Source organism: Fundulus heteroclitus, chromosome 14 (genome assembly GCF_011125445.2).
Source record: "Fundulus heteroclitus isolate FHET01 chromosome 14, MU-UCD_Fhet_4.1, whole genome shotgun sequence".
Classification (NCBI taxonomy): Eukaryota; Metazoa; Chordata; class Actinopteri; order Cyprinodontiformes; family Fundulidae; genus Fundulus; species Fundulus heteroclitus.
Window position 1 is genome coordinate 29255478 of NC_046374.1, and position 72089 is coordinate 29327566.

At 41.5% G+C, this 72089-nt stretch overlaps 2 protein-coding genes across 3 annotated transcripts; both read right to left on the reverse strand.

The window, feature by feature from the left end:
- Positions 1–1662: 1662 nt before the first annotated feature.
- tmem102 (transmembrane protein 102) lies at positions 1663–41781 on the reverse strand. Of its 2 annotated transcripts, none has more exons than XM_036146697.1 (6): positions 41628–41781; positions 35762–35973; positions 9607–9945; positions 3923–4116; positions 3617–3829; positions 1663–3235 (listed from the first exon to the last, which is right to left on the reverse strand). In XM_036146697.1, exons 2-6 carry the CDS (start codon positions 35961–35963, stop codon positions 2630–2632), a joined length of 1554 nt encoding a protein of 517 aa, XP_036002590.1. In that variant the 5' UTR covers positions 35964–35973; positions 41628–41781; the 3' UTR covers positions 1663–2629. The 2 variants fall into 2 exon arrangements, with proteins under 2 accessions (XP_036002590.1, XP_036002589.1); XM_036146696.1 differs by lacking the exon at positions 41628–41781 and adding an exon at positions 41461–41538.
- Positions 41782–50553: 8772 nt separating this feature from the next.
- LOC105920981 (transmembrane protein 256) lies at positions 50554–54608 on the reverse strand. The gene is made up of 4 exons (XM_012856658.3): positions 54373–54608; positions 53962–53999; positions 53004–53084; positions 50554–51313 (listed from the first exon to the last, which is right to left on the reverse strand). The coding sequence occupies exons 1-4, from the start codon at positions 54452–54454 to the stop codon at positions 51170–51172; spliced, it is 345 nt and encodes a 114-aa protein (XP_012712112.1). The 5' UTR covers positions 54455–54608; the 3' UTR covers positions 50554–51169.
- Positions 54609–72089: the final 17481 nt, after the last annotated feature.

A 72089-nucleotide genomic window follows, 5' to 3' on the forward strand; every position in this document is an offset into this window, starting at 1 on the left:
GTTAGAACGCGCAATCTGTGAATCGCCGTTAAATACTAGCAATGATGTTGTTAAGGATTCCTGGTTTTCTGTTTTTAGTTCATTTATTTTACCCAGCGTCCCCAACACGTGTTCACCTTCCAGGTAAAGATGTGCAAAAAACATTCAAAGTTATAATTTTTTTTCATTAAAAAAAAAAAAAAAACCTCCAACCTTTCAAGTTCATTTATTTTGTGAGACCAGTAGGAATCAGAATCGCTGTTGCTACAATTATAAAGCATCCCAACGACTCCTTCAAAACTAATTAAACTGAAACATTTCTTCTTCTTTTTTTCTTAAGTGTAGTGTAGATATTCCTGATTGCTTTTAGTCTCTCCTCGAAAAAACAGAGAATAGGAGACGCAGGACCTAGCAGAAAGTAGCCGCTCGCCTAAAAGTGCTCATATCTACAGCGAGAGCAATAATTGAAATGGTCGAGTAACCTGTGCATGGCGAGGAGGATGGTACGGAGGAAAAACTAAATCTCCAGAGATTCTTTCGTCCTTTCCTGGTACCTGCTAGGATATGTCGACGATGTATTTGTTTTATGTGGCCGATACGTTCAAGGACAAAGATTCTTCAGTGCAGCTACGGGTTAGAGCTCATCAAGCTACCGTAATCATGACAGTAAGACAGATGCTGGATATGTTAAACGTAATTAGTAAATAGCAGCTTCATTTAACAGCTGGTGACTCCGGGTAGTGATGTGACGCCACCCCCGACCAAAAGGTGGCGATAACGCACCAAGATGTGATATCTGCGGCAGTGATTCCGTGTTTAACTTCTTTTTTTTTTTTTTTTTTAAACGAAAGCGTTGATAATGTGAACCGACTCCTCTGAAGTAATAGCAGCAGCGCGGTTTTGCTAAAGCAAACCTGTCTGGTTTAAAACCGCTCATTTAAAGACGGGTTTAAAACAGCATTTTTATGACGTCCCTGAACAGGAGGAGACGCCACACAGTAGCTACGACTAAATAAAGGTTAAAGAGCAGCAGCTGTTTTGCGTTAAAGACTTCAAATGTCTAAAAGGCGCGGGAGCGGCATGGTTTGGTTCTTCGGTGCGCAAACTGGCATCGATACTGACTGAAAAAGACATTTCCTGCCAACCCTGTTCAGAAAACCGACTAAAATCACTCCATACGTCCTTTCCAGACACGCTTAAAGACCTAAAGTTAAAGTCGCCTCGTATTTCTACGATAACACTAAAGTATTTTGGGCTTGCAGCCTTTTGAATAAAGTAGTGAAGCACGCATCATAAAAAAAGGCCTTCAGGGCCTTAACTGGGAGGCTGTTTGTGATTAAGTATTTATAATTTACGCCCTGAAAGCATCTACTCTCTGACATTAAATGAGCCAGTTTTATTAAAACTAGGTCTGCGCTGATTATCTGTAACCTGTGGTCATTTTCTACCTGGATGAATCGGGTTAAATGAAACCTGGATGTGGACCCGGACCAGTATTTCTCATAAAGAGACGTGTGTTGGGTTGTATTAGCAGGACACGACTACACCTGTGGGTTAATCTACCCGCACAAGAAGCTACTTTTACATGTTTTGGCTCTTAATTAGTGAATTTGACGTAAAACTTGTTTCCTCCTCCACTTTATCTCTAATTTCTTTGCCCTCTATGATCACAACTTTTTCTTTTTAAATACTTTCCAATGGCAGAAAAATGATTTTTTCATGCAGGGGGAAAGTCACAACCAGCATGAATGTACAGGAAATACACTTTTCATGATGTGAAATACAAAAAAATAAAAAATAAATTAATTTCAAAGCTCATAGGTTTGATTTTTTTTTTTAAAGTTTAACGTTTCTCTGCAGAGCCGTTTAAACCCATCAGAGGAAGTTCAAAATGAAAATCCGCTAGAATCACTTCCTCCGGTTCAGAAAGACGTTCATTTATCCATTTGCCTTTTGGAGCGAACGGATTTGTTTTGCCGATTCCCGCGAGATGAGCTGATCCTGCCGCTGAATTGATGCGCCGCAGCCGAGTCGCCCCAGACGTTGGGAGGAGGGAAATCTACACGTACGTCGAATCGTCTCTTCCTTTGTCATGTGAAGCCGATCAATTCACGGCTCTTTGGTACGTTCCGGCTAATTTGAATGACGTGAAATGTTGTTGCAGGCTTTTTTTTTATTTTTTTGGGGTGCAGGGGGGTTCAAAATGCTGTGCATACCTGAGAAAAGTGAAACAAAGAGTCGCACAAACCGAGTGTGAATAACAGAAAGCAGTCTAAAAAAGAGACTCTTTGCTCAAAAGGCTCTGCAGCTCTCCTCCCAGCGTTACAATCGGCTCCTTTTCCTCCTCGTCCGTCTCCTGCCGCCGTGTGAAGCAAGCGAAGAGGGCGGAAATGCGTTGAACCGGGAGGTTCCTGCGGACGGGTGCGTCAAGTCTGGACTCCCCTAAGGCCAAAACGCGGACACGCCGTCTCTGAAAGAGCCAAAACCAAGCTACAGCCGTCTGGTCTCCTTAAGGCCAGCTCGTTAGGAGACAAAGCTAGGTGATATCCTGTTAGTTGGATTCATGTTTTATTTATGAGGAAATTCGTTTTTTTCGTTCTTTTATTTTTTTGGTTTTTAAGACCTGACGGAGCAGCAGAGTCGCGGTACCTCAGTAGAACTTGTCGTCGATGCGGAAGTGGGGCCTGGACACGTCGTCGGGGTTCAGGAAGACCGAGATGGACTTGCCGGGGTTCTCGGTGACCAGCTGCTGCAGCCGCTGGGCGAGCTTGTCCTCGGACGGCGAGATGATGCCGTTGGCCGGGTGAGGGCCCGGCGAGCCCGCGCCGTTGGTGGCGCCGCCGGCCGTCAGCTCCTTCTTCAGCTGGCCCGCCTGCTGGGCCTGGTCCAGGGCCGCGCGCAGGTGTTCGCTGGGGTCCGAGCGCACGTGGGCCAGCTTGCGGGCCACCAGCAGCGCCTGGCCGTCGCTCAGGTGCTCCAGCATGTTGCACTGGGGCAGGAAGTAGTTGGGGCAGCTCTTGCCCAGGATGCAGTGGGCCAGGTCGTCCAGGAGGCCCAGGAGGAGGCGGCCGGGGGTGTCCGGCTCGGCGCAGGACAGGTAGGCCCCGGGGAGCCGGTCGCAGGCCCAGAACAGGAGCGTGCGCAGGTGGTAGAGGCTGAGGCCCGTGCGAGGGCGCGCCAGGATGCGGGACAGCACCGCCTTGGCCGCCTGGAACGCCTGCGCCATGGGGAAGGGGATGCACTTCTTCAGCTGCACCTGGTTGCGAGGAATCGGATTAGAACAGACACCCGGGGGTAAAAGCAACTGTCTACTTTTAAATCACTGCTGCACCCTACTGCATATTTGTCTACATTTGGTTTACATTGTTTACATTTCTACTGCCTACTGTTCACTGCTGCACTTTATCCGGAAGTAAATTGAAATTTATCCTGTAAGTGACTGCGATTGATCACTGCACTTTATCCTGTACTGTAATTCACTGCAAGGTATCCTGTAGAGTTACTGCAATATTTCTGAGCTGTGTGAAAACGAAATTTCGTTCTGTATGCACTCTGTGTATACAAAATGACAATAAAGAAAGTCTAAGTCTAAGTCTAAGTCTAAAAGACAGCGATGAAACAAAATGGCCCGCCTCACCTCGGTGCGCGAGAAGGCCAGCCTCCACTCCCGGTCGGGCCGGCCGCCCAGCGGGGAGCAGCAGGGCAGCAGGTAGAAGCCGGATATGGCCTCCTCCTCGGTGATTTTGCCGTCCCAGAAGTGGTTGGCCGTCAGCCAGCCCTGGGCCACGGCGGGCCAGCCGCGGAAGGAGACCACCGGCAGCAGGTCGTACAGAACCCGGCTGGAGCCCGCCTGCAGGGAGGAGCACAACGCAACGCCTCGCTCAGCGCTCTCGTGGCCCCCCCGGCAGCGTCCTCCGCTTATTTACCCCCCCACGGTCTGTACCTGAAGGATGATGGTGGTCAGGGGTCCGTTCCGCTCCAGCCGCTCGGGGGTCGGGATGCCTCTCTGGGGGCTGCGCCTCAGCTCGGCCACCGCCTCGCTCACCACCCGCCAGAACCAGTCCGTCACCAAGCTGGGGGAGAAGTAGCAGCCGTCCAGGGCCTGAGGAGAGCCCAGGGAGGGGATGGAGCCCTTAGCTGGGGGGGGGGGGGGGCAGAGACACCGACCAGCGACAGGTGAGTAAAGACGTGAAACAGCTCGTTCATCGTGCGTCAAACACGCTAAAACACAGATTAAATCAGGGGTGTCAAACAATTTAGTCCGGCCCGTTGGCTAAATGCATTTTCATTATTTTTATCCAGTGTCCTGTCTGGGAATGTAGCAATAAAAATTGTTGTCTTAATTCCATAAAGAGCTCGTCAGATTTGACTTTCACAAGTGGAGCAGTACTGCTTTTGCCATAGTGCGCCGCTTAAATTAATAAATGTGAATAGTTTTATTATGATTAGGGCTGGGCAAGTTAACGCGTTAATTTCGCGTTAACTCATTAGACTATTAACGGCGATATTTTCTTTAACGCGCGTTAACGCATGTTGCTCACATGCTTTTAATTTGTGAAGGTCTGTTGCTGCGGTGTAGGGGTTTGAATCAGAACAGTAAGTGGCGATAATGCGCTAATAACCTCGCTGTCAGCCCAGCCTCAGATTCAAAGAGGAAGAAAGGTGCTGGCCGGAAAAAAACAAAGCCGACATGCGGAAGGCGGTGTTTCCCGCAGGAATTTGCTTAGGCGAGGCGGTGAGTTGGCGAACGGAACAAGTTTTGTGCGGAGCAGAGCGGGGGGGGGGGGGGGGGGGGGGGTCTGCTTAGACGCCGTCGGTGAAGTCGCTTCTCGCTTCAAAGTATCCATGTGTTTTTGCCTGTTTTTCCCTGCCATTCACTATATGAACGCGAGAAAGCAACAACAAAAAACCGCGTGTCAACGTCAAATAAACGCAAGCATATCGAGTTAGCAAGCATTTCAGTTTAAAGTTCTTCCAGCATGGAATATGACAGAAACAAGTTAGTTGTAACCACTGCCAAGTTAAACTTTGGTATTGAACATAAAATGGTAATGCTGCTCCCTGCTGTTACCTCAGAAATTGCCTGTCTTTGGTAGATTTTTTCCTCATAAAGAGAATTCCCTGTCAGTGACAATAAGCTTTAATTTATTATTATTGCTATTTTTTGTTTTACATGTTTAAGTTGAGCTTTACACTAAATATGTGTTACTGATAAGTGCTACAAATGTTACAACACTTTTGTTCATATGGCAGCAGAACATTAAAATAAAAGTGCTCTTTACACTACTTTTGAATTCATTCTTGGAGTTTGTAAATACAATGCGATTAATCGCGATTAATCAGGCAAATTATGCGATTAATCGCGATTAAATATTTTAATCGTTGCCCAGCCCTAATTATGATTCATGCGGGGATTATCTCAAATGATATGGACACTACAATGGGAAAGTACGAGAGGAAAGGAAGAACAAGAAAAAAAGAAAAGGTGAAAGAAAGAGGAGATAAAAGAAAGAGAATGATAAAACAATTATTGAAAAAAAACATGTCCTTCGTTTAATTGAAAATATGCAGTTCCTATATTGTCCACGAGGGGCGCTGTGGTTTAATCAGCAGATGGGAGCACTGAGCTTCAGATGTGGAAATTTGATTTTAAATCATTTCTTAATTTTTATCTGTTTGATGTATTTTGTCCTGCAGGACAGTGTTATTAAGTTCCATAAAATTTGAATAAATGTTTTTCAACATTTTACAATCACTGTGATCAGTTCTTATGCATAATGCACAAGTAAATGTTTAACTGAGTAAAAGTGTTGTTGAAATTGCACATACTTTTCTCAAAAACGCTGAGGTTATTCATAATATATTGTGTAAAAGTGAAATTAATTTACAATAAAAATCAACAACAAGTCCACTTTTATTAGTTATATTTAATCTTGCAATGAGTTTACTCGTGTGGCCCTCTTGAGATCAGATTAAGCTGAATGCGGCCCCTAAACCAGAATGAGTTTGACACCCCTGGATTAAATGAACCGCTGAACCCATTTAGTTTGACCAAAAGATCCGAATGATTTAACACTTTCCGCAGAGGCCGTTAGATTTTTATTTCATTTAATCCCACACCACCAACCTAACGGACACTTGTCGACATAAAGACGCCTCTCATTTTCACAACAAAAAGGGAACTAAAAGTAGGTAAAATCCTCTTGAAATAAGTGTATTTGTCTTTGATTTGAGCAGGTAAATCAGACCATTTGCCAATGGAATAAGTTTTTTGTACTTAAAATAAAAACAATTCATCTCTATCATCTTATTTCAAGTGCAGTTTAGCTAATTATCTTATTTTAGGGGTAGAAATTCTCATTCCATTGGCAAATAATCTTATTTAGCTGCTCAAATCAAGGAAAAATATACAAATTCTAAGAAGATTTTACTTACTTTTAGTTCCCTTTTTTGCAGTGTTCCCACACTGAGAAGTAAAGACGTTTTTTTAATCACAGTTTAAGATTAATTTAGGTGAGCAACTACTTTTTTAGACCTTTGCATACTTGCCTAACTTAAGCGACATTCTCTTTTGTCTCTTCATCTACTTCTGCCCCACATGTGTGCCAGAGAACACAGGATGGTGGCACGCAGAGTAGGGGTGGGTATTGCCAAAGAAGTCACGATTCGATTCCAATCACGATTCGCATGCCACGATCCAATTCTATCACAATGCATAACGATACTTAAATTATTGCAATGCATCGCGATATTTTCACTGAACACTGTTAGAAAAAAATACAGCCGTTACCAGTGGCTGACTGGCTGTGTATGATCTGGATAGTGTCTTCAATTTATACATAACGGAAAGAAACTGAATTGATACATAGCTGTATTTATTGAAACGACTTTTGGAGGTATTGCCATGAAAACAAATATTACTGTTACTGGACACAAATAGTACTATTACTTGAGTGGACACACTGACAAAAAGTGCTTAGGATTTATAAAACTTAAAATAACAAAATAAGGATAATCAGTGCCGTTTACAAGGCCTCAGTGGTCCTTTAAACCAATTAAGTTGTATTCCACTTGTTTTTGGCTGAAGTTTGCCAACCATTCATGCAATTTTATTTATTGTTTTTTTTAAATTAATAATCGATACCCGGCGTCAAGAATCGATGCAGTAGATCGCGAAAATTAGAATCGCGATGCATCGCCAGGACGATTATTTTGCACACCCCTAACGCAGAGTGACTGGTGGCGAGGAAGACGAGGAGGACAAAGGAAGAGGAAGAAAGGAGACAGGCTCCTCGGGGGGCCAGGAGGTGTTCTTAGATGACCGGATAACTAAAGCTAACGCTATCAGGGAGACGGGGAGGAGACGGGTCCTCTGTGGGTCTTCAGGAAGGAACGTTGAGAAGGAGGTAGAGGAGTGTGTTCATGGAAAGATCAGCTGGGAAGAAGTAGGACGCTGAAGAGAGTAACCAGGAGTAGAGAGAGGGAGCATAGCCAAGGTAGAGGGAGCTAAGGCCAAACAGCGACTTGTGTGACAGGATGATTTGCTGTAGGCAGCGTCCGACATTAACTTCATGATTCACCAGCCAAGTTGGCCGGTAGATGTAAAAATCAACCCAGCCAAGTATATTTTTACCGGCCAAAATATGAATTCTGACTGACCCCTGCTAAATATTTCCACATAATCCTGCTACATGATTAGCCTGAGCTAAATGCTAGCTGTTAGCTGGTGAAGATTCTCAGTCATCCAGGTCATAGTCATTCCAAACAAAAAAGTTAAAAAACAAAACTGGACTTTTTTCTGAAGCTTGAAGACGCTTCGCTTTCCATCCAGAAAGCTTTCTCAATTCAAAATGTATGGAGTAATGTGGAGCTCCAAGCTTTATATTATTGCCCAGAAAGGCCTTGTTATGGTTTAGATAACATGCAAATTAAACCCAAACTGGTCCACCGCTTGTGCTGGTGAAGATTCTCAGTCATCCAGGTCATGGTCATTCTACTGGGGTGTGAAGGAAGCCATCTACGTTAGGGGAGAAAAACCAACCTTGAACAGAGGAGGGGGCCTTAGGTTCCAACTCTCAAAAACTTACAATACAGCTATAGGATTAATTCCAGCCAATCATCACCTCAATTCTCACCCTCATATGGGTGATCAAAACATCATTCCTTTAAGCCAAGCCAATAACAACCCTAACGACTCCTCGTAACAGAGGAGTGGACCAGTTTAGGTTCAATCTGCTGGCTTAATGGCTTTAACGACCGCCCATTACTAAGGGGTGGACCTGTTTCTGTAGAATTTGCATGTTATCTAAGCCATTACAAGGCCTTTGTTTGGGTAGTGGTATAAAGCTTGGTACTCCACATTACTCCAGACTTTTTGAATTGAGAAAGCTTCCTGGAGAGGAAGTGAAATGTCTTCAACTACGGAAAACAAGTCCAGTTGCTTTGTTTCTTTTTTCCTTTTTTTGGAATGGTCCATCCCTTATCAGTGGAGAGTCATTAGGGTCATTGGTCTGGCTTACAGAGGGGAGATGTTGTGATCAAACGATTCCTTCCAATTTTCCCCTCCATGCAGGTGATCACAACATCTCCCCTGTAAGCCCAGCCAACGATGACCCTAACGACTCCCAATTGCAACATCCGTTCATCAGCTAGTTCTCTGTGGGACTCAAACCCCAAGAGGTGAAGACGAGCGTTGATCTGAACGTCTCTCTGGGCGCGTCCATCTTTCATTACCAATTTCTACAAAAGTATTGACTCAGGAGGGCTGAGTACCAACGCATGAGACGCCGTTAAAAAACTGCGTTTGTGACTATTTTCCTTCAATTTGATAATGAGCACTACTTTATGTACCACTTTCCAGTAAAATGCATCAAAGTTTGGGGCCGTAAACAAAAAAGTAGGACAAGCTCAACGTTTGAAAGGCAAAGAAAGAGGGAAGGTGTCCCAGGTGAGACTCCAAGACAAGTTGAACGTTAAACAGTGGATTTATTTTTCTCATCTTTCGGGGACATATTTGGTTTGACACGATCTGTCATCCACCCTGATTTAATCACCCCCCCCCCCTCCCCCCCGCCTCAGCAATTACAGCACCCAGAGATCTTGTGGGAAATGTTATTAAACATCCAGAAAACCCGACCGATGCTTCTTGGCAAACTGCTGAAAATGAAAGAGATTCATATCAATAAATGTCATTACTTTCCCCCAGCCTCCGAGCTGCACACTTACCAGCGTGCGGTAGATTGATTTTTGTAGACTAATCTGCAAACCGCTGTGTTATCTTGCACTTTCGACTGCTTAGTTTTTGCTCATGAATGTTTGAGAGTTGAATTCTCCAGCTTTTTTTTTTTCCCTTCCCTGAGTTTTAACCTATCTGTGAGCTTTTTCTTTCTTTTTTAATATGAAGAACAACCCCTCTGCTGCAGGCTGTCCGTCCAAATTGCATCACAGCATCAAATTATGTGAAGAAAACATGGACTAAACCCAATCTGTTCCCAGTCTTCTCATCCTGAGCTGCAGCAACACTTTCATCTCCATTTACTCCAGCCTCCCGTCACCAACGCCTTCACTTTCCTATCCCCCTCCTCGCTGACTTCCTGTTTCTACAAGGTCCCACTTCTCCCGACTCACCCATCTCCTCCTCCTCCTCCTCCTCCTCGTCCTCGGGGAGCCCGTTCTCCTCCTGGCAGCAGATGCCCCAGCGCGACAGGACGTTGGAGTCGCACAGGCGCAGGCTGAGCCACGAGTGGCACGGCGGCGAGTGCCTCATGTCCAGCGTCACCGGCTGGTTGCGGTCGTGGAGCTTCAGGGCGGGCACCAGCAGCGTGAAGTCCAGGTCGAAGTCGGCCCCCTTGGCGTACTCCCCCAGGTCCTCCGGGTTGAGGTCCAGGACGCCTTCCCGGGCCCCGCCTGACAGGAGGAGGTACTCGTTGGCCACCGGGAGGCGCTGGTCCACCTTCTGGACTAAACCTGGCAGGGATTGGAGGAGAGAAGGCATGTTTAGTTTGTTTGAGTCGGCTGCAGAATCAGGTGCTAACCACTGAGCTATATTATACACTGGAGTGCTGATTTTGCAGAGAAACTGAAGTCACTGGCCGCCATCTTGCTACTCCCTACTCTCACAGAATCCCATAGGATTTGGTTGCAACAACAAGCAGTTTTCTGGCTGAGTGAAAACGTTTCACAGGTAATTCTACAGTCAGTGGATGTACTAACACTATCAACTACTAGGATATTAGGTGCTGAAATATTTTACATGTTATTCAGATTAAATATACATATATATATATATATATATATATATATGTTTTTGTATATTGTTAATTATATATTTATAAATGTCATATTGTGGCGGACCACTAGGGGGCTCAACTCTCACTCAGTAGAGAGATTGGAAGATATGTTTGTTCGGTGGTGTAGATATATATATATATATATATATATATATATATATATATATATATATATATATATATATATATATATATATATATATATATATATATATATGTAACCCTCAGGTTATATATACATATATATATAACTCTTTTCTCCCATACTTCTTAAACATTTTCTTAGATACAATGCATTGTAGACATTTTCCCTTTAAACAATAATAGTCACATTTTACTTAACTTAGTCAATGTTCTACACTCACATATTGGAGGTTTTACACACCGTAAAAGTCCATAACAGTATAGTGCATATATGTATTTTCTGCTGGTTTAAAACATGCAGTAAATGTAGCGTTTGCTAATATTTGTTATTTACTACCGTCAGTAAATGCATCAACTTTACTTGTCTTCACCCTACTGGTCAGTCAAGGGCAAAATCAAGTTTAAGCAATTTGATTGGTTGTGATGGGCCGGGGGTGGGAACTGGATGACTGTTTACGTGTTCGCTGCTGCGTACTGGCACTCGGCCGGCGGCTGTTCATGGACTAGGCTGGCTCTTTGCCGCTTTGGACTGTTTTTATTTTTAGCTAACCAGTTGGAGCTACGAATTTTTTTTCTGGGAGTTTTTGCTGGATTTTGGAGCCGCATAGCCGGACCTCGCTCAACGTTTTGCTGGATTTTGGAGCTGCAGATCCGAACCACGCTCGTGGGCTGGAATGGACGGTTGGACCGGAGTCGGAGCCTTTTGTTACCGTTTGTTTGAAACTGGTAATCCATGGTGGGGTGAGTAACCCATGCCTCGTGTTTGTTCTGGGAGCCGCCATCATTGGAACTGCTATTCTGAGGATGAATGCTAACCGAGTCCCTTCAGGCCTGCAACGTTAATAAAACTAATGGACGGTTTTACTCATTCCGGGAACTGAATGGTGTGGTTGATACCACCAGTTTGATTCATTCAGCCTTGGTTTTTGTTTTTATGTATAAGACTGGTTTAAAGGGTGGTTTTGAACAGTTCGGAGACCAAACAGTACACTAAGTGTGGTAATTAAAGTTAACTGTACTTTGCCCTTGGTTCATTACTGACCAGTATGATTTATTAAACTGGTACGTTTTCCACTTTACCATTTTGCTTTCTTATTTTAGTATAAGGTCCAAGTCGCACTACATTTAGGTCTTAGTTATAGTTATTTTAGCCTTGCTTTTGTGCTCAGTTACGCACTCTATTAACAACACACACCGTTGCCATTTAATACACTATTTACTCATTGTAAAGTATTTGATAGAGTGTAGGTCAGAGAATCTAGGCGCTGTTCATAGGGGAAAACTAGAACAGTGGTTACATAAAATGGAGGCACCGCTGCGATTTTAGACCGAGTAACTGTCCTACAATCAAGACTAGAAGAATTATAATCTCCCCAAAATGGCCAACTCATCCCTTTCACTACCACCATTAGAGCTTCAGACCTGGTGCAGCGAATCAAATGTAAATCCAGCTCATGCAGTTGTTGTGAGTGGAGTTCCCATGAACACCAGTGTTGCTGATGTTGAAGAGTTAATGGAGACAGTTAAAGCTTTCGGCAGAGTACGTGTCCGAGCCCAAAAATCTGTCCCTAAACTGAATACTGACATACTGCTGTGTGAGTGTCGCAACCCAGTCGACCCTAGCAAAGCACCTCCAGAAATATTTCCCCACACAGGTGAATTACCATGGAAGCTAACTTTGCTTACTGAACCTGCTGAAAAAACAGACGAGTTTACCATAAAACTAAAAAGACTACTTGAAAGTGAAGGAAAAACATTAGCAGACATTGAGCCTTTGCTTTCCCAAGAGTCAAACCTGAAACAGGAACACCCTTCATCTATTATCCGGGCTGTTGGAGAACTGTTGGAAAAAGTGAGACCCCCACAGGAGAACAATGCGTTTCGCCGACTACGGGTTTTCTCTGGAGTTACTCCCACCCCTGCTGGGGAAGAGACACTCGAGAACTGGTTGGAGCAGGCACAATTAATGCTCGATGAATGTGATTGTTCTGTCAAGGAGAAGCGGAAGAGGATTGTTGAGAGTGTAAAGGGGCCAGCACTTGAAATAATACAAGCTTTACGCTGCAATGATCCAGATACACCCCCTCAAAGATTCTTGGAGGCAATTGAAAATGTATTTGGCACAACAGAGTCAGGTGAAGACCTATATTTTGCCTTCAGATCTATGCAGCAAAACCCAAATGAAAGACTTTCAGATTTTGTTAGAAGGCTGGAGAAAGCTCTCACCAAAGCTGTTCAAAAGGGTGGGGTTCCCCCTGCCCTAAGAGACCGTGCACGAGCTGAGCAGCTGTTACGGGGTGCTGTTGAGTCTGACATTATGCTGTTGCAGCTGCGGCTAAAAGAACGACTTCACAATCCCCCATCCTTCATGGCACTGCTAAGTGAGATACGTGCAGATGAGGATCAGAAAATGCTAAGGCGGCATACTACCAGTGTGCGGCAAGTCGGTGCAGCAGACATAAAGACACCAAAGCTCTCTGAAATGGATGCCCTCAAGGATCAGATAAAGGAGCTTCGAAGCCAAGTGCAGCAGCTAACAGTAAAAGGACAAGATAGCCCTCACATAATTGGAGGAGTGCCACAAGCTGCTGCCGCCCGTTCTAATCCTGAGATGAATGTGTTAAAAGAACAAGTTCTTAGTCTCCAACACCAGCTCAGTCAACAAGCTACACCACCCACGGCTCCCGTACCTCAGGGGAGGAGCCAAAGGAATTCTTGGCGAAAAGGTAGAGAACCCACAAAGTTTGCCAGAGAGGGTTCGAATGTATTTTGCTACCGTTGTGGCGAAGATGGCCACATCGCCACCAATTGCACTTGTCCTGAAAACTCTTCCAAGGTCATCCGAAAACTAATTCAGTCAATGCAAAAATTGCAACAAAATCAAAAGGGAACCAGCTCACGGTTTTCAGAGCCAGAAAGAAAAGGTGGCCAAGTCACTGTGAGCCACGTTGGTCCTCCCACACCCAACCAAATTCCTACAGGTCTCATTGGAGCACCAACAGTAGGCCGAATTATCATTGAAGGCCAGCCTTGTGATGCATTAATGGACAGTGGTTCTACTGTTTCTATTGTATTTGAGGGTTGGTATACCCAACACCTATCTCACTTACCATTACACCCCATTTCGAGCCTAGACCTTTGGGGTCTTGGCCAGAACAGTTACCCCTACAAAGGGTTTATCGCTGCTCAAGTACAGTTTCCAGAGGATATTGTAAAAGGTGGGTCCCGGACAGTCTTAGCCTTAGTCTGCCCGGAACCGAATGGTCCCGAACAGCAGCCTGTGATTATTGGCACAAATGCACGGACTTTCATTCATGAGCCACAGTCCCAAATGGGATCAAAGAGCAACAATCTGGCACAAACTATGCGGGTACGCACACAGCCCATCCAAATGTCACCTGTGACCCCAAACAAAGCAGCAGCTTTTGTGAAATGGGTTGGACCTGGGCCTCTTACTATACCCCCTGGTTCTGGACGTACAGCTATGTGTAAGGTATCCTGCTCAGAATCTCTGGAGGACAGCATACTGGTGATAGAGACACCTGTTACCAGATCCCTTCCGGCAGGGGTACTAATGCCCTCAAGTGTGCTTTTGTCCATGGACATGGACGCAGAACACTTCCCACTGTTCCTGAAAAATGAAACTGCCAAACCCAAGTCCCTTCCTAAAGGCACGGTCGTAGCTCATGTCCATAAAGCTGACATAGTCACCCAGATACAGCCAAGCCAAGTACCTCACCAACGACTTGACCCGGCAGTCTTCAATTTTGGTGACTCCCCCATTCCTGAAAACTGGAAAGTCAGACTATCACATAAGTTGGCTGAGCGACCAGAAGTATTCTCTCTGACTGAATGGGATGTTGGACTTGCAAAAGGGGTTGAACACCACATCCGATTAAAAGATTCTAGACCATTTCGAGAACGGGTAAGGCGCCTGGCTCCCGCAGACATTGATGATGTCCGCCGACATTTACAAGAGCTTCTTGCTGCTGGCATAATTAAAGAATCTCGTTCACCATATGCCTCACCAATAGTAATCGCAAGAAAGAAAACTGGCAAAATTCGAATGTGCATTGATTACCGCACACTTAATTCCAGAACCATACCAGACCAATACACACTTCCGAGAATAGACGATGCTTTGGCCTGCCTCACTGGGAGTCGCTGGTTCTCTGTGCTCGACCTTCGCAGTGGCTATTATCAAATTGAAATGGCAGAAGAAGACAAAGAAAAAACTGCGTTCATTTGCCCCTTGGGTTTCTACCAGTTCGAACGCATGCCTCAAGGGATCACAGGTGCCCCTGCGACATTCCAGCGATTAATGGAGAAGGCAGTAGGCGATATGAATCTCCTCCAGTGTCTCGTCTACCTCGATGATCTTATTGTGTTTGGTCGTACTCTAGAAGAGCATGAAGAGCGCCTTCTGAAAGTGCTCGACCGCCTGAGAGAACAAGGTTTAAAGCTGTCCATTGATAAGTGCCAATTTTGCCAACCCCAAGTCAAATACGTTGGTCACATTGTGTCCGCCGCTGGCGTCGCAACAGACCCTGACAAGATAAATGCAGTGGCAAAGTGGGAACCTCCAGTGAACCTAAAATCACTGCAGTCCTTTTTAGGGTTCTGCGGTTATTACCGCAAGTTCATCGCCAACTACTCTGCCATAGTCAGGCCCCTCACAGACCTTACAAAGGGGTACCCACCAACACAAAGGAAACAAAAGAAAAATGAGGGCTTTGTCACACCATACTATCACCCCTCTCAGCCATTTGGCGAGCGATGGACGCCTGAATGCACTGAGGCATTTAAAAAAATTATTCAGTGCCTCACTCATGCCCCAGTCTTGGCCTTTGCGGACCCAACAAAGCCGTACATCCTTCATGTTGATGCCAGTCTTGACGGGCTTGGAGCGGTCCTTAACCAGGAGCACTCTGATGGCGTACGCCCTGTTGCATTTGCTAGTCGCAAATTGAGCCAGTCAGAGAGAAACTACCCTGTTCACCAACTAGAATTCTTGGCGTTGAAATGGGCAGTCGTGGATAAGTTCCATGATTATCTTTATGGGGCCCGTTTCACTGTGAGGACAGATAATAATCCCCTCACTTACGTACTCAAAACCGCCAAGTTGAATGCAACAGGTCATAGGTGGCTAGCCGCCCTCACCACTTACAACTTCGACATCCAATACAAACCCGGCCGAGACAACGTGGATGCTGATTGGTTGTCCAGAAATGCCATAGATGGTGAACGCGGCTGGAGAATAATACCCCCCTCGGGAGTTAAAGCTCTTTTCCACCCTGTGGACAGAACTCAGTCCTCAGAGCATCCAGAACGGTTTATTGACCAACTGGGGGCCAAGCCAAGTGCTGTTCCTGACGCATATGCTTGTTTTACTCACCTGCAGTTCAGTCCTATGGAGAGACTAAGCAAAGTGGAGCTGGCCCAAGCACAAGACCTAGACCCTGTAATAGGTCCTGCCAAGAAAGCAGTTCAGGTTGGGGTCTGGCCCACAAACAAACATCCTGAGTTATTGCTTCTGCAAAAGGAAAGTTCAAAACTCCTGATGAAAGATGGCTTGTTACACCGAAAAGTTTCCAGACCTTCAGGCCTCCAGAACTTACAACTTGTTCTCCCAACTCAGTTCAGACCACAAGTACTCAGAGCTCTTCACGATGAGTCAGGGCACCTTGGAGTTGATCGCACAGTTGAGTTACTGAGAGACAGATTTTTCTGGCCCAAGATGGTCTCCGATGTTACAGACTACATCAGGAATTGTGGCAGGTGTGTTGCCCGCAAGACCCTACCTCAACGGGCTGCACCACTAAACCAAATTACAAGCAGTGGCCCTCTCGACCTAGTTTGCATAGATTTTTTATCTATTGAGCCTGATTCGAAGGGAGTGTCCAATGTTCTCGTGGTCACAGACCATTTCACCCGATATGCCCAGGCCTACATCAGCAAAGATCAAAAAGCCTCAACCGTTGCCAAGATTTTGGTTGAGAAGTTCTTTGTTCACTACGGGCTGCCTGCGAGGATTCACTCGGATCAAGGGCGTGATTTTGAGAGCAGGTTAATCAAAGACCTTCTACAGATGTTGGGCATAAAGAAGTCTAGGACCACTCCTTATCACCCCCAGGGTGACCCACAACCGGAGCGTTTTAACCGCACACTCCTATCTATGCTGGGCACGCTCAATCCCTCTCAAAAGCAAAAGTGGAGTCAACATATCAGTTTGCTGGTTCACGCTTACAATTGTACGCGAAACGACGCTACCAGTTACTCACCATACTACCTCATGTTTGGTCGTGAGGCTCGTCTGCCCATTGACTTATGCTTTGGAACGTCTCCAGATGATAAAGACCACCAAAGTTACCTTCAATATGTTGAAAAGCTAAAAGCAGAGTTGCAAAAGGCTTACAAACTGGCGCAAGAAGTTGCAGACAAGAACCATCAGCGCAACAAAAGATACTATGACACAAGAGTAAGAAATCAAGTTCTGGAACCAGGAGACAGAGTACTTATTCGAGCTACCGGCGTGCCTGGCAAGAATAAACTTGGAGACAAGTGGAACTCAAGCCCCTATACAGTGGTTGAAAAATTGCCAAGCCTGCCGGTTTACAAGGTAAAGTCAGAAAAAGGCAGAGTTGTTGTCAAAACTTTACATCGTGACCATCTGCTACCTATTGGACAGCTGGTTCGGTTCCCTGTTAATCATGAAGAGAAACCAGAGTACCACCGACCAGAAACAAGGTCCTCAGCAGAGACCAAGACCAACACGCATGATGACAGTGCAATGCAAAGTACTGACAAGGAAATTATGTCTGAGGCAGAGGAAGACGATCTGTGGTACCTATCCGCTGCTCAAAGAGAGTCTGTTTCCCAAGCACTCGATCTCCTTGCAGATCACTTCAACCGACAAGAGTCTGCCGTCATTACAGACCCAACAGCTTCAAACAGTGCTTGTCCGACAGAGCCTATGAGTGCTGTTACCTTCTCAGAGGCTGAGGAGGAACCAGAGGTTAGGCAACTGCCTGATGACCCTGTGGCGGACACAGGTCTAGCTGGGGAAGCGCGTCCTTTAGCTAGTCAGTCTGAAAGCAATGCAGAGCCCCTCGGTGATCATCAGTCACGTCGAGAGATTAAACCAGTCATTCGGCTCAGTTATGACAAGCCTGGACATTCCATTGACAAGCCGTTTGTGATAGTACATCGTGGAGTGAGAATCACCATGGGAAGGAGGAGCCATGTCCCTCTGGTCCATTGTGTGCGTCCTGTAGTTTAGCTGGGGTTTTCTGACAAGTAATTTAGCCACCTACGGGTAAATTGATTTGTTATGCACAGATAGTCCGATGAGGGCATCTGGACTTTTAGAAGGGGGAGGATGTAACCCTCAGGTTATATATACATATATATATAACTCTTTTCTCCCATACTTCTTAAACATTTTCTTAGATACAATGCATTGTAGACATTTTCCCTTTAAACAATAATAGTCACATTTTACTTAACTTAGTCAATGTTCTACACTCACATATTGGAGGTTTTACACACCGTAAAAGTCCATAACAGTATAGTGCATATATGTATTTTCTGCTGGTTTAAAACATGCAGTAAATGTAGCGTTTGCTAATATTTGTTATTTACTACCGTCAGTAAATGCATCAACTTTACTTGTCTTCACCCTACTGGTCAGTCAAGGGCAAAATCAAGTTTAAGCAATTTGATTGGTTGTGATGGGCCGGGGGTGGGAACTGGATGACTGTTTACGTGTTCGCTGCTGCGTACTGGCACTCGGCCGGCGGCTGTTCATGGACTAGGCTGGCTCTTTGCCGCTTTGGACTGTTTTTATTTTTAGCTAACCAGTTGGAGCTACGAATTTTTTTTCTGGGAGTTTTTGCTGGATTTTGGAGCCGCATAGCCGGACCTCGCTCAACGTTTTGCTGGATTTTGGAGCTGCAGATCCGAACCACGCTCGTGGGCTGGAATGGACGGTTGGACCGGAGTCGGAGCCTTTTGTTACCGTTTGTTTGAAACTGGTAATCCATGGTGGGGTGAGTAACCCATGCCTCGTGTTTGTTCTGGGAGCCGCCATCATTGGAACTGCTATTCTGAGGATGAATGCTAACCGAGTCCCTTCAGGCCTGCAACGTTAATAAAACTAATGGACGGTTTTACTCATTCCGGGAACTGAATGGTGTGGTTGATACCACCAGTTTGATTCATTCAGCCTTGGTTTTTGTTTTTATGTATAAGACTGGTTTAAAGGGTGGTTTTGAACAGTTCGGAGACCAAACAGTACACTAAGTGTGGTAATTAAAGTTAACTGTACTTTGCCCTTGGTTCATTACTGACCAGTATGATTTATTAAACTGGTACGTTTTCCACTTTACCATTTTGCTTTCTTATTTTAGTATAAGGTCCAAGTCGCACTACATTTAGGTCTTAGTTATAGTTATTTTAGCCTTGCTTTTGTGCTCAGTTACGCACTCTATTAACAACACACACCGTTGCCATTTAATACACTATTTACTCATTGTAAAGTATTTGATAGAGTGTAGGTCAGAGAATCTAGGCGCTGTTCATAGGGGAAAACTAGAACAGTGGTTACATATATATATATATGAATAAAATGCTAAATATTTCAGCACATGACTTTCTCAGTACTTGAGAACATAACAACTATATGGCATTTGACATTTTAAAAGTTTTAAGCCCCCCCTGAACATGAGAAAATCCTCGTTATTCAATGCTGTAGCGCACATATTCCCTAGTTACTGGGGAAAATAGGGAGTACCAATATGGCGGCTGGTGGCTTCACAGCCTGCCCACTCACTGACAGGCAGCTGCTCTCTCCGCTAGCAGGAACCAGCGTCAGCGTCACTTTCTGCTGTTCTGTTGGGTCAATTGTCATTTTCCATACCAACTTTAGTGCTTTACAAGAGAAACCTTTTTAATTAATTAGTCTTTAATGACATCTGCTGGTAAAGTTGTAGATTGCAATTGAAGAAAAAAAAAAAACATGGCCAAAATGATTAAAATATTAAGCAAAAAGAGAAGTCAAAGCTAATTGTCTTATGCATTGAACTATTTCAGACGGCCCTTGTGGGGACACAGAGCTCAGTTGTTTCCTCATAAAACATGGAGGGAAACAGAACAAAACTAACAGCAGTCCAACAAGGTACACTGTAAAACATGATGTGTAGATGGGAGCCGACAAACTGCTAGATACAATTTTGATTTATGTGGCTTATATGGCTTTTCATTCCCAAAGTAAGACTGGGTGTTGGTCCTGTGAGGTCCTCAAAAGGTCCAGTTAACGTGAAGACAATTAATAAAACAAGGTTGTCTTGATTGGGGTAAACAAGGAGCAGTATGTGAACAAATATAGCTGCCACTGACCTACAAAAGTAGGCCACTGTATATGAAGAACTCTTTATTTTTATTTGTTGTTTTCGTTTCTACCTGTTAAAATGGAGATGTTCCTCTCAACTATCGCCACATGCTTTCTCAGCAACAGAGATGGCTGTAAAGCCAACGACCAGCTGGATTTAGATCACCTTCTACTTCAATAAAGTATATTACCTGCTGATTCTGACGGTACTGAACTGCAATTAAGATTAAAGCAGACTGTAAAGAGGTGGATATAAACCCGACTATATGACTGGACTGTACTGGAATTAATTAAATTCTATTTAACTAGGTGAAATTTTATCAGAAAGTTTCTCTAGTTAAGAAATGAGCAACGCAACTGATCAAAAATGTGATTTTTTTTTTATAGTAAGCAATAAATATGCTAATTTACCTTTACAATTGTAGCAGTATCTTAGTGAATTGGAGCAATTGCAAATAAATTTGCAGACTTGAAATCGTTGAAATGTTAGTCATTAGGATGAAATAAGGAACAGCTGAATCACATTATTTTGTAATTTTGTGTTGTAAAAATAATTTTAAAATAATTTTGTAAAATAAAAAATAAAGAAGGAGTAAACTGAACAGCACAATTTGGTTAAAAGATGGAATGGAACAGGGGCCTAATAATGTCACATAGTTGCCCTTTTTAAAAGTGAAGACAAAATAAAGACAAATTGTTCAAAGAACAAGTTAAAATAGTTTAAAAAGGACTCTAAATGAAATTAAACCAAGCAAATTAAATGATCACCTGCATGTCAACCAACTGGCATTGGTAGTTCAATGCTAAAGAAGACTTTGCATCTTTCCTGACTTTCTAGGGGAACGTTTCAAACTAACGACTGCATTCCCAGAAATACACAGAGGCAACTCTGGAGCTCCATCCTGGGCTCCTGTAACAAAGAAAACTCTGCGTTTTCTGGCGGAGGACAATATCCACCCCCAGTGAGATTAATTATTCATTCTAAGGTGATGAAAACAACATCTCTTTTAGAAAACACGGCGATGAATAATGTATCGGCGTCAGAGCGGCTTGTTCCAGAAAATCTCTCACAGTGGGCCACCCAGCATCTCTAAAACAAAACAAAAGCTGGATGAGGAACCAGACTGGAGCAATCAGATCATCGCTCCATCATTTTCCTGTATTACGTCAAAGCCTGCCAGTACCGCGGCTCCCCAGAGGGTCCGAAATCCCTCTCCCCTCCGCTCTGAAAACTTTCACATAAACATAATTAAATAATAAAAAAATAATAGTAAAATAAAAATGATTAATAATATTAATATTAATAATAATAATAATAATAATAATAATAATAATAATAATAATAATAATAATAATAATAACTAAAAAATAATAATTATAAAAATACACAAATATATACATAAAAATATTAGAAATTAATAATAAAATTAAAAGAAATATAATAAATAGATAATAATAATAATAGTAATAATAAATAACAAAAAAAACTAAAATAATAATTATGAAAATACATAAATATATACATAAAATTATTAGAAATAATAAAATAAAAATAACTTCAGAGCGTAGACTTTAGTCAGCTTCATTTGTCATTTTGCATGCACAAAGTGCATGTTTCTTATTTCTATTATATCATTCTATTATATCTATTTATATAAAAATAAATATAATAGATAGATAATAATAAAGAAAGAAAAAAATTATAATAAAAGAACTTTAACATGCCTCCAAATCCTTAGCTCTGTTGTATACTTTGTGGGCTCTGGGCCCGGGGGACCTGCAGGCTCTGGATCCGAGTAAACTAAGTTCTGCAGATAAAAAAAAAAAAAAAGAGGGACGGGGAAAAAGCGTGATCTGGTGGTAACGTGGTCTGCAGGAACTGCTACCTGCTTCAGGTCAGGGGGTCAAGAGCAGCCGTTTAAAAACACTACACAGAGGAGAGATTGTGAGCGTTGCAGGGTGTTTATCAGCTGGAGGGGAGTTAAAGGCTCCATAGAGCCGGGGGGGGGGGGGGGGGGGGGGGCATTAATTTATACTTAAAATTTCCAGGAAGTGCATAAGCAGAGCCGAGGTGAAAAAAACGGCGGAAATGTTTCACTCGGTGAAAGCGGCATCAGCTTTAAACTCACAACCAAGGGACAGAAATGAGCATTTATGAGCGGGGGCGGAAGTCCTTCAGCGTCCAGGACGTGTTTTTAGGAAAGAAACGGCGTCTAAATCTGCTCGCTGTGGCGAGCGAGGATCCTCCGACTTTAAACCCACAGAAAACTGCTGCAGTCTACAGATCTGCTGCTCAGAAACCTTTTTATAAAACCAACGTGGAAATCTCTTAATCCTCCAAACTTGCTTTTATCAAAGCGTCATTAATTAGTGATAAATGTGTGTGAGTGAAAGTGTCGCTGGTTTATTTAGAAAGTGTGTGTGAGCGTGCATGTGTGCAAATACGTAGGTGAGATTATTGTATGGGTGCTGTGTGACAGAGAAATAGTGAACCCTTGGGAAGTGTTTAATAATTGGTGTATCAGAGGGGCGAGGCATGTTATGATGTATGCATCTTCGTGTTCACTGGTTCTTTTCTCTCATACACTTGCATGGAAAGACAGTTTTGATTAACATAAACCTGTCAAGAGCAGAGGACAGCCGATACGTTGGCTGGTAGGGCTGTACATGAAAATCGATACAAAGAGTAATATTGATGTTTTTAAAAACAATTTAAAATCGATATTCTGGCTTTCAATATCGTTATACCTCCCAACCCCTAGGGGGCGATATTACAGCGCGGCATTACTGTTCACAGCGAGGAAGTACAAGTGAGAGAAATTTGCAGAATGGCCGCTTTAAAAGTGCCATCGTCTCTAAAATCAGACGTTTGGGCACATTTTTGGTTTCTGGGATACGTTGAACCAATTGCACTTTATTTTCCTTCATTGTATTGTATAGAAAAGAAGAAGAAGAAGACATTTTCATGGGAAAGTACAAACCCAGAAAGCCGCGCGGTTTGTTTGGTTAGCCGACCTCTCGCAGGCCGGAACGTTGACTCGACTGCAGCCGAGCAGAAGATGTTAACAAAAATAGGTAAAAAAAACACATCAAAATGCATGTTAGAAGTCAGCTTGTGGGAACAGAGACCAGGCATAAAAAGAAATTATAAACTGATAGAATAAAAATATCCTCAATTGCTCCACAGGAGGAAATTCAGGTGCTCCAGCAGCGAAGCCAAAGGCAAATGGAAGCGTAAAGAAAGGGTAAAAAAACTGTATAAAAACAAAAAGCAGAATAAGAGACCATACATTAAGGCCAGATTTACATTAGAAAAAAAGATACTGTTGAGTTGAAGTCAAATGTTCCTCTGCGTACTACTAGAGGGCGTATTCATGCCGTCAGCGATGGAAATATAAAGTTCCCAAAGTTGTAAAAGTTCACACATTTAGACTCAAAACTCACATTGCCATAAAACAAACTGGCTTTATTTAAAGACGTCTCAATGTTGCACGGTTTTATTAAAAAAAGGACAAAAGGGACATTTTGCAGGCTGATAGAGGAGGTTGTAGCAGCACCAGACAGGCAATAAATATTCATTACCATAAAAGAAATTAAAAGGCACATTAAATACTAGCATTTATAAATCAATAACCACGCTGATTTATGAAATACATTCAACGTAATGCTGAATTAATGGATCACTTCGTAAAATATGACCATTATTTTTAGCATTTAATCAGCTTCCTGCGCCGCGCTGCACACAGTGGCTAGATGTTGACCTTTGACCCTTTCATCTCCAAGGAGACGTTGGTTTCCAGACACTTTAAACAGCCTCCCAGGTTTCACTGAAGGCAGAAATGACGTCAGTCTGCTCTGTGTGAACAATTATGCGGGAAGTGAGCATTTTGATCTTGGTTTTATTCCCACTTTCCGACTGCCGGCTGTAGAAACCTGCTGGATTTAAGCCCATCTGAGGGTTCTGTATGTCCATAATATGCGTATACTTACTATTAGGCAGCTAATGAATGGATTTAAACGTCAAAAATGAAAATTAAAACCTGTCAGAGGGATGCAGCACCCTTAAATTTAACCTAAACTATCCAACTATGGGTATTCATGTTATACAGGACTGTCTCAGAAAATTAGAATATTGTGATAAAGTTCTTTATTTTCTGTAATGCAATTAAAAAACATGAAATGTCATACATTCTGGATTCAATACAAATCAACTGAAACATCGCAAGCCTTTTATTGTTTTAATATCGCTGATTATGGCGTACAGCTGAAGACAACTCAAAAATCCTATCTCAAAAATATTAGAATATTTCCTCAGACCAAGTAAAAAACAAAAAAATTATAACAGCAAAACAAAATCAAACATTTGAAAATGTCCATTAATGCACTCAGTACTTGGTTGGGAATCCTTTTGCACAGATTACTGCATCAATGCGGCGTGGCATGGAGGCAATCAGCCTGTGGCATTGCTGAGGTGTTATGGATGCCCAGGATGCTTCAATAGCGGCCTTTAGCTCATTTGCATTGTTGGCTCTGGTGTCTTTCAGCTTCTTCTTCACAATACCCCACAAATTCTCTATGGGGTTCAGGTCAGGGGAATTGGCAGGCCAATCAAGGACAGTAATGCCATGGTCAGTACACCAGTTACTGTGAGAATCTTATGTCGTCTCTTAACCACTACCATACTTGTGATTTAGTTTACTGAACCAAGCTGAGTGTTTTTCAAGGCTCAGGAAACCCTGTAGTGTTTCGAGTTAATTAGACGATTCAAGTGATTAGTTGAATAGCCTACTAGTATACTTTTTCACGATATTCTAATGTTTTGAGATAGGATATTTGGGTTTCTTAAGCTGTAAGCCATAATCAGCGATATTAAAACAATAAAAGGCTTGCGATATTTCAGTTGATTTGTAATGAATCCAGAATGTATGACATTTCATGTTTTTTAATTGCATTACAGAAAATAAAGAACTTTATCACAATATTCTAATTTTCTGAGACAGTCCTGTATGTCTACATTAAACCTATGAGAGCGCCTTTACTAACACAGAGGTGACCTCGGTATTGTTAAATATTTTTATTAGGGCTTCTAAAATCCCCTGGAAGCTCTGACTTGTAAAGACTCGCCGACATTAGAGGAGAAAACTGCTCAGCAGACCGACGCAGAGCAGGTCTGATCCCAGGGGGAAGGGGAAGTTTCCCGTTTAGTGACAGATTTTTAAATTGATTTCCAGCACTTAAAATCTGTTGGGAGGAAGAAAAAATAAAAAAAGACGTTAGATCAAAGCAATGAGAGAGGAGAGGGCTGAGGACGGGTTTGGAGGGAAGAGCGGACATCAGATAACGGCCGAAGCTCAGAAAGTTCGCAGCGGAGCCTCCTCCGATTTATTTGGTCTAATCAGCCTCTAATAAATTGGGTCAAATAGCCGAGAAAAGATGAAAAAGAGCCTCAAACGCGTCCGGCTTCCATCCGAGTGGGCCGCAAATTAAAAACCGTGTCAATTAGCGAGCGCCACACTTTGCTGCGGCGAGTCTGAAGCTCTTCCAAAAAACACAATTTAATTTCTAATCGAAACTCTTAAAGCGGGCAGCGGGACAAGCTGGCACACACACACACACACACACACACACACACACACACACACACACACACACACACACACACACACACACACACACACACACACACACACACACACACACACACACACACAAAATACTCCAACCCTCTCCGAAGGTGGAAAATGGAGCTGGAATGGAGACGGTCCCGGCTGGTTTCACACCCACGGATTAACCCTAATCCTATAACGAATGTCTCCGAATGGTCGTTTCCATGAGAGGACGTCCCCCCCCCGCCCCTAAAGAGTCATCTGTGGGTCTGCGGCAGGCGACTCGTTCCTCCATCGCTCCGTGTGGAAAACCCGGAGAGAATTTCAGCAAGTTTAGTAATAAATTAAAGAGACGAGGCAGCAGCAGCTCGCCTGCTGAATTTAAAGCTGCACAGACTAAAACTTACCTCCGCTGCTGTCGTCTGACCACCAGGCACCCATCGGAGGGGGGGGGGGGGGGGGGGGGGATTATTTTTTACATCAGTCTGACCCAGGGGTCTTCAACCTGTGGCTCTTTGGACTTTTCACAGTGGTTCTTAATAACTTTGGCTACAAATTATATTTTTATTATGGTATTTAAATGTAATAATGATAATAAATGCAGGTTTTAGCAGTTCTTTTGGAATAATTGCCTTTAATTTTCACAACAGAATGATGTTAAAAGTGCCAGTAACATTTAATCTTAAATCGATATTTTCTCATCATGTTGGAAACTATGATTTTTTTTATTTACATCATTATCCACAAATAACATCCAGTCCATCCTCTCTTTTTTTAAAACCTCAAAATAGACATAAAGGGCGTTTCGTTAACAATGACAACATGTTTCCTACAGTAGATCTTTATCACAAATTATAACTTGTCTTTTTTCAAAAGGCCAGGCAACATTTGGGGCTCTGAACGAGTTTAATTCAAGTGGACTGTAGGCAAAATGGCTCTTTAGACTGTAAAGGTTGGAGGCCCCTGATCCCACCGATCTGTGCTGCCGATTTTTTTGAGGGGGGCCAATTCTTGTAGCCGATATTGTTTCGTCTTCCCCCATTTACATGATAAAAAGCACAAAATGAGCTGGGCTCTGCATTAAAAATGTGTTTGTTTTACATAAAGTTGAACTATGACTCTTCTAGGTCAAAGGTCAGTACTGGTAGCCCTTCGTATGACACAACACCAATGAAGTAGCTCTCAGTTTCATAAAAGGTTGGTGACCGTTGGTTTAGACAATGAAATACTGAAACAGTGATAAAATACGCTGCCTTCGTCCCAAACACACAAGGACAACAGCTACGACTGGACGTAGGATCGGCTGTGTGGCCGAAACGAGGAATAACAGACCCGTGTCTGCAGACAGGAAGCCGTCTGCTGTGTTGATCCCGGCAATATCATCTGCTGTTAAATGACAGGATTTTACATGCTGTTTAAATACACTACAGCTGACTTAACAAAAAAATTTCTAGGTGAAACGGACAAGAAATAGTCAACAATGACAGACGGTTGACATTTCTAATTAAATGACCCCATGCACTTCTTTTATTGCTTTTATATATCCTAAAGCTTTCACGTGCATTAAGAGCACAAGCAGGGAGAGTTTAGGATGGAAAAGGAAAAGCTTTCATCATTTCCTACTTAAACCGACGAGGAGCTCCAGTTTTTGAGTCAGTTGATGAAGGTTGACAATCAGAGCTGCAACGAGGAGTTTTCACCCACCCTGTCAGCCGCTCAGACAGAAGATCCCCTCGTCCTCCGATGGCCACTAATCGTTTCGCTCCATGCCTCGAAGGACACTCGGGGATTTTGAGCCCCTAATCATTTAATTGAATACTGTGTCAAACAATGTCATGCAGTGTCAAAACCCCAGTCGTGTTAAATTAGGGCCCAGGAAGACGCCTCCGACGACTGATCGGATGTGACATCTGGAGACGCGTCGGGACGTTCCTCGGCGCTCCCCGTCAGAGGCGTCTGCCTCGTCTGCCGCAGAGGCCGTGAACTCATCAGCGCCGGCTGGAGCATCCGCCGACACGAGCGTGAGGGCCTCCACGCCCCCCCCCGCCACGCGGCAAAAAGCGCTGCTCGTTTGCTCTGATTGGGCCGGTGTCTGAGCTGATGGGAAGCGGCGCGCAGACAAAAGAGCGACTAATCAAATGGAGCTCCTCGTTCATAGCGGGGGCCCACGGTGCCGAGCGATGACGGGCGTTGACGGAGAATTAGTTGGGCACGCGACGATGAGGGAAACAGCAGCTCCGCTCGGGGCGTTGGCACGGGAACCCTCTGACGAGGCGGGGGACGCCGTCCAGCTGTGGAGGAGTCGCACCGAGGCCGGCAGCGTTCACAAGCTGAGGACCGAGACAAGCCAGACGACGCTGCTTCCTGACTCTACTATAAACATAAAAGACTATTTTCCCTCATATTCTAAAATTAAAGACCAGATAAACCAGGTGAAGGGTTTTAGCTGAATATTTACACTGCATAAAGGGAACTTCAAGTAGGATTTTTTTCTTAATAATAATAATAATAATAATAATACTTTTTATTATTATTATTATTATTATTATTATTATTATTATTATTATTATTATTATTATTATTATTATTATTATTATTATTATTATTAGTAGTAGTAGTAGTAGTAGTAGTAGTAGTAGTAGTAGTAGTATTATAATAAATTTTATTTAAGGTCACAGTACAAAAAATAGATAGAAACACATGAAAGACAAAAACCCACCAATGTGAAAAACAAAATCGAAACACAGAAGATAAAAAGGCTTATTAGCTTATTTGTCCTTGATTTGCGCAGGCAAGTTTAAACAAGCGGCCAATGAAATTAGATTCTTGCATTTGACACAAGATTAACAAATTTAAACCCATCATCTTATATATATATATATCTGCTCAAATCAAGGACAAATAAACCAATTTTAAGGAGATTTTACATACTTTTACTTCCCTTTCTGCAGCGTATCAGGCCATTCTGCACAGAATTAGAGGCTTTAACTAACATCCGCTTGTCTTAGTTTTGGTATTTTAATGTTTGATTGAACATTTAACCGTTTGTTTTTTTTAACAGGGTTGCGCGATAAGGCGCCATCCCATATCAGTGAATTTTAAAAAAACCTCTTACTCCATTGTTGATTTTCTCTAACTAACATAATCCGAATAAAAAAAAACACAGATTTGAACCCGTTCCTCTCCACGTGTGACTAAGTGATGCTGAAGGACTGACAGGAAAAGGCCTGACTGGGTGGAGCTGGGAGACAGAAGAGGCTGAGCTGTCGGCAAACAGCTCAGCGAGGAGCTGAGAGGTCTGGGAATCAAGATGGACACAGCGGGGTCATTCCAGGAGGACAATGATCTGAATGATCCACACTTCCAAACTGGTCCTGGTGTGGCTAAAGTGGCCCAACATTAACCTTCTAAAACAGGCCTTCTTGACGCCCCGACACGGTGGAAGATGTTTAGATTCAAAGACGAGTCAGGAAACCGATCCGTTCAATCTGCCCCCTGCCTAATAAAGCGGGTCAGAGATGCAGCCAGAAATGCAAAAGCTGCTCCAAAAGGTGAACTTGCTAAGCAGCATCATTGTAGGGGGGGAGTGTTCGCATCATTTGGACCCCGACTTGGTTATTCAGGACAAAAACAAGAGGGGGTTTACCACCAGGTCCCCCTAGGGGGCAGCCCATACCTTTGTTTTAGGCCAGTAGTGAGGTAAAGCTAACCTTTATTCATCTGCAGGTGTTTTTCATCTCTGATGAGGCATTTACTTCTGCTCTGCAACACTGATTACTGAAGGGGGGGTCTCCCTAGGATCTAAATCCCACGGGTATTTAAATATGAAGCCCATATACCACTGATTATAGTGGCTTCTGCAGTCACACCACAGACAGAGAACCTTTAATCCTTAATTTATAAAACCTCCCTACATACGGCGTGTCCTGCTTTGCCGTGGTCTATGCGAACAGAGGCATATTACGTCACGCAGTCTAGGTGCTACTTACCGCGTAAACGGCCACAGCTGAAGAAAAAAGCTGAAAATATGAAGGAGGAAGCCACACCTGACAGTGCTGGGTGTAGTTTAGTTGCTTTTTAACTCATCACTCTTGCAAGAAGTTAATTTTCCTGAAAGACGTCCGTCTGCGGGCCCGAGCGGGAGGACGCTCATGCCTTCTGAAGCTTTGATCAAACCCAGGAGCTCAAATGAACTCTGACCTTTGCTATGGAAAAAATATGATTACTTGTTATTTTAATCAGGCATTTTTATGGAAAATAAGAGGTACCTTTTAATCCCTAAACTGTCTCGGAAGAAAATGGGGGTTGCCCCTCTGAGGGAGAAAACACACAGCTCACAGGGTGTTTGTTTTAAGGTCTGAAAGCTATTTTATGGTTCTTGAGGTCATTTGGGTCGACCCCCTGATAGGACATCTGGGTGCTAAAGAGAGAATAGTCTCCTTGTTTTGGGGGCAGATAGGACCTGGAGCCTCAATGTCTGCGCCCAAAACCCCCAAACTAACTGTGAGGGGCGGTCAGTCTGTTAACACTAGAACTCCCAAGGCAGTCATTTTGACTGTTTTCAGATTTTGAAGTCTAATAACTTTTTTACATGAGTCTTACATTATCCATGCTAGCTGACTTTTCCTGTATCTGTATGTCCTTTATTTCCATATTGTTTTTTAAATAAAATAAAAAAACAAATAAAAAATATCGTTACTTTTACCTTTGTCTCCCACACCCGTCATTTTGACGGCTCCGTTAGTTACATTCTATTTTATTCCCGCGGTTGAAACACAACGGGATGTTGCCTAGCAACCAGCATTCTAGCTAGCGCACCAAAGACCCGCTGGTGTGCGTCAAACCCTCCTCAGAGGAGGAGCCGCCTTTATTTAGGTAAAGAAAACGGTGTTAGGTGCTACAACACTGTACAAAAAACCGCTCACATGATGCCTGTCACAAGTGCAAAAAGGTGGTGTGCGGGAAATGCACGAGGGATATCGTTGTGACATGCAAAAAATGTGTTTGATCGGTTTTCTAATCTTGTAAATATATCGTTTTGTGTAGTTCCACTTGTAGTTTTATTAAATATTTAGATTTTTAATGTGTTCATTACAGTTTAGAACCATTTATTATTTTCAATTGTAAATAGTGATATCATTTCTTGTAACTTTTTTGGTACCATAGTGTGTAATTTTATTTCGTTTTATTTATAGTCTAATCTATTATTGCCACATAGCATTTTCCGAATTTATGTAAATAATTAAACATTTTAATTATAAATTTTTCTTGCAAACCTTTTTTATTTACAGTGTTATTTTCAGCACCATTTACAATCGTATATTATAAATAATTTTAGGAACAATTGTTGGACGTGGTAAAAATATATTTTGGACCTCATTTTTAGTTCTACATATCCACAATAGGCTTATAAAGCCCACTAGAACTATTACAGTTGATGACGTCATCACCAATGCCGCATTCCATTGGTCAGAATGTCACCCGTCAAATTGACTGCCAGTGGGAGTTCTAGGAGTATCGGAATTCTGGGAGTCCTAGTGTTAAAAAGATGTCTTTGCAGATCTGAGGGCAGACAATGGCTAGGAGAAGGACGTCGGTAACATACTGAAATCAAGCTTGTAAATTTTTTCTTTGTCTCTTTGGAATTCCAAATTAAATAAATATGCATATTTTAAATGTTTGCCTCTGATAATTGTTTCTCCTTTACTACCAAATCTTAAACCGGGGTGAGACGGGCCGTGGGGAATGGACAGGAGCAGGCCCTTTTAAATCTCAACACCTTTAAAGCTGACAAACAAACTCGGCGCGCCGCCAGAGGGGATCCGTTCGGTTTTCATCAGACGTGGTTTCTGGTTGAGAGATTTACACAGCAGCTGCCGGAAGGCGAGGCGCGCCGCTTACCCGACGATGAGCTAAATAAGAGCCTGTCCCTGAACCCGTCGGGCTGTGGGGAGGGATCACTGCGTCTGTGTGCGGGCTTCATCGTCTCTCCTGCCTTTTCCTCGACGCCCCGAAGGACCCACCCGCAGCTCAAGCTTTCTAAAAGCTCCGGCAAAAGAGGAGGCGAGCCTACGAGGAGCCACGGCGCGCTGCAACAGGAGCCGCCTTTCATCCTCCAGGGGGGGCCTCAGGCCGCCGCCGCACGTTTGAATTCAGATTTCTAGAAACTAACGCAAACTTCCCGACTCTTCAAAGCGTCAGACTTTTTTTTTTTTCTTCCCTCCTTCTAGCAGACGAAGCAGGCGTGGGGGTGTGTGAAGGTGCCAGGGAACTGCCGGTGATTGAGTAGACGAAAGGAGCCCGAAGCGCCTAAAGGAAGCCATCAGCAGCTCTTGAGGAAAATGATGGAAGGAGCGAAGAAGTAACACCTGTCTGAGTGAGGTGGCGGGAGGATGAGAAAAAGAAAAGCCTGGATCACAGCTGGATGTGGCCCACTTCTCACTGGCTGAGGGGGTCTGTGTGACGCGAGCGGAGAGGGAAGAAGCCTTGAAACTCTGCGGCGTGATCCATCAAGCGGGGCGCTGCAGGCCGAGTCGGAGGACGGGCAGAACCGGCTGATAGACGAAGCGCTGGGCCCAAAACCCTTTCCCCCACCCCCAACGCATAGCTGGCTGCTGTCAATGCACACCAGAAGCCGGAGGAACGAAGAGATGAGCTAGAACGCTGATGACTGGAAGGAGAAACGGCGCCGCCTGTTGGAGAAACTGCCACACCTCACTTTCTGTTTCTAACTTGCAACAAAACGTCGTTCCATGATTACAGCGCCGTCTGCAGAAGACGTTTATTCACAATATAAAGGGGAAAGTGTTCAGATGAGCTTCACAAATGTACAGCAACAATTGTTTTTTTCTCTAGATTACAGGATTTGATTTAATTAAATCTTATTTATATAGCGCCGATTCATGATACGTCATGTCAAGGCGCTTTCCAAATTCAAACAGATCATACAGATTGGTCAGAAAGTTTTCTATTTAAGGAAACTCGGCAGATTCCATCAAGTCTCTTCAAGCAGCATTCACTCCTCCTGAAAGAGCGTAGAGCCACAGGGACAGTCGTCTGCATTGTCCTTGGCTTTGCAGCAATTCCTGGAGGAGCTGCAGAGTTCCACAGACTGGAGGCTCTCTCTGTAGGACCACAATAGGCTGGACACTTCATAGAGCTGGGCTCCATGGAAGAGGGGCCAGAAAAGAGTCATTAATTACTAGGGCTGAACAATTAATCGCATTTTCAATATAATCGCGATTTAAAAAAACGCAATTTCCAAATCGCAGAGTCTGCAATTTTTGGCTATGTAACAATTAGGGAATTAGACACGTCCATTAGGTGTTGGTAAAATGTTTAAAGTGGGTTTGCCTCCACATGGAAGGGAAGACAGTTGCAGCAGTGAGATAATCTAATTTTATTACTTGTTTTAGAGTTTATATAATCATACATAGTAAGTACAGGTCAATCAGTTTAATAGATAGACTTGCTTGTTGGTTGGACTTTATGTTCAACAAGGATTGATGTCCAAATCAACTAAAAGCTGTTCTCTTGAATAATATTCTGATTAACAGAAACATTAAAAGTTCTTGTTTTGAATAGTCCTTTACAAATGTCTTTATTTAGACGCCATTTTTGTTGCTCGTGGTTAACGCAGAGAAAAGTCAAAATTGCAATTTTGGTTGAAAAATATTGTAGGCAGAACGCAATCATTTCTGCTCTGAGTTTAGATGCTGCGGGTCTTTTAGCGACTAATCTGCACAGCGAGGAAACAAAATTATTTGTTTGTATACGTTTAAAAAGACATGATAAATTAAACTGGGGGGAAAAAATAAATAAAAAAAATCACATTAAATCGCAATATTAAGAAAAAAAAAAAAATCGCAATTAGATTATTTTCCAAAATCGTTTAGCCCTATTAATTAGTGTTAATTAGTGAACCCCCTCCAAACGTATGGAGGAGGGTCCTCTGGTCAGAGGAGACCAATATTAAAATTTTCAGCCACCAAGGAAAATGTAATGTCTGCAAGGATAACAGTCCCCAAAGTAAAACATGGTGGTGGCAGCATCATGCTGTGGGGATGTTTTTCAGCAGCAGGGACTGGGAAACGGATCCGAGTCGAGCGAAAGACAGATGGTGCTGGAAGCAGCGATGTTCTGGAGGAGAACCTGTGAGTTGGCATCTGATCTGAGACTGGAACAGAGGTTCACCTTCCAGCAGGACAACGACCCCAACGACAAACTGCTAAAGCAACCCTCTGGTGGTTTAAGTGGAAACATTTTAATGGGTTGGAACGGCCTAGTTAAAGTCCAGACCCCAACCCAACTGAGAGGAGAATTAACAGTAATATCCGCTGGTGTTTTCTCTCGTTTGCTTCATGGTGAGAAATTGTTGCCATCTTGTTTCTTTCTTCCCAAAAGTAAGGAGGAAGGTGCTCTGGTCAGCCGAGACTTACCCAAAGCCCCTTGCATGAATACTTTTACAGACCACTAAAGGTCTTACAAGTGTTTTTTTGTCCTCCACTCCTGCCTCAAATCTGTTCCTCGCACTAAAACTTCTTTATCCGCTGCGTCTCCTCTGACAGCAGAGGTCAAAGTGCAGCCGACAGCACATCAGCGAGTCACGCAGGGCGTTCCTGGTAAAAAAAGGGAGCAGCAGAGCTCCTTGCTCCCTCGGTGACGCCAAAGTGAACTAAAGCATGCATGCTGGGAGAAAAGCGCATGCTAAATACGTCTGAGAATTAGCTCCCCCCAAAGACACGCCACACGTTTCTACAGATTTTCTAAAGGACTCCGCTGTATACCAATGAACGACGAAATACAAAAGACGCAGCCCCAGAGGCCTGTGCTACATAGACGATTAGCCAGCAGTTCACAAACTGTAACACCAGTGGCAATATTTACAACCAATTATGAGCAGAAACAGTGGAAAAAAAGAGGACATGTTCAGGCACAGCGGTCGTTTGCTTTAAACAGAGACTGCTCAGAGACAAAGAAGCCAGGACTAGCGCCGGCGGCGACGTATTTTCCTCCGGAGTCAGACGGGGCATCTGGGAACGCGCTCAACGCATCGGACCGCAGTCACACAGGAGCTGGGAAGATGACGTCCATCTTTACTGGATGGGATCTTCATATCACATCTACATATTTTCCTGATATAATCACCTCTAACTCTTTGTATGTGAACACTAAAGCAAGACGTTCGCCAACAGTAGAGGGCTGTGTGACTGTTTTAACAAGACAGAGACACAACAGAAACCGAAACAAACGGAGGATTTTTATTTTAAACACAAGTCCGCCATGTTGGATTCCGGTGGACAAACCTTTTGACTTTCACTCAGAACTCCTAACCTCTTCTTCCTCCTCTTCTGTCTAAGCTTTTTAAAAGAAGCTAAACTTATTACTTTTTTTTAACATTGGTCAGCACAGTGGGACGTTGAACAACTTTTTCTCCCCTTCGCTCTTCTGCCGTATGACAAGACGGCCCCCAAAGACAATAAAGCCTAAGCCATGCCTTGCCGTTTAACTCGTTTACATCATTAGCGTCACATGACCAACAATTATCCGACCTCTTGGGGGCGCTCAGAGCACTAAAACTTTAGCCGCAGATCAACACTAGATCCACGAATATACATAAAACTAAGACAAAGCTAAGAGATATTAAACAATAAAGTGCCGTCAGAGGAAGCTAACATAGGCCACCCTGATGCAGGAGAACACTGAATGCCACACCACTGATCCTGATATACTCACACTATTCAGATTGCAAACCAAGGACCCCTACCTAAAGCTTTTTCATAGACAACAGCGTCCAGATGGGTTTAATGCAGTTACTGTGACACAAGCTAACATGACTGAAGACAAAGCATGACCCCAAGGAGACACGGTAACAGCTACCAGCCGTACCAACAGGGATGCCAGGCCAAACGCCGGATGATTATTCAATAACAATATACAGTATATTGATCGATAAGCGAAAGACAGAAAAAAGGGCCAATAAAAAGGTCAATAGAAAAAGCGTTTTCCTTCTTTTTGTTTTCTAGCCTATTATGTAGGTTAATACTAGTCATTACATCCTCCCAACCAATCACAACGCAGACCCAGGAGCGCTCTATCACCAAGCCCCGCCCCCTTTAAAGAGTTCAGAGAGCACCTGTTCTGTTTTCTTGTTTAAAACCTTGCATTTTAGTAAAATGTTGATTCAATAAAGGGTTGAGTTTGAATTCAGTGTTTGTGTTCTTAATCTGTTTTAAAATTTGTTGATGCTTGTCGATATCGATCAACATGATTTCTATTTCATGCTTTCTTTTTCGTCCGGCCCGAGCCAGACCCGAGAAACTGCAGCGGGAAACAAAATAAAAAAAGGTTTTTACCGAGCATGTTGAAGATGAAGTCCTTGGCCGTGTGGACCTCCAAGGCGGTCTGGTCTCCGAACTCCCCCTGCTCCAGCAGCACCAGCTCCGACACCTGCGCCGACAGCTGCTCCAGGGTGGCGCCGGAGCGGAAGTCCACCTCGGACAGCTTCTTGACGGGGGCCGGTGAGCGCGGGGTCACCGCGTTCATTAGCGACTCCATCTCTGCTACCCTGCGGAGAGAGACGACGGCGGAGAAGGACTTAGACAACTTTATTTGTCATTTTGTATGCACAGAGTGCAGTATGAGGTGCAGTAGTGATTTAAAAGTAAACAATTTAAATGTAGACAATGCAGTGAGAAGTCACAGTGTACAGGTGAGTATTTTTGAAACCATTTGTATGTGCAGAATTGATTGTGCAGAGGGCATTTGTGCAAGAATACAGCTTGTAATTTACCGTAGATTTAAAACACAGTAAATCGTCAGTGCAGGTGGGCCAGGCGACGCGGTGGTAGTTAGCAACGACTATTCTGCTTAGATCATAGATTTACGCAATCGGTTAACCCCGAAGAATGGTCCAAGATTAAATTTGATTCAATTTATCTAGCACCAATTCATGAAACATGTCATCTCAAGGCACTTTACAAAGTCAAATCCAATCAGATTATACAGATTGGGTCAGATTATACAAAATGGTCAAAAAGTTTCCTCTCTAAGGAAACCCAGTTGATTGCATCAAAGTCTTGCCATGCAGTTGTCCATGGCTTTGCAGCAATCTCTCATACCGAGCAGGCATGAAGATCCAGTGGAGGAAAAACGCAAATAAATAAGTAATTCCAAGAGGGAAAAGACTATAATGTCGCTTGGAATACAATATGAACGTTGGTGTTCACTGAAGCGGACGCTAAACTTACCGATTGCTCAGATGTGACAGCAAAGTAGAATGACGCGAGTAAATCTTCTAATATGAGGCTCTTAAAGTTGCTGTAGATCAGTTTATTTAATTAATAACATTGGTCTTCGATCACGCCGACCTGCCGCTTTACTGCGAGGCATTTCAGAGGGTCAGGCTCGGTTTGAGATTATTTATTTTTGATTTATTAATTACGCAAACCGGCATTCTGTGATACTGTCACTAGATGGCACCACCTCTGTTTTATATCTGGTCATCACGCCTGGTGCTGGGGCTATTTTCATCCACAAAAATGACCACCACAACATTATCAGGATGGAGGCTTGGTGTATATAACCTTATTTTATCATGAACAAACGGTTTCTGGTCTTTTTTTATCAGCATATTACATGGCTATGTACCTTTAAACTGAAACTTTAATGCTCACGGCCCGATTAGTTGCAGCTAAGAGTGTGTATGCAGTCGTTTTGTTAGGTTGCGAGACGTGGCAAGGTGAGAATGTCTCTGAGCAAAACAGATTATTCAGTCATAGACGAAAGCAAAACAAATGGAGCAGCAGAGATCTCTGTTTGACCCAAAACAAAGCTTTGGTATTTGTCCAAAAAAAAAAAAAAAAAGGGAGGGGAAAAAAAATGCAGAAACACCACCAGATAAAAGTCTGGACTCACCTTTTCATTCAGCGGTTTGTCTTTATTTTTATTACTACCTTTGGGAAATGCTTTGAGGCAGCTGGGAAACCATTTCAGGTCACAAACCTCGTGAAACTCATGGACAGATGTCCAGAATGACCAGGGTGGGGGGAGGGGGTTATAAAAGGCTAAAATATACAAGATGTTTGTGTTTTCTTTTAAATATTGTTTTCGATACATAATTATATACGTTTTTGATTCAGAGTGTTGATGTCTTCACTATGTCTCTGTAATGTAGAAAGTCGCAGAAATAAGGAAAAGCTATTGAATGACGAAGGTGAGTCCTGGTGACTAGCGGTGGGCAATATGGGCTTTAAATGTCATCACATTATATTGTGGTAAAGTTGTGACAATGATAAGTGATGATAAAAGACTATTTACTGCTTCATGCTGTCTTTTCAGGCAGCTGTGTGGCTGTGACTGCAAGTCAATTATAGCCCAATAATCACAAATACTCCTTAAAAAACATTTAAAAATGTAACATATATTAAAACTAAAATTCAAAATATGTTTCATCAGGACTCAAGTTGCATAAAGAAGTGTGATTTGTATCACCAAACCCCACACAGTGACTGCATCTATGTATATTTTGGAATTTATTGATATTTATTGATAAACCAAGAGTGCAGAAAATAGCAAAAATCACAATCCTGACAATACTGGCTTCTTTTGGGGGGATTCAGATGCCACTAGTTGGAATTTATCGCCAACATAAATCCAAATTCTTATCATGATTAGAAATATTTCCTATTTAACGACTAAACGGGCCCTACTGGTGACTGGTGGTGCTTAAGGCTGGAGAGACTTGTCTGTAAGATGGAGAAGTCTTACAGCCCACAGAAAGCTCAAGAGCTGACTAAAACAGGTCAGCGTAAAGCTATGGCATAAAACAGCATAAAAAAAACTGGAGCAATTGTATCTTAAGTAGTAGATTTAGGGTTTGCATTTTTTTCTGCTTCAGTTATCTCCCAACAAACAGGATCTGGTCATTTTGCCTCTTCCCCATTTCTTATCCAAACCTTTAGGGATCCACGGGGCGTTTCATGCCAACCGTGTGTCAACTGGTACCCAGCTAGGGACATTTTGGACATCTTTTTTCTTTATTTGCCATTCTAACTTTGTGCATTCTGATCAAATGTGTCCTCTGGGGCTTTTAGCCATCCCTCAGGGAGGAGTGACCCGGCACTGTGCGGCGCCCAGGGAGTGATCTGGGGCTGAGGGTCTTGCTCCAGGCTTCTCCGGGACATAAACGCCCTGCTCTCTAACCACTGGCTGTGAATTTACTGTAAAAAAAACGTCCCAGAAATAGCGACATCCCTCAGGGGGTCACTTAGATGCATTCTGGTTGGAGCAAGAGGTCATCAAGAGGTCATAATCTTTCATTTTCTTTAAGGTCATTTTAGGGAGTTTTTCTTTCCACTGTCGCTTCATGCTTGCTCAGTATGAGGGATTGCTGCAAAGCCATGGACAATGCAGACGACTCTCCCTGTAGCTCACTTCTCCAGGAGTGAATGCTGCTTGTCGGGACTTTGAAGCAATCAACTGGTTCCCTTATATAGGAAATTTTTGACCAATCTGATTGATTTTGACTTTGTAAAGTGCCTCGAGATGGCATGTTTCATGAATTGGTGCTATATAAATAAAACTTAATTTAATTGAATTGAGAGTTAACTGGTCAAGACGGGGATCAGAACCACAAGCAAAGAAAATGAGGTTCTATGCAAGTGTTATACAATTAAAATCAAATAAAATGGGCCATTCTAACAGTTTTAGGATAATTGTATACATGTTTTTTAGCCTTTATTCTTTCAAACACTTTATCAAGAGAAATGAGCTGATGTGACATGTTTGAGTACACCGGGGTGAAATTTAAAAGGACAAAATGGCAACGCCGGATTACAAAGCAGGATAACAAGTCACAGCTGGCTGTTTAACTCTCATTTGGCTGACTCGGCTGAAAGGTTGCCTGTACATTTTTGAAAAATATAAAAAGGTTGTTTTACTCTATGCGGACGGCTACTGTTACTGAAAGTTCTCACGTATTCCTTTAAAAAAACAAATGACAGAGGTTTGTTTGTTTCGTGATTCCCAGAGAGCTTTTCTGCGGCTCCTTATAAATGCTGGACTTGTTCTGTTTAGTCTAGTGTGGATCATAAGACTCTGAGGTGTGTCGGTGCAGAAGCAGATAACACCCTGATACGTTAGAACAGTAATATAATAAGAAAAGCAAATAAAGTCGTGTGATACTTGCTGCTTAACAGCGACAAAAACTCCCAACTTATAACCTTAGTGTGTTTCTCAGTTTAAAAAGAAAGAATCTAATTGTATTTTAAGCACATTCTGATAAATGACCTGCTTTTACAGTGGATTTCTGTTTGTTCTTCCAGGTTATTTGCGTCAGTGATGGTTTGGTTTAATCATACTGGTTCCAGAGAGATCTTGAATTGTTAAATCTCGTTATTTTAAATGTATTCTAAATGTTTTAACTTTACTAGTGACATTTTGACTGTGTGCGTTCGTGTCAGCGAGTCTGGGCTACGATTTTAGTTTCAGCCTCTCTCAGGATTTGATATTACGGTACAAGCAAAGTTCTCATTCTGCAACATTAATGAGCTTTTAGCTGAATAACGGACTATTAGCATTATTAGAAAGAGCATTTTGTGAAAGTGTCAAGACGATCGAAAAGAAAGGGAAGAACAAATACTGGTTTTTGTTTATTAACATACTGCTTTTCATGCGTAAACGTAAACTAAGGGACATTAATTTACACCAGAAATTTGCCTTTTGTCCAACCAGTTAATGCTTTGCATGCATCACATTTGCTTGTGCAAAACCTTCCACCACCCTTTTTCCCTCCACTAAACTTTCCATTAATTACCCTCCACATTGTCTCCTGAACAACTGCCAAGTCAGCAGTCTTCCCCGTGATTATCTTAATTATTGTCATAATAACATTACATTTCTGCATTTAAAATGCATATTGATCTTATGTAATATTCTTACTTTCCGATCAAGTAAATTCGGGGTTCTCACAAGCTGTAAGTTATTATCAAGAGTAACAAGAGGCTGAACATAGATCATGCTGGGTGTAATCAATTTATATTATTTAATATTCACTTTTTGAATTGACATATCTAAAATAAGTCAACATCAAATTAACTTGGGATCCACTTTTAAATTATATTTCTGCTTAATATCTTATGGTATTTCTATTTTTTTTTTTTTACATCTCTTTTCAACGCTTTGCTAGCATATCTCGGTATTTACTTTAATCTACTGATTCCCCACATAAATGTTAAATAAGGTCATAAATTATAAATTGTTAGCGTATAAATTCAAAACAGCTTGTTTACGTTGCCGTGGAGACGTTAATTCTGCTCGTGCTGCGCAGACAGGAGCGCGTGAGGTGACGCCGGTTGACGTCCTAACGTCCCAAGAGCTAAACGAGACGAAAATGTTTGACACAGCAGGTACGAAACTTTAACAAGAATGTTCAGCGTTAAAAGACAAAAACACCGCGTTGGGTTTGAAGTGGACATAACTTATGTGAGGGGAAGACAAAAAAAAAATAAATAAAAAACAAAAGTTGTAAACAAAGTTGCGTCGTGTTGGAACGCCAACATGGCCTCTTGCCCCTTTAAACTGGGTCAATTACCGAGCCAGCCACTAAGCTAATAGCCGACCAAATTAGCCTGCCTGCTGTCGAACAGTTCACACCCTGTACGCCTTAAATGCAACGCGCCACTACCTTCCCCCTGCAGCCACGGTTCCAAAACAGTTCATATCATCCCTGCATCACGCAGCTGGACGTGTTGCACGCAGGTGGCGCCGGGTGCGTCAACCAGGAGCAGCTAATTTAGGTGATTAGCCCACTAGCTTTGGTAAATTAGCACTATAGCTAACATGTTAAATCTAAGACAAGTGCAGCGTCCCACACCCACGCAAAAAAATAAATCATATCCACAGCCACATACAGGCGCGTGTGCTCTCTCACACACCAACACTCGCGCGCGCACACAGCGCTAGCTTCATGGCGACCCACACACACACACATGCACACAGACAGAAACCATTAGCTGCGAGGCTAAAAGCTGCCCTCCAACACGCACAAACACACCCTTTCGGAACGGCGAAGCGCGGCACGTTCTTCGCTATCTCCTGCCTCGGCTGCTTTCCTGGTCCCCGAGCTCCAGTCCGCCTTGCTCAGCTGTCATTTCCAACAGGATCCCAGCGCCACTACCTTCCCCCTGGCAACACCGTCCCACAAATCATGGTCCTACTCACAGGAGCCAGGGATTAGCAGCATGGATGGTGGAGTGGAGTGGTACGCCCCCACGCTGAGGGGGGGATCCTACACACACACAGACACGGGAGTTTCAGGCCACAGTTGTGATTGAAAATGGATTTTCAATCAGGTTCAGGTTTAGCTGGAGGAGGAACCAGGGAGGGTTCATGACTGCACAGCAGAGAGGAAGTTTCTCATCTGCTTGACTCCAATATGTTGTGAAATCTGGACAGTAACTGGGGTGAATGCTGCCTGACTCACAGGTGACTGTCTCAAACACAATAGCTGCTTTAAACTTTATTCATTTAATTGATTCAAATTCCATATAGAATTTTGTAACAGGTAGATACGTGTGTGTGTGTGTGTGTGTGTGTGGTTTTATTCAGTTTGGTCATTTTTGTAACTTTATTTATTAATTGGTTTATATTCCATATAGAAATTTGCAATGTTTGTTGTGTTTTTCATGATTTTATTCCGTTTTGTAATCGTTGTATGTACACACTGTGTATGCAAGTATTGTGTGGAGGTGACATGAACATGAACTCTTAATGTTGCAGCTTGCTATTAATGATAACAAAGCCTGTCATTTATTTATTCATACGTATAAAAGCAGCCGAGGATGCATTTTTTTTTTGTAGTGGATCTTTTAAACATCTCGCTGTGCATTAGGCGCAAAGCATAGTGACAACCTCTTTGGCGCTAAAGCGTGAGTTTTTCTTTTCCTGCATGCCGATTTGGCCGTTACGATGACGTTTAGAAGATAAGAAGCGCTGCAAAGCCGCACAGCGAGATGTGGTGTTTAAAGTGGAGCGTTTATCAAGAATAATTCAGCACCACTGATCACAACATGATGCAATCGAGTCCAAAGTAAGACACGGGCCCGGGCCTTCAACAGAGAAACGTTGCAAACGAGAGCAATGACCTAGAAGGTGTGTTGTGTCAACACTTTTTCGTTTTCTTGACACCCTGCGTTTATAACACATATCTAACTTTAGCGTTTTTCTGTATTCTTCTTGTGAGGGATCGAGCAGAGACTGCAGGCATGTTGTGGCATTGTTTCTGAATTAGTGTGAAAGCCAGTCTCTGACTCCAAGTCTGTGCTTGTTCACCACAGCGAGGGAGGAGTGACACCAACGACTTGGACTCAACAGACGGAAAACATGCAGACGCTAAATAGCAGTATAGGGATGTAGAAAAAAGAAGACTGTAGATAGAAAATGAATTACATCTTCACGCCCTCTGGCTTAAATAACGACACGACGTTCAACTTTAAGGATTCTTAAAAACAACAATTGGGTATCTAAGTTCATTTATTGCAATTTTTTTCTATAATTCACACTAGCGTCGTTTACATGCACAAAATTTCACGATTGGGTTAAATAATGAGATTGTACCGTTTATATGGGCACACAATCAGATTAAAATCAAAAGGGCCACAAATGGCCCCGGGGCCACACTTGCCTGGTTTATATGCATGTTGATTGGATTATCAATCGGCATAAACCACCCGTCTCATTCAGATGACAATTGCATTGCTACTGAGCTTGATCTGATCATAATATTCCAATTGGTGTGACGCTTTTTTATTCTTAATTACTTGCATGTAAACATGGCTACCGCGTCAAAATAAACAGTCTTTATCAGACGTTCTTGGCATGAGTGGCATCCTGGGGGAGACACTCCATCAACCAATCCTCAAGCTCCTTTCTTGAAAATCACAATAAGTTCACGGTACTCCAGCAGCCAAAGAGTATCCAACCCAATATTGGGATATTGTTCCTATTATGGCCCTTTTCCTTTACAGTCAGCTCGATTTGTCTCTACTAGAATCTACACAGTTCATAGTCCATTACAATGGTTGTCACAGCACCAAGGCCCAAAATGTAACATGACATCAAAGTAAAATCAATTCAGTTTATTTATATAGCGCCAATCCATAACATATCATTTCAAGGCACTTTATAGAGCCAACTCAATCACACAGACACATTGGTCAAACGTTTTCTATATAAGGAAACCCAGCGGATTGCATTGAGTCATTGGAGCCTGCGTTGGGTCATTGACTTTGCAGCAATCCCTCATACTGGGCATACATGCAGCGACAGTGGAGAGGAAAACTCTCCATTAACAGGAAGAAGCATCCAACAGAACCAGGCTCAGTGCGAACGGTCATCTACCATTTGAATTTATTTATTTTGGACACACAAGTATACAATAAATTACAATACATGTCCTTGTAACAAAAAAACAAAAAAAAAAAAACAGTCTGAAAAAGGGTGTATTGGCAGAAGCAATAAGCTTATCTCAGGTAAGTCTTTATCCTCACGTCCGGACCGCCAAGTCCTGAGTTAGGTCTCAAGTCAAGTCCCAAGTCTGAAACTTCTGATTTCAAGTCGTTTCGGGTCTTTAACAATGTGGAAATACATGCTAAATGTAAATAATCTAGCAAGTGTTCTTAAATAAGTATGTATGTCTAAACGTGATCAAACCAGCGCAACTGACCTTACAAAACAGCAAAATTAAACTTTGCTTCAAGAACAGTCCTCCTTTGAACTATATTTTGGCAGAATGTTCAGTGAAAAAATGCAACAGCAGAACTTCTCAGACCCAAAAGAAATGACTCTTGGGAGCATTGTTGTCTTTAGCTGTTTTTATTTTCCTGTTCTTTTTAAAAAGATCTGTTAGATTTGTTTGTCTGTGCTGCAGCTCACGCAGACATTACGTACGGAGCGGGGAAAGAGAGAGACGGTCTGCGTTTGTAGACACTGACTGAGTGAAATGAATTAACGGGGCGCACTTTTTTAAATGATAGATGTCTTAAGCTTTAGGTTTTGGGTAAAATATCAAGTCTTTCAAGCAAACAGGTTCAAGTCCGATTCAAGCCTCGACTCATCGGCGTTAAAGTCCAAGCCAAGTCTCTGAACACTTTTTCCAAGTCAAGTCTAAAGTCATAAACTCAATGACTCGAGTCCTCAGCTCTGGAAAGAGGACTTATAAATCAATCTCACACAAGCTGAGGACATAAGTCTCCTGGTATCATACACCTGATAGTTAAAAATACCTCAGGGAAAGGCCTAGAGTTTAACCAACCTTCATTCCCAGCGTGACGGCGGTGATTAAGGCCTTTTATGTGATCTCATTTACCCAGCGTAGCCCCAGCCGCCACCTCCCTCCTCACAGCCTCTCCCAGCTGGCTAACAACCCTCTGCAGACATTACATCTCTCCGCGCGATGGCTGCCGCTGATAGCCGTCATGATGATGAGGCAACAATGGCAGCTCCCGCCGGGATCATCCCTTTAGCTCCTCTGATGCGCTGCATTGCCGTCACGACCTGAGTATATATATATATATATATATATATATATATATATATATATATATATATATATATATAAAGAAGCGGCTGTGGTGCCTGTTGAAGAGAGGGAATAATCTGAGGCTTCGTCAGCCCTGACCGCCGTTTAAGTGGCCCTGAAGGGTTGGCGAGGGCGCCGGGGATGTGGGGGACGCAGGGAGACAGACATTACATCCGAGCCGATGAGAGGGGATTTGGCGTTTTGTTGGTGTTTTATTATGAAGCATGCGCTTTGATGTGCTGCTTTGCTCGTGTCCGGGGCCAGGCGCCGGTGCGTGGAACGATCCGCGCGAACGGGACGGAGGCAAAGGCAAATTTATTTATATAGCACAATTCAGTACAGAGACGATGCAAAGTGCTTTACATGATTAAAATATAGGAATAAAAGCAAGTAGGGATATAATGTAGAAACAAAAAAGAACATTAAAAACAGTAAAACAGTTTAACTGGAACATTCAAAGGCAATTTTAAACAAATGTGTTTTTAATCTTGATTTAAAAGAACTCAGGCTTTCCGCACTTTTACAGTTTTCTGGAAGTTTGTTCCAGATCAGTGGAGCATAGGAACTAAATGCTGCTTCTCCGTGTTTAGTTCTGGTTCTAGGTATGCAGAGTAGGCTGGAGTCAGAAGACCTTAGTGGTCTGGATGGTTGATGCACTGATAACTATTTAGGTGCTAAGCCATTTAGGGATTTATAGACTAACAGAAGTATTTTAAAGTGTATTCTCTGACATACAGGGAGCCAGTGTAAGGACTTTAGAACTGGGGTGATGTGCTCTACTTTCTTAGTCTTAGTGAGGACGCGGGCAGCAGCGTTCTGGATCAGCTGCAGCTGTCTGATCCACTTTTTAGGCAGACCTGTGAAAACACCGTTGCAGTAATCAATTCTACTAAAAATAAACGCATGGATTAGTTTTTCCAGATCCTGCTGAGACATCAGTCCTTTAATCCTAGAAATGTTCCTCAGGTGATAGAAAGCTGACCTTGTAACTGTCTTTAGATGCTTTTGGAGGTTCAGGTCTGAGTCCATCACTACACCCAGATTTCGGGCCTGATCAGTGGTTTTTAGCTAAAGCGACTGAAGCTGTGTGGTAACTTTTGATCTCTCCTCTGTCGGTCCAAAGATTATTACTTCAGTTTTATTTTTATTCAATTGAAGAGAGGGAATAATCTGAGATTTACTCTTTAATTTGACCAAAAACAGACCCAGACCAAGAAATCAATGGAACAAAGCAGGTGTTTTCCCTCCCACAGATCGAGCTGATGCAATTCTGGGTCCGTTGGCTGGAAGAGAGAAAGGAAAACAGGAGTTAAAAGGGGAAACGTTTTCTGACTCAATAATATATTCTTGTGTGGAGAAAAAATAAAAAAGAGAGGGGGAGAGGAAGTCTCCTGGGGCGTAATTAACAACATGTACTGTTAGCATCGGTGTTTCGGCTATTTCTGAGCTCACAGCAGCCGTTCACAGACAGGGGGCGGAGGGCGATTCAGGCGGTTTGCCTTTAGGCCGGCCTCAGCAGAAAATCCTGGTTTATGACTGAAAGATTAAAGAAGAAAATAAACTATAAGTGTTTCACTGTTTCAATGCACGCAGTCAAAGTAAATCTAACACTCCGCAGCAAATGGACAAACTCTTCAGTAGCAGCAGATTTCGTAAATCAAAATTCTTTTTGTCTTATTTAAGATCCGTGCTTTCTGCAAATCTGAATTTTGGGTTTTCACTCAAAACCAACAGAAAGAAATGCTTTAAACATATCACTCCATTTGCAATGAATCTATATGAGATCCACCTTTTCAACTGAATCGCTAAAATAAATGAACTTCTTATTGAAGACAGAGGCGTGGACAAGTTTCGGTTCAATTTGCAGCCCAACAATGAACTTAACGACTCCCCACTATTAAGGGGGTGGATCTGTTTCAGTTGAATTCGTATGTTATCTAAGCCACTACAAGGCCTTTGTTGGGCAGTACTATAAAGCTTGGAACTCCACATTACTCCAGACTTTTTGAATTGAGAAAGCTTTCTGGATGGGAAGAGAAACCTCTGCAAACTTTGAAAAAATAAAGTCCAGTTGTTTGTTTTTTAACTTTTTTGGAATTCTTATTGAAATGCACCTGAATAAGACCTTTAGCCAAATGAGTTTCTTCTACCAGGTTAAATAATAATAAATAAAAAAAAACAGGCTAACAATATATAAAATGTTAAACTTTCAGCTTTCTACCAGCAGTTTACCACCCAAAGCGTGACTTTAAGATGTTTTTTTTTCCCTCCACAGTTTCGATTTGTTTTTCTGAATACAGTGTTGCTTATCTGGGAAAAAGACAGAATGAGCTGATACGAAAACATCGACCCAACAATTACACTACAGCATTACTACAAATGAACTTAAAACGCACAATCTTGCTCCGCAAACTGGGACAGACGTCGCAACGAAGCAATCAGGAGCTAAGTTGTGCAGCCCCGCTTCCTGTACTTGTCGGTAAATCCGATTAAATTGGATCCGTTCGATTTCCAGAGAATAAACCAAGCTTGTCTAAGTAGATTTTATTGTCCCAACACAGGGGCCTGATTGTGAATTATATTTGTGGTTTGGGAGCAGAGAGGCAAATCTTCTCCCCTTCGGATGAGGCAATCAGAAGGTTCAGCCGTCCTCTCTCAACAATATCAGGCCCAAACAAACGCATCATGGTGATTTACTCCAGCAGAGGCGCGCATCAGCAATAAAACATCCCCTCCTAAGAAGTCAGGCTCCCTACTAGTAATTCAGATGTTTTGTTTTGTAAACTGAGTCAAAGCGTGGAGCGGAGACGAAAGCACTTGGTCGAGGCGATGAAAGGATTCGCTTTGTTCCGAGCGAAGCCGGCGGAGACGTTTGGTCTGCCTTTACCTTCTTCCATTTTTCATCCCTGCTCTCCTTACATGTGCAGGCACGCAGCGCTGCCTGTCCAGAGAAAGACCCAGTGAGCCGGTTAATGAATATTAAAAAAAAAACAACAACACTGCTTTTTGGAAGCCGGTCTATAATTCATCGCTTGTGTCTTCTCTTTTTCTGAGAAGAAACCTGAAAATGTGATGACAGGAGCTTTAAGTATTCACCTGAGAGGATCATATATGATCATGCCACCGCCGCGTGGTTGTGCCTCAGCGGGCCTTCGTACCGTCCGGTCCGGATCAACTCCGGGTAGCTGATTTAATCCAACGAGGGGGGACCCATCAGGGGTCCCGTTTTGGTGTCTGTTGCACCTCTTTCTCCGAGCAGATCCTGGGTTTATGTGCCGACCTTAGCAAATCCGGCTATTTTTCACCACGAGCATCTTTAAATCAGACCGATTTGTTCTAGATCGGGTAGGATCAGCAGTTTCTATCATTGGTTGAATTTCGTCCAAAGCTTTAACTTCCTGGTTGCTTGAATCTTTTCTTTTACATAATCTTCTCCCCTCATGATGCAATCTGCTTTAGTAAAGTGCACCAGTCCCTCCTGCTGCAACAAAAAGCCACTCATCATGATTCTGCCACCCCCATGCTCCCCCAGTTGGGGCGATTTCTCTCTTTTTAATCCAAATTTAACGATGAATGACATCATGGCCCAATACTTCCAACTTTTTTGTCATCGAATCAGGCGGACTGCCCTCAAGAGCTGAGTTCTTTATCCCTGGGGATATTTTTTCTTTCAGTCTCCTTTGGAGAAATGGCTTCCTCCTCTCCGAGTGGCTTTTCAGACCATGTCTAATCAGGGCTCACAGTGGATAAAGAAACTCTTACCAGCGTTAGCCAGCACCTTTCATTTTTTCCCCTGTTCTGCTGTTGATGTGGCCATTTCACAACAAAGCTCATCCACTCTCTGAGCCGTGTGATGGCTGGACATATATGGTTATATTTGCACGTCACAGTTTATATAGGTGAGCCTGGCCCCTTCATCCATCTGGAGACTCTACCCAAGAACGAACCAGACTTCTCCATGAGATATATATATATATATATATATATATATATATATATATATATACAAAGGGAAGCGGAGTGTTTGAGGCGTCGCCTTAAAGTACTGTACACCTGCCACCATCGGTTTAACTGAACCGCTGTGGATTAACCAGAACTAACAGGTAAGGCACTTTATATTGACAAGACGATCCAAAGGGCTGCCGCGTACAAACCTGTGACATCCTCATCTGGGTCTTTCAAAATTGTTTAAAAGCATTGTAATCTTAGTGTATGTACATTTCAGAGACAGAGGCAAGTAAAAAGAAATCTCATTATTTTGACGTTTTATTGTCAGAGTGAGGAAAAAAGGTATTTTCTCATAAAAGGTATGTAAATGTGCGGTTTTCACGGGAGGCGGGGGGAAAATAAAAGCTCCTTTATTATTTCACAGCAAGCTATAGGAGAGGTTCCGCCATTTTTTACAAGTCAGTTCAGCTCGGTTTATGTGGCACCAGTTTACAACACGTCACCTAAAGTCGCTTTACAAGACAAAAGGATGCAATTTCTTCACAAAACAATCTAAATCGGACGAACCCAAGCATGTGGACGCGTTCCGGCTTTATCCCGGTCATTACGCGGCACCGTCAAATTCAGACAGTATGTCCAATTGGTAAAAAACTTTATTACAGGACGTCAAGCCGGTTGGATCGGGTCGCAGCGTTTGCAGCAGCCGGTTCTCCTGAGCAAGCAGGCGGCGACAGTGGACGCTGGTTGATTACATCAAGACAGTAACTTTGGCAAAATCCCTCATTCTGATCATGGATGTGGCAAATCTGGAAAGGAAATACTCCTAAACAGAAAAAAAAACCTGAGGACGTGAGAATTTCTGTCAGGTATGTAAATTATAGCCTGTGAGGAAGGATGGATGGATGCTGGACGGATAGACAGAGCAGTGATTGATCAATACTACTTTCAGGCAAGGAATAAAGTCTGGCTTTTGACTCTTTGATTTGGTTCACAAATTTTCCTTTTGCTTTCTTTACCTGCTTTTTTGCCCTTCTACTTTTTTTAGCATTTTGTTTTAAATTCTAATATTTAATTATTTGGTCAGTGTCTGTCGTTTGTAAAGTGCTTTATAAATAAAGTTGGCTTTCCATAATCACCTCAATCTGGATAATACTTAAATCTGACGCCCTACTTTTGCAGATTCAATTGCGATACATTAAACCTACGGCTAAATCCATTTTTATTCACTCCGCTGTCTGATTGAGATTTAAAATGATTCTCTTTTAAACCAGGAAGTCCATTTCTGATAGGAAAACAAGAGAGACATCTCTAAAGAAAACGATAAAAGCAAGTTAAAATGACACATCCAATCGTTTATACCCTTTGAAACGATCAATGGAAAAAAATATTTAGTGGATTTAAAGCAATCGAGCTTTTCTTATAGTTGCTGACCAGCTTTTTGCACCATCCCGCTGACATTTAGATGATGACGTCCAAGGCTTTTGGCTTGGAAGGCCTCCCTGCCATCACCCTAATCTTCAGCTCCCTCCACAGAGTCTGGTCGGGCCAGTCCGAAACTGACAGTAGTCGGAAGAAGGCGGCTTTCCAAAATGGCATCAATAACACAACGGATGGACCCACTTTAATAAAGTCTGGAGAATTTATTTCAAGTGATTAGAACACGCCATGCTTGTTCGCCAATAACAAATGTGTAGAAAACTAAACAATGCCGTGTTTCATGATCCCTAAACTGTAGGCAAAGGATCATTTTTCTCAGATATAATGCTGACACACAAACAAGCCCTGATTTGAGGACACCTAGGCTGCACGAGTATACACAAAAAAACAAAACAACTATTTAACAGCGTGCGGCATCTCCGTTAGCTCGTTAGCGTATTCCTCTCCTGTCCGCAGCTGACATTTCATTAGAGATGATCTACGGCTGGAGGGTTGGGGGAATGCTTCAAAAACGCGCCACACTCATTTCCCCTCTAAAGTTTAGCAAAAAAAAGAAAAAACAGTCACGAGGCAGCAATCAGAGTCCGACAGCGGCGGCCGAGGAGTGATAATCCCGCCGCGACCTTATCTCCCGCTGACATCCTCCTCCTGGAGGCAGGCGGCCGTTGGACGGTTGACATTATAACGGCTCTGCCCCTCAGCAAACTCCAGCTACGAGCTCCCCACTCCATCCGGGCCGAGGTCTGACAGTTAGCCGGGGCACGGCGGGCCTCTGGAGAAGACGCGAGCCGTCACACTTTCAGAGGATCATGGCCAGCCAGCCGGCAATCATGGCGACACCGCCCACGGGAGCCAGTTTGCCCAGGCTGGGGTCTCCGGTCAGAGCCTGGTGGTACAGGGGGCCGCAGAACATCCCCATGCCCGCCAGCAGGATGCTGCCAGCCTGGAAATGAATAATAAAAAAAAAAAAAAAAACAGCTTCAACACGGTGTGCATAATTTATGGGGTGATTAGAGGCTTTGATGGAGATTTCCAACACAGACGCACACCCCCCTGCAGATTCTTCCATTTTTCCCCCCTTTTATCAAGCAAAAACAAAAAGGAGTTTTTTAAGCCTGGTTTTACCTATATAGACGGTAAAAAGCTGTCGAAACAAATTTTTAGGAACCTTGAGTTCAATTTCACTCGCCACACCAGGGCACATGTACTGCCAGAATTAAGAACGCGCTTAAATTATTTATGAAATTATGGAATAATTCAGTGGTTGGTGACCAAGTTGACAATCAGACCATGAGCCTTTCAATTAAGTTAAGTTACTGTATTTGATTTGGATTATGACAACTAATGTTATTCATTATTGTTTAGCAAAAAGGGGCAGAAAATGCAAGAATTGTTCTTCTCTCTGCTCCTTTTCATTCATGCTGGAATGTATATGGCTGGAACAAAAGACGAATGCCTTTAGGTTCTCCCTTATTTAGATTTTAACTGTAGTTTTTGTACCTTTGAACACCGTGTATTAAAAAATGCAACATTATATTATTAAGCAAAATTTAGCATTTGTTTCTTTTCTACACAATAATCTGAAGCAGAAAGGTTTTTGTGTTTTACATGTTTTCTTTTGTTTCTGTGTAAAGCACTTTGAGTTTGTATGATGCTATATAAATAAAATAGAACCCATCCAACAGCAGGAAGTAGGCAAGCACAGCTTAAAAAAGCAACACTTCATGCCCCTATGTGACACAAAAAAAAAAGAAAATCCAAGAAAAGATGAGAAACCAAGTCATTGATATCAGTCGGTCTGGAACGCCGTTTCTTTGGGACTCCAGTGAACCACAGTGAGAGCCGTCATGTGGACGCATACGGAGAAAAACGTGGAACAGAGGCTGGGCGATCAAACTAACTCCAAGAGCAGTTTGCAAAAAAATAAAGAAAAACCCGAAGAGATCTGAAAGGGAGAAAGTCATTTTCCAAAGCATTGTAGATTAAATGGGAGATTCGAGAAGTCTGTTATGTACATAATCTGTCACAATAACTAACTACTAAGAGGAATAAACCAGTAAATCTCAGCCTTCCTCCATTTTACAGCCCTGCGGAAACCACTTTGTGTACTTAACCGAAGGGGTGAAGTAACGCAAAGCCACAATGGATCTAGGTGGGTTTATTATACCACAACATATTAATATTGGTTTCTTTGGTTTTATTTGGTTTTGAAGGGGTGCTAAATGTGTTTTGAAAAAGAAATTAGACTAAACGAGAATGGTCGACCATAACCTTTAAGTGGAGGCGTGTTTGTAAATGAGGAAAATCTGCATCTAAGGCCAACTCCTTTTACATGAATTAGGGTGCCAACAAATAGACTCTTTTCAACGCAGACGTAGCTAAAAACTGTTTTTTGAACCGTTTAATGTTCTGGTCAACCTTCAGAGAAAACTACAGTGCTCTCTTCCTTCTTCCCCTCTGATCCTAGAGCTGTATTTTCTTATTTGTTTATTTTTTTAAACAGCTCGTCCCTGTAAAGATCTGGCTCCCAAACTTGGTTAGAGCTTCATTAATGTTCGTTCAGCTCCTAACAAATTTAAAGACCCTTTTTTTTTTAGTAATTTTAGACATCATGAAAACAAACATTGACTCACCACAAGAGGCCTTCCGCAATGTGCAGCACCCAGCAGGGCCAGGCTGTGGTAGAAATGGTATTTGTTGGCAGTTTCGTAAAGCTGGGAAAAAAAAAAAACAACAACAACATTTAAGCAATAATGAAGAATGAGTAGATTATCTCTGCCCATTTATTTTTAAAGAAATAAATCATAGACAGGATTGAGTATCACTACCATTGGGGAATAAAGTTTTAAATGAATCACAAAACTTCTGTAGTAATCTTCTTTGGACTGATGAGGCCAAGGTTAAGACGTTTTCACTATGATGCACAGAGCCGGTTTTGTATATTTTAGAGCCCGACTGGACAATAATCCCAAACATAGCAGGATATCTACAAGAGAATGGCTCAAAACCAAAATAATTATGGTATTTCAATGGCCTAGTCAAAGTCCAGACTTGTGAGGGCCAGGTCTGTGCTGTAAAGAGAGAACATAGTCTTGTGTTGTCAATAACACACTACCCACAGGAAGTGATGACACAGGTAAAATTAGATATAAAGTCATTGCTGCTGAAGGTGATTCTACAAAAGTATGTGTTGTTTTTTTTTACCCCACAGATATCTTTTCCAATCAGGCTTTAAACAATAAATGACTGTACAATCCTGGCTGTGTTTTGCTGTATTTTAGGGTTTCTTTTAAAGTCTTTAGAACATGGTAAAAAAATTAAATTAATTAAAAACTATGTGTATATTTTTTCCCCTCCTGAATGTACAAGCAAAATTATCTGTGATGCAATGATGAAGTGTCCAAAAAATAAATAAAATCAATTAAAATTTCATATTAGGATAAAAAAAAACCACATCTATATCCTATTGACATTTAACAGCTGATCTTAAGAAAAACCTTTGTCTAAAGATACGAAATGTGCATTTACCTGTAAAAAGCAGAAAAAAACCCACAACAAATGATAAACTTATACAATATAGTAAATACATACCGCAAATCGGTAGTCATCAGGGTCTCTGTTTTTGAAACCTGAAACGAGACATTAGATCAGGAATCACTTCCAGCTTTCAAGTTTTAACACAGAGTTCAAGGCTTAACTGTAGAAGCGGGTCACCTTGATTATGAAATAACTTATTTTACATTTAAATGTCAGATATGTGTACATTACTCAGACGCCGAATTGTGCAGCTTTCCAAAATACAACAATTGCACTTAAGAGTTTTAAGGTTTTGTCATCAGAGAATGTTGAAATGAGAGATAATCTAAAACAGTGCGTTTTGTGGTCGGAGGCTGGAATGGCGGATATTAAGATGACACCTCTCCTGCTTCTCATTAACGGCAACGACAGTAACATTAAATGAGATCACAACAGAAGAAATGAGGAAACGTGATTTCCTCCTACCGTGAGCTCCGTAAGCCCCAGCTCCCACCGCAGAAGCCCCCGACAGAGCTGCTAACCTTCGGACCAAAACAGACGTCGCCATGTTTTCCTGCCAATGATCAGTGATGGCGGTGCTGCGTTCACGGTCCCGTTGTAATTCCCAACGTCTGAACGGACTGCCTTTTTAAGGCGTTTTCTAGTTTGATAAAGTGAAGCTACAGAATTACACCAATTCAAAGACAGAAATTAGCACATCCTGGTGTTTAACCTAAGCTCCTTTCTCACACAATTTCAACCATTTTCTTAAATAAACACTTCCTTTCCGAACGCATCTGATCAGTAGGTGAACGCAGCGGCGATGGGGGACCTTGGGGATCACGTGATTCAAAATGGCGACTCCGCCGCCACAGTGTCAGACCTGCGGGTGAACTATTTCTCGCCCAAGCTGGACAGATCTGACACTGACGTTACACTTGAGCGGCCACTGCAGCGCCTTTGGGTTTCGTGCTGCTGTGAAATAATTTGTCCGAGCTTTTAATGTCCCGGTTACTGATTATTTGTGACAATAAAAGCTCTCAAACTGTATTCCAGAAGACATCACGCAACACTGTGTTGTCACAGTCAAACTGGTGCATGTTTGGACACAGAAAAGGCTTAGAGAAAAGAAGACCGGGCTGTAAATTTAAACTAAGTGCTTTCCACTATAAGGGTATCCCACTATATTAAACTATTGTGGTTCCAAAACGAACATTTCTGTTCACACGGTGGAAATCCTTTTAATGAGAGAAAGTCCTCTAGAAGTTGGAGTTACAGAAAGTCCCTCCCCCACCTGTTGCTGCTAAATAAGAGACTGATTGATGATGCAAAAATGTTTATTTGAAAGCTAATCTTCTAAATTTTGTGTTAAATTGTGCTTTTTTCCACCTGTTGTTTTTTTCTTCTTGAAAAGGCTCAAGTTGGCATCCAATTAGGCAGCTGGTTTTTTTTATGTATTTATTTATGGCCAGCACTTTTTAATGTAAAGACTATTCAAAATGTATTTTGTTCCAAATTGTAATTTTATTTTTATTTTTTTATTTTAAAATAAATGTCCTGATGCAGATAATCCACGTCGAATAAATAATTTGATAAATAAAATGTATCTTTTGAGGAGTTCCTCTGGAAGGGTTCGTCTTTGTTGAAACGTTTTGTCTCTTCTTAAAGAACACTCTTCAGTCTTCCTCAGTCTGAGGAGCTTGGGAATTCCTAAATTTAAAATAATTTCTGCACAGTTTAGAAACTTTCTGCCAGTGATTTGTCCAGATTATGAGTTTTATAATATTTTTTAATCCAGACCTGACTAAAAGTGTTTAAAAAATATACAAAAACGTGTGAAATCATGCTTTTTGTAAAAGAAAAAAAAAATAAATATATATATATATATATATATATATATATATATATATATATATATATATATATATATATATATATATATATATATATATATATATATATATATATATAGGTATGAACAGAAGTTTATGGAATATGAAATGACATTTTTTTTTTTTTTGTTTTTTGTTTTTTTTACATTTATTGAGTAATGATGGTCTCATGAGGCCCAGATTCTGATAAAAGATAAACTGTTTGTTGTTTTCCGTTTATAATCAGAAGTCAGAGTACCTCCTAAAGTCGCCTTCCTTGGAAAGTTGCAGGTTTTTCACCGATCCTCATGTCCGGAATCCAATATGTCTGCCATGTGCTTATGAGGCGGCAAAAGTTACCAATATTTATTGTTTCTCTGTTACAGATTTATCTTATTAAATCTGAAAAAAGGGCAGTATTGTCAAACACCTGCATATTTGATTTAAACTATAACTGGAGGTAGAGCTTAAGTTTTCCAACTGAGACTGTTGTAAACACATTTCAAGAAAGCCACTAGATAAAAAATCAAACAGGATATTTTTCATAGTAATTAAAATACATGGAGTTTAGTCTATAGTTTGGCTGTCATTCGTTGTTTTAGTCCTATTCTCTATGCATCGTGTTAGGCAGCTGAAAACTAAACTCAACTATTTAGACATTCATCAGGGTTATTAATCCTGACCAAAACAGCAACACGCACTTTTTTAGGCACAATTTCAAACATCAGTGCATACAAGGTGTATTTATTTCCAAGTCATTTAAAAAATCTTCAAACGTATTCAGAAAAACAAGCTCCAAAAACAAAAAAACATTGATACCAATAATAATATATCCACTAAAACATATCTACAAGCTGTACTTATAAAGAGTAAAAATTACTCTGATAAATATTAAACAAATAAATGCAGAGATAAATCCTTTTTCACCAGAAAAGTGTAATTGAGGAACAGGAATCTTGCCGTAGATGAGAAAAGAAATAATAAATAAATAAAAACGGAATCAACTAACTTTGTTACTGTTCTGACAACCAGCAGCGGCTTTGATGTGTTTATGATGTTTTTTTATGATGTTTTTTTTTTTTTTTTTTTTATGTTTTCATTAAGTAAAGCACTTTGAACCGCCTTGCTGCTGAAATGCGCTACAATAAATAAACCTGACTTGACTTAAGGGTGAAAAGTTGAACACAACATACAGACAAAACAGGGGAAAAAAAGAAACAACGTATGAATGTCTTCTTTCCAAGTTTATTTTTGAATTAGTGAATATCAACTACTGTTAAAACTAGAAAGAAAAATATACACTTTTCCAATACTCTGATGATCATGAAAAAAGGCTCTGAATACAGACAGCTGACCCAACAGAGGCCTTGCAGGAAACAACAGCGGATACATTTTTCTCTGATCCATCCCAGAGACATCATGCTCCACATGGCATGACACGAAAAATGCAACACTTTGAGAAACTTCTCTCAATATGTGGCTTTAAAATGTGGATGTTTGAGACGTCACCCCTTTAAAGTTACCTTGAAGCCCTGTTGGGTTCCCACCAACAGGGGGAGCCCTATTGCTTTCTCAATGGGGAGGTTTTAGCCTGTGATCATGAAGTAGGGGGGGGGGGGGGGGGGGACCTCTTCCAATTATCATATTGAAATTACAGCGGGTCACACTGCATTACCGGCGCCACTAAACCACAGTCCCCATCAAGCCTTGTCCTTAGCTGACTTTGACACAGAATTACCACAATGCATGCAATTAACACATTTTAATGACCATGTTGCTAATTAAATATAAGCTGCATGAGTCGCAAGCTGTCGTAGTCAACTGTGCGTTTTAAGCTGTCGTCAGGGAGGCGGCGTGCGGGTCCCTTTAAATGGACCTTACGTTTAGTATGGAGCAGATGGACGGTTGGTCACTCTGAGCGAAATCCACTCCCCAAAGGCCCTTTTTTTTCGTCGTGCTCAGGTGAGACGGGAGCACAAGGACAACAATAAAACATGATTTATTTTTTTTTACATGTTGTGTTCGGAGACAAGTCGCAAATGATCTCAAATCCCCGCAGCGGCGTTTCAGAGAGGTTCCTTCAAGAGCATCCATCCATCTCACTTCAGCTCGCCCGCCTGCCTGTCTTCATCCCTGCTCTCCAGTGACTCCGGAGTGTTTGAGCAGAGGTGTCGCCGAGTACGTGTCCGGTCTCCTCGGATCGTTTGGCCTGTCTTGTAGCGATCGGGGCGCGGATCATGAAGACATACAACTCCTGTGAAAAAAAAACAAAAAAAAAACAAGGAAGAAAGCAGAAAGTTACTATTAATTTCCACCTTTGTTCAGGAGAGTGCATCATGTAAAAAAAAAAAAAGACAAACCCGATGAAAGAGCTGCAGTCTGAATGTAGTCCGTCCAGGAGCTGCATAGCTATGTTAATACCCTGTTTGGATCATATTTTTTCAGTTTTCTTTATTCTCTGTTAGGTTTTTTGAACAGTTATGTCACCAGCAGTATACAGCCGCCGGGTCATGTACTTCCAGCTTACCAAATTTCCGAATCCGCCATTTTTATTCTTCTTAGCCGTGGTTTTGTAGGCCAAGCTCACGGATGCCGACACGAGAAGAAACGGATGAGTGAAAATGTTGGCTTGTTTACATTATCTTGTCGGCCCCAACATACCACAAATATGGCCGAACGGGGTGGAGTGGAATACTGTGCGGCCTGGAGGGGGGCAGGGTGTGAGGTGTCCTTTGCATTTAAAGAGACAGCGCCAAAACGTGCTGCTCTCAGAACGACATTAACGAGGAATTTAGACCAAAGCATTGAAGTTCTACTTTTTTTTAGACCACAACTGAATAGTTTACATCAGAATCGGCTTTATTTGCCAGGTATTTGTACACAGAGGAGGAAATTGTACAACGCTCACGATGTGCTTGCCTATACAATAATACAATACCACAACAATGCAGTAGTAAAAATCATACGCTGCCTGCAGTACAAAAACGCAGTGTTGTATAAAGTACTGAAATCTCGGAGTCAAGTAAAAGTATAGGTACCGCTCCAAAATATGACTTTGGTAAAAGTCCAAGTCACTGACTGAAATGGTACTTGAGTTAAAGTCTTAAAGTATCTGAAATATCTTGTACTTAAGTATGAAAGTTAATGTAAAAATAGATGTACTCAAGTAATGTAATAAAAAGTAAAAGTAAAACACAGCAAATTCAGTTTGAATGACATTGTTTAGATTTTGGTAAACTTTGAAAGTCAAATTTACTTAAATAAATAAAATAAACAGCCAAGTGCAGGAGAAATTTAGACCAAGTTTAGACAGAAAATACAACCTTTTTGTAAGCTTTCAGTTTTCCTTCTTCAAGTAAGGTCAGTGCTATGCACTTTTAAATTGTACACAACCAAGTGCTGACAAAATTTAGACCAGAGGGTGTATACTAAGAACATGGTTAAGTGATAATACAGGTCTAGTTAACCTACAGGACGTGGTAAACCTGCTTATAGATACACCTGCAGGTTATCATTTAGTTAAGAAAATTAGGACTCTCTGCTATTAAATGCTTTACCTATAAAACAAGGTTAATTTAACCTGCTTTACCACTGAACCAGCTTCTTATCCTGTTGGTGGTGATGAACAAGACCAGGCACGTCCCGACTTTGTCCCAGTCAATCAGTAGGTGAGTCAAAACACTTGCGTGCCTGAGTCTCTAAACCAACTAAACCAAAACATTGAAAATGTATTGGAGTAAAAGTATGCAATTAAGATCAGAAATATAGTGAAGTAAAGTAAAAGTTATCAAAAAATGTTATACTCGAGAAAAGTGTAAAGTACTCCAAAATATACTTAAGTACAGTAGTGAAGTATTTTTACTTCTTTACTATACAACACTGCAAAAACGCATATGAACACACTATACACAAATGTAAAACGGAAGAACTTAAAAGTCTGTTATGTCCCCTTTAACTGCAATTAAAGGCAATTATTTGGTTTAACTTCACTAGCTAAGTCCAGGCCTCATGACATCAAGACTTATAGAATGAAGAAATCGTTTAAATAGAACCTGTCTGTCAACACGAAGTAGGCAAAAAAAAACTTTCTGATAATATCCAGGATGTTTGGGAAAATATTCAGACATGTTTTCAAAGGCAAGTCGCAAATGAGCTCTCTTTAATTGACACTATTCTCCTAGACTCTAGAGGGCAGCGTTGTGCTCCTACGACAAGCGTTCCACAACCCACTACACTTAAAAGTAGAAACAGCAATAATTCTAACGCAGCAATTCAGCAAAGGAGCATCACACCAGCTATCAAACACGGTGGTGGTAGTGTGATGCTGTGGGGCTGGTTTTTTAAACAGGACATGGTCTATTTGCCGTCGTTATTAATAAAAACTTTGAATTTTGAATTATACTCTTCAGCAAAACATCCTCAAGGGGAATATGTGGTACCTGCCTACAGCAGGACAATGACTTGATGCCCACCAGCAAGCCCACCCCTAAATGAGTCATAAACAGGAGGTTTTGTAGAAACCTATTAAATTATCTATTAAATTAACAATTTAAATGGTTATTAGTTTTAGTGGGCGATCATTTTTAACCATAGGACCAGGTTGCTTTGTATAGTTTTAATGGAATCATCATTAAAAACAAAGTGACTACCGTATATAAAAAAAGCAAAACCAGACAAAAGGGGGCAAATAATCTTTCCCCCAGAAACGTACCAGCCAGAAAAAAAGGTTGAAAAGTCCATTATTACACCTGAGATGATATGTGGATGTAAACTACAGGTTAAACTTGCTCTTTAATTCCTGCTAATGGAAAAAATAAAGATTCATTGTTTTGCAGCTTAGCTATTTAAAAGAGACCCACTACTAGGCAGCACACTATTTCGTCTTACTTTCAGTCGTATCCTTTCAGAAATAATGTGTTTTCTTTTGTTTTTTTGTTTCCTGTTCATCTATTTCAACACTTATCAACGCTATATACAAACCCGGATTCACACTTTCCATTCAATATATTGTATAACATTATTATCATACTGGGTTGTTTTGATCCAATTTTCCGTCCTTGTTAGCGGTATAGATTTCTTTTCAGTTCAAAACAAATAAAGTGGAAAGCGGCTGCCTCTTCAGCATGGAAATAAAGCTGCGGCTTTGTTTTTTTCCCCTCCGCAGGTAACAAGAAAGATTGAAACACCACAGCAAGACCCCGAAGACGTTATTATTTCGAGAAACAAGCTGTACCTTGAGTGATGCTGTCTGAAATGGGAGGCCTGCATTGTATTACTGTCGGAAATGTCAGAAGTGTCATCCATTTCCTCTGCTGTGGCACTCAGAGATTCAGGAAATCAGGTCTGCGATTCCTTCCAGCAAGGACTCTTTTCAGTGCTGAGAGCCTCCCCTGCTCCCCTTCCATGGGACCCGATATTTCTAAAATTCTCCCTTAACCTTGATGTGTTTTGATTGTTGCAGGCTTTCGCCGCCTTCAGCTCGCTCTGAAAAGGCTGCTGCCTCAGCCAGCTATTTATCTTTTGTGGGTTGATTTGACGTCTTGGAGGTGTTTGGTCGCAAATGCGCGCGCATTGTGGACGACGGCGTCTGGGCCTTCCTGGGCCGCCACGTCATTACATCCCTTTTAGCAAAGAGCGGTGTACTGTCAGCAGAGAGAGAGAGAGAGAGGACAGCAAGCGGAGACAGACAGAAGAGACACGGCTGTCGAGTGACATTTTGTCTCTGAGTACAGGCCAGCGGTTACCAAGAGAGACAACACCAGTCCCCGAGATCACACGGGCTGAGAGGGCGACACCCTCATCACAATCAGCCTGGGGTCGGCTAATTAAACCGTTATCAGTGAGAATGCTATACAGCATTCTCACTGATAAAATATTAAAATAATTCACTTTTTGTGCGATTATTTTGGCTGTTCCCATTGAAATCAATGCAAATTCTTCACATTCTTCCAATACTTTCAATTCTTCTGATTGTTCTAATTGTTCCAATTCTTCAAATGTTTCCATTTTTTTTTAATTCTTCAAATTTTTCAAATTTTTTTTTCAGATTCTTCACATTTTTCAAATTCTTTTAAAATTCTTAGAATTTTTTTTAAAATTCTTCAAATTTTTTCAAATTATTAAATTTTTTTCAAATTATTCAATTTTTTTCAAATTATTCAATTTTTTTCAAATTATTCAAATTTTTGAAATTCCTTCAAGTTTTTTCAAATTCGTTAAATTCCTTCAATTTTTTTCAAATTCCTTCAAATTTTTCACATTCCTTCAAATTTTTTCAAATTGCTACTTCTACTGATACTGCTGCTACTACTACTAGTACTACTACTGATACTACTACTAATAATAATACTACTACTACTGCTACTACTGATCCTACTACTACTACTACTACCACAGATACTACTACTACTACTACTACTGACACTACTGCTACTATTACTACTACTACTACTTATACATATACTACAACTGTTACTACTACTGATCCTACTGATACTACTACTACTACAAATTACTTCAAATTGTTCAAATTCTTCAAATTTTTCAAATTATTCAATGTTTTTCAGCTATTTCTTCTCTTCTGCATGGATCTTCTGCATCGTCTCCTCAAATCATTCTGAAGATTAGCATTCTCACTCGCTGTTACGCAGGAACAGCTTTTTCTAGTTTGCTCTGTTTCTGCGGAGTTGTGGGGACGATTTGTGACCAGTCAGGCTTTGCGGGGAGAGTGGTGGCCTTTGTGGTCATATAGCGGGGCCCTTGCGTCCTGAAGAGGCCGTTGAGTTTGAATCCCACGGACTGCCGCTGTGGGTCCCTGAGCAAGACCCATAAGGCTGGATTTGTGCTTGACACACGTACGCTCCGCGCGGAAGTGACATTTTTAGCAACATGATCAAAATATTTTCTCTTATCTGGTAGAAAACTAGGCTGTTTCAAATACCATGGTCATTTTTGCCCCCCCCCCCCCCCCCACACACACACACACACTCCCCGTTATTCCAGAATCTACAAGCAAACCAAATCTACGCCCATGATTAATCAGTTCTAAAGATATCAGGTCATCCGTTTCTACTTTCTAGTTGTTTATGCCTAACAAGTAAACACTCATGCATGCACACAAAAGCAAACACACTTGCTCACAGCGTTGCACTACCCATGCAGACACGCTCGTTTATGCACACAAAAGCTGCAGATACAGCAGGCTCCCCACGCCGAGCGAGCATAATTAGCGCACTCGTTAGGCTCATCTGCATCGCTCTTCAAAGGAGATTGATGCAAATGGAAAGGATTTAGCCGGTGGCAGCCATTAGGCCAAAATATATCCTAGTTTGGGGGGGAACTCTGCCACATCAAGACAAAGACGGTTTCCTCTGAGGCAACAGCGACCGTACATCCAACCACTGCGTTTGGGGCTCAGCCGATACAGCGATTAAGCAAAAAATAGGATTGTTTTTATTTACTCGCATGTCAAATCAAGTTGGGTTTATTTATATATAACCCGCACATATGTTGTTAGGATGAGATTCATTTGGGAAATGCAGCACCATCAGGGCTTTATGGAGTCATTAAATTCATTTTAATGTTTTCCTCTGCCGTGTGATCATCGCCGATGTCCAAACAATGTTAAAAAACACTTTAATGACCCATGCCATTTAAGAAATGCTTCTCTGTTATCGCTACAGGCCCCCGTAGTTAATTTCGGTGTAGCCGTCCTGATGCAGGTGAAATTAGTTGGTACAAAAACATGTATTAAAAATTGAAAACAAACCTGTTTTTATTGTATTTATAATAGGAGGAGGTCTCCTTCTCATAGGAGCTTCACTGCAGCTAGAAGCTTTATACTTCTTCTAAAATGATGTTATTTGGTTCCTGTAGCAGACATATTTTAATTATTAATGCTTTTTTTTTGTTTGTTTTGTTTTCATCTTTCACTGCTTATCATGGATTCTTTCTGGCCTTATAACAAGAGTTTGTTCTGGGCTTTAACTTTTTTTCGATGTGTTTATTAATAGATTTTACTTGACATGCCTAGAACTCATGACATGTGTAGCAAAGAGCCAAAACTTTACATTTATTTATGAAATAAATGTATTTTCAAGATCTCTGCATGGATTTAGATCCCAATTCTACAATGTCTAATTAATGACCTCTAGGAATTCTTAAGACTATTAATCTTTAGGAATTGTAAACACTTTCTCAGGACATCGACAAACTCGGGTAACGAACTTCAAATCAAAACAAAATAAATCTTTTATAGCAGTAGACTAACGCTGGATGGAATAATTTGGCAGAGTTCAGCTTTTAATTTGACATTTGATCCATGCAAAAAAAAAAAAAAAACGTGTCTCAGAAACATTTATTCATAGCAAAAATCACTGGGTTCTCGCTGACTAACAACTCTAACATATAAAATAAATGCAGCTGGAGCATTATTCACATTTCTCCTGGACGTTTTTTCAGTTGCTCAAATTTTCCAGGAACTTTTAATTGGTACTCCATGACTTCCTGTTTCCTTTGGGTTTATATCTGATGTGACACTGGTTAGTCACATCTATTGCCCACAAGAACGTAGAAAGACACATAATTACATTTCCAACTCACACATCGAGCAGGATGATGGAAAAAGCGTTTCAAGCAATCTCTAAATCTCACTGTTAGAAAACAGCAGCAGAAAAATGGCATTTTGGGGTCACTTAGTTCCCAATAAAAACAATTTTTTTTGTCCTACTATCACAAACGTAAACACGTGGAGCTTGATCAAATCTGGTCAAACCTGACAGGAACTGTGTGCTTTGGTCAGGTGAGACTTCCTGGCATCTTGTCAGGAAGACAAGATGCCAGGAAAGAGCCAGGCAGTCGCTTGGCTCTTTCCTGTGAAAATAAGGGCAAAATAACGTACCCGGTCATAGCGCGGCAAGAAACTGTGAATCCCCCCCCCCCCCGATTTACGGGATACCAAAACGGCTCTCAATGGGAAGACATAATAAGCCAATACTTCAAAGACATAGCAGAAGTTGATGTGAAAAGAAAATATCCATCACATATTGCAATTGTTTACATATACATTTGCAATACCGTACTTTAACTGTAATATGCAATTACCCTCCACTGCACTTTAATAGCTTGGATAAATAGCTTCTGTCCGAACTTTATTTATTAATTTTATAGTAATAGCCACCTGTATATCATGCTCACAATTCTGCCTATATAATAGCTATCTGTACATATATTCATAGTACATGTAAACTCTGTTATAATAACAATCATTTGTATATTACTCTATTGTACATATCTGTAAAAACTGTATTTATAGTAATATCCACCTGTATATTATATTCGGTACATATCCAGCTGTAAAATTAGTAAACAATACTAGTTATCTATATATTATACTCATAGGACAAATCTATCAGTAAAATTCTGTTTATAATAGTATTCATATCTATATTTCTTCAGTAAAATCCCATGTCCTGTACTTATGGAACCATTGTTTATCCTGCACCTGCTGCTATTGCACTTCTGGTTAGACCTAAACTGCATTTTGTTGCCTTGTACCTGTACCTGTGTAATGACAATAAAGTTGACTCTAATCTAATCTAAAAAAATATTCATGTTTTGACCCACATAACAGGTGGGTCCATTGTTAGAACGCATGGCATCGTGAACTCTTGATGAGCCAAAACATATGATCAAATGTTCACACGGCACAAAATCCCCCTTCTTCCGTGGCCATGCCAGTGCACAGAACTAAATCCTGAAGAAAACTTGTGAGGGGAAGAGAGGACAAGACTGCAAAAACGGAACTAAAAATAAGTACAATTGTCCTGAAATGAGTGTATGTGTCCTTGATTTAAGCAGGTAAATAAGATGATTTGCCAATAGAATAAGATTTTTGCCCTTAAAATAGGAACAATTCATCTCCATCATCTTATTTCAAGTGCAGGATGTCTAATTATCTTAATTTAGGGTCAAAAAACTCACTCCATTGGCAGATGATCTTATTTACCTTCTCAACTCAAGGACAAACACACTATGTTTAGGAACATTTTGCTTATTCTTAGATCTGTTTTTACAGTGTGTACAGTCCACACTGCAAAAAAGGAACTAAAAGTAGGTAGAATCCTCTTGAAAACAGTGTATTTTTCATTGATTTGAGCTGATAAATCAGACTATTTGCCAATAGAATAAGATTTTTGCACTTAAAATAAGAACAATCCATCTCCATCATCTTATTTCAAGTGCAGGATGTCTAATTGTTAATCTTATCCCAGGGGTAGAAATTCTCATTCCATTGGCAAATAGTTTTATTTAGCTGCTCAAATCAGGGAAAAATATACAAATTTTAAGAATATTTTACTTTTAGTTTCCTTTTTGCAGTGCATGTGCATGTCAAACCACTTTAACGCTTCTATTCACGACGCTTTATCTTGATATGACTAATAACTAAAAATACTTTTTGGTAGTTACCTCTAGCGCTTCTTCTACACTCATTCTCAGTGCTGATCAGGTTCTTTTTGCATTCAATACAATGTTTTTTGTTTTTGTTTTTTTAATCATAGCGGTTACGCAACGTGCACCGCTCAAACCCGGGCGTCACCGGAGGCGCTGGTGTGACTCAGGTCGTCCGTCTCTTTCACCTTTACCTCGTTTATTCTCTCCCATCTTCCGGCTTTCATGAGTGCGATTTCACACCTCTAATGAGTCCCCTCCTGAATGCTTGTTTTTCCAACAATGCCTGCATTTCCGTGGCGCCGCCTGTGATGGACAGGCCAGCGCCAGGAGCTAAAACGCAAGGCAGTGAGCGCGAGAAAAGGAGAGCCAACAAGAGATGGATGTTTTGCGCCTGTAGGTTGGATATGATGAAGCTTTTAATATTCTAACGAGGCAAATGTCGGCTAAAAAGGTGAGCACCCCCACCACCCATCAGAGGAGTTAATTAACAGGTCTGGCTTTAGTTTGGCTGGAAGCAGGGAGACTTGTGATTGGAAGTTAAGCCTCGCTGTCCACCGAGGCGCTGGACAGCTCTAATTAGCAGTGAGGAATATGAACAGGGACGTCTTCGGGGTACAGCTGCTTCTCTTTCTTGTTTTGGAATAATAATAATAAAAAAAAGAGGATCTCTGCAGGAGCTTCATGGCTTGTCATGTACACAGAGGGAGACTGGAGATGGGATGTGTTTTTATTCTGGCGTAAGGAGAGAAGTATCAGAGCAACATCTTAACAATGCATGCATCGGTAAGTCCAACCCGCTGGTTTCTTTGCTCTGCTTTGCTCAGCCATCCAGATGGAAGCTGAAAAAAAAAAAAAAAAAAAAACTTTTTAATTTGTAGCAAAGTCAAAAAAAAAAGAGTAACACCAAACAGAGACAGTCAAATCTAACCCTTTTGGCTAATTCCAATACCACATTTCACTTGAGAGGAACATCCTCACTCTTTTTTTTTTTTTTTTTTTTTACAGAAAAGTTTCTTTACAAGCTCCTTTGCAGCAAGGCCACCGGGATTTTATCTGCCACCCTTTGATTGCCAGAAATATGTATAACTGCCAGCCACAGAAAACAGATTAGAGTAAAGACAGTTCTGGCATCAGGGATAACTTCTTCACTGCAAAAATAGACCTAAAAATAAGATTTTTTTTTCCTGAAATTAAAGTATTTTTCCTTGATTTGAGCAGATAAATAGGACTATTTGCCAATGGAATAAGATTTTTGCACTTAAAATAAAAACAGTTCATCTCCATCATCTCATTTCAAGTGAAGGATATCTAATTATCTTATTTTAGGGGTAAAAATTCTCATACCATTGGCAAATAATCTTATTTACCTGCTCAAATCAAGGGCAAATAAATTAATTTCAAGAAAATCTCTTTTTGCAGTGTTGATCTACAGACGGACCTGAACTAAAACAGGTTTAACTGCTCTCTCAGGGCCATGAGGTCTTTGCCTCCAGTGGAGGAGTTCAGAGATTCTGGTGTCATGAGGGAAGGTAGGTCTGATTGACGGGTCGGGCCTTGGTCTGCAGCAATTGTCACTCTACAAGGTCTGTTTTGCACGAGGAAAAAGCTCAAGAGAACGGTTAAACATTAAATATACTATCTTCTTCCCAGCCCGAGTGGTCACAGTTAACAGTCGCTGTTCCTGTGCATCAAAAGGAGTCAGCTGAGGTGTTTGTAGGGCATGTGATTGGCTTTGTTAGATATTAAATGAAGCCACAGGTTGCTGGAGCTGTTGAAAGCAGTTATGGAGAAACTAACAGATAATTCACAGGCATTGTGTACGTCACAGATGTGGCCTGCATGAATACACAGTCAGTTATCTCGTGGCAGCATGTACATGTGGATAAACCTTGGAGTCCATGCTATACCGCAGTCTGACAGATTAATTGTCTAATTGTCTAAAACATTGAAGAGAGGCAAAAATATAGCCTCTGGAAGACACAAACCCTTTTTTTGCTGCGTAAGGTGAAATACTTGTCGCGATTAGGTTTAATATTTTTACATATTTCTTGGCTCATGTTTTATTTAATTAAAATGTTGAGAGCTTCAAAATTATGTCCAAATCCCAATATTAACTCAACCGCTGCAAGTCACAACTGTCAAAAAACAAAAAAAAAAAACCACAATATAAACATTCTTGTGTCAAATGGTTGTTTAGGCTGTTTCTCAAAAATCTAAAAGTTCATATTATTATTTATCTAATACATTACAAAGGTTTTAATTTGATCTGCACAGGTAATTTTAAGTCTGGTTCAACATGTTCCAGCTCAGCCCAGTTATTTCAAATACATAAAAATTAAAGATCAGGCCAATATCTAAATCATCATTATGTAATATTTAGGGCTGGGCAAGTTAACGCGTTAATTTCGCGTTAATTCATTAGACTATTAACGGCGATATTTATTTTATCGCGCATTAACGCATGTTGCTCATATGCTTTCAGTCAGTGTCAGTCAGCACGCGCGCTGACTGCAGCGCGCTGTGTCACGGCAGCCCTCCCGCTCCCCCTCCCCTCTCGTACATGGCTCAGCGGCACCAGCCAATCAGCACGCAGGCTCAGCCTGGCCCGCCCACTCAGCTCTAACACAAACTGAACAAACAAACAGCTGAGAGAGACCGCAGCAGCAAAAAAACATGAACAGAGGAAGTAGCACCGTTTGGCTTTATTTTAATACCGTAAATGAAATCAAGCTGTATGTTTTGTAAAAAGCCGGTTCATTTCAGTGGAAACACAATAAATTTATCTAAGCACTTGAAAAAACATGAAAACGTCGAGCCCCAGAAACGGAGAGAGGAGACGAAACTTCTCTCATTGCCCCGACAGACGTCTCTGACTGAGGCGTTTCAGTCCTCCAGGGAACATCCAGGTAGATCAGTGGATGGATGGATGGATGGATGGATGGATGGATGGATGGATGGATGGATGGATGGATGGATGGATGGATGGATGGATGGATGGATGGATGGATGGATGGATGTTACTGGAGCCCACACATAACATGTAATTAAGACCTTGAAAGAACCCAGTACATATATTAAAAAGTGTTATTTAAGATAAGATAACATTAGCTAATCCTTTTTTTATCCCACGACGGGGAAATTTATAGGATTAAAGCAACAGACAGGTGCACACAACACAGACAAAATTACATAAGGATTGAAATATATAAGAGGTGGATTAGCGGAAAAACACTGAACATAACATTATTATTATTATTATTATTATTATTATTATTATTATTATTATTATTATTATTATTAAATTGTAATAATAAAATAAAAACCACAAAACCCAAAAGGTCAACAGTTTCATGATACATCAAGCTTAGGGACTGGCTAATATACAGCAGGTCAAAAAAGGCCATATTTTGGCTGCAGTGCTTGCTGTTCTCTTATGAAGAAAAGATCAACTAGTGCACTAAATTCAATAGATGGGTTGAAAATATCCAGTATAAAATAAGTGCTACAAATGTTACAACACTTTTGTTCATATGGCAGCAGAACATTAAAATAAAAGTGCTCTTTACACTACTTTTGAATTCATTCTTGGAGTTTGTAAATACAATGCGATTAATCGCGATTAATCGCGATTAATCAGGGCGATTAATCGCGATTAAATATTTTAATCGTTGCCCAGCCCTAGTAATATTATATATATATATATATATATATATATATATATATATATATATATATATATATATATATATATATATATATCCATCCATCCATCCATTTTCCGAACCGCTTTATCCCTCATGGGGTCGCGGGGGTTGCTGGTGCCTATCTCCAGCATTCACTGGGCGAGATATATATATATATATATATAAAAATACATACATGTGCACTGTCCTAATTAAATAAATAAAAAAATAAAATAAAAATAAAAAAGTATTGCAATCCAATTCAATAAATTCATATCAATTAGAAATGAGTGGAATATATTAAGAAAGCTGATGTATAACGCAAACAGCTATTTTGTAAGGGGCTAATAGTTTGCTGACACGGGAACAATTTTAGAAAGAGAATTGAAAAATCCTACAGAGGTGGCGGACACTGTGCAGGATTGTCTCTACAACCTCTTCCCCGAGAGCAACTGTGAGCAAAACTTACCTAAATCATCGAGATCAAGCTGGAAAATGTGGCAACTTTAAATCAAAATCAGCAGATTTACAAAACAGCAATGATCCCAAAACCATAAGTAAATTAACCAAGAGATTACAACGACCCCTACCCAAAAAAAAACAACAACAAAAAACGACAATAAATTCACACGTCTCAAAACTTTTGAGTCCTGCAGTAGCTCCAGTTAACAATTCAACCCACTAGATGGCGCTACACCCCGTACAAAGGCCCTTTAAACCCCATTAAAGCTCAGATAAAAAAAAAAAAAAAACACCAGATAAATCTAGTCCTCAGCCTCTGCAGCCAGGTTTTTGTCTGAAACGTGCTGATTTCTACTTCAGCACCACCAGGCGTGCCCTTCTGCTCTTCTTTTTACTCCTCCCCAGACGGACGCCTTTATGCACTCGCTCTGCACGTTTCGTTTTAATTCTCACTCAGACTCATTTCACCCACAAGCGAACATTAGGCTTTTCTAATCACCTAATCTAATGATTTTGTTTAACACATGATGAGCAAACAATTGCTTTAGGATGAACGCCATCCATCTGGACCGTAGACGTTTCCCGTGATAGAGATTGTTGAGATGTCTGCCACCTGGATTAACTTCCCACAGGAGCCCCCCCGCTCTAATTATGTTGATCCACCCTTACTTGTTTTCCTGCGTCTCCATTTAGGGACGCTTCTTTTTTTTTTCTTTTTTTTTGTTGTTGCTTGCAGCGAGCAGCAACAAACACAGGCTGGAAATGCGAAACGGCGCATGAATTAAATACATCAAAACGGATTACACCCAGCAAAATGTCAGGCGAGGATGAGCCTGCCTAATAACCTGTAAAATTGTGTCTCTTTCTGCTTATTATTCATAATGGAGTGTGCAGAGAAACACATACGGGTTGCCTGCAGGACAGCTCAGCTCACCCCGGTGTGTTTGTGCCTCGGCGTTTATTAGAGGCAGAGGGCTGATTTCACACACGTCGCCGTGGCCCATCAAAATGCTTTATTTCCCGACTCAAGTCATTATTTCGGTTTTGGTCGCTTCTGTCGGGAACAAGACAATTATCGTTACCGACGTGATAATCTCGGAAATAAATCCCAGATTTGCCTGCAAATTACTCTGCGGACGCGCCTTTAAATAACGGCCCTCTTTTGTTCGCGCAACAGCCCGATAATTAGGCAACGAAAACTCGTAAAGAAACGTGAAAATAAAGCGCAGGTCTGTTCTGACAGCTTTAACTCATTTAAATGACGTCGAGGAAAAAAAAAAAGGCTAAACGTCTTATACTGATCTGGACGTGGTTTTTACGTTGGAGAATATGGAACACATTTGCTTTCCCATCAAGCCCCTGCAACAAAGTGATGTCTTAAAGTTGCCCATGTCGCCTTTCATCTTAGTTAGAAAGATCTACCAAAGATCCACTAAAATGCTTATTTCCCAGCGGCCAGGGCCTCAAATCCAATATAGCGGTCTATTTTTTTTTTATTTCACAACAAGCATCCTCTTAAAGTCATGTTTGGAGAGAAAAAAAACACAACAATCCAGTCAGATTAGATTCAATGAGACACCGTCCAAAATGGCGTTAGATCCAATAGAGCACAGGTGTCAAACTCAAGGCCCGCGGGCCGAATCTGGCCCATCAAGGTAAATTATCCGGCCCTCAAGAGCCAAAAAAAAGGCATATCATTTCATAAAGTAGAGGCATATATCATGTATATAAAGTG

Bases quoted from the DNA above. Each gene is read 5' to 3' on its own strand.
- tmem102 (XM_036146697.1), bottom strand. From the start codon at position 35,963: ATGGAGTCGCTAATGAACGCGGTGACCCCGCGCTCACCGGCCCCCGTC. The intron at 9,946-35,761 runs GTAAAAACCTTT...AATCCCTGCCAG, and splicing joins CTTCATCTTCAACATGCTCG to GTTTAGTCCAGAAGGTGGAC. The intron at 3,236-3,616 runs GTGAGGCGGGCC...CCTCGCAACCAG, and splicing joins TGGCCTTCTCGCGCACCGAG to GTGCAGCTGAAGAAGTGCAT.
- LOC105920981 (XM_012856658.3), bottom strand. From the start codon at position 54,454: ATGGCGACGTCTGTTTTGGTCCGAAGGTTAGCAGCTCTGTCGGGGGCT. The intron at 53,085-53,961 runs GTATGTATTTAC...TTTTTTTCCCAG, and splicing joins CTGATGACTACCGATTTGCG to CTTTACGAAACTGCCAACAA. The intron at 51,314-53,003 runs GTGAGTCAATGT...ATTCATTTCCAG, and splicing joins ATTGCGGAAGGCCTCTTGTG to GCTGGCAGCATCCTGCTGGC.